At 51.9% G+C, this 71,128-nt stretch overlaps 1 long non-coding RNA gene across 1 annotated transcript; it reads right to left on the bottom strand.

Annotated features, from left to right (window-relative positions):
- Window positions 1-32,283: 32,283 nt before the first annotated feature.
- On the bottom strand, window positions 32,284-32,892 carry LOC136996717 (uncharacterized). Its single transcript, XR_010887674.1, has 3 exons — window positions 32,722-32,892; window positions 32,479-32,581; window positions 32,284-32,349 (listed from the first exon to the last, which is right to left on the bottom strand). It is a non-coding gene; the product is annotated as an uncharacterized lncRNA (long non-coding RNA).
- Window positions 32,893-71,128: the final 38,236 nt, after the last annotated feature.

The raw sequence follows: 71,128 nt of genomic DNA, 5'->3' as shown, positions 1-71,128 counted from the left end.
CGTGTCATGAAGAAAGAGCACTGCTTCTTGGGGCAAAGCACAACACAGGCGTGAATTGGCAGCACAGCAGGACAGGGGGACCTGAGAGGTTTTGGCTCCTCTGATCCATAGCCAACGTATTTGATGTCAGGGCAGAAAGCGCTCCCTCACGCAAGGCTTTGGCACCAGGATGTGTCAGTGGGTCAGAGGAAGGGATGTGCTCAGCAGCCTTTGCTCTCCCGTTCCTCACAACCCCTTTGAGGCTGCCTTGTTCGTCCTGCAGCACGGCAGTGTCCCGCCTCCCTCGCCTCTTGGGGAGACTCAGCCTGAGGTCTTGCAGCAGCGCTGGCCTCTCTGGAATCAAATGGTAATTTGAAAGGGAGAAGTCTTTTGACAAATTAAATATGTGTGTATGCACAGATAGATATGTCTGTCAGTATGTACGTAAATACGTTTTCCCCCTGGGGAACGCAGTCAAGCAGCACCCCGATGCTGTATGTAGCTCTTCAATCCCCAGGGCTGGCAGCCTTCTCTGTGGCAGATCGGTGCCTCGGTCTGTGGCAGGCTCGCAGGGAGGGCTCTGCCGCGGAGGACTCAGGTTGGTGCCTCCAGCCGTCCCTCCTTCCTTGCTTTGTGTGGCTCAGGCTCCTGCCTCTGCAGACTTCCCGCAAAGACCCCATCAAGCTCCTCTTCACCCTCCCTCATGGCGTGCAGCCTGCTCACCTCTTCCTTCAGCTCCTTCCCCTGGCAGCCCAGTGCCTCAACTAGAGCACGTCTCTCACACAAAAGGCTGCCTCAGTCCCAGGCCCGCTCTGCAGTCCCAAGCCTGCACGGCATCCTCCTTCTCCCTGCGCTGAGGCTTCACTGCTAGCGGTCATCAGTGCCGCACACTGCACTTTACAGCACGGGAAGGCCGCAGCTGCACAGCCCCACACAGGCCTCAGCGGAGCTCCTGGGCCTCTGCTAACCGCCAAAAGGCCTACACCCCTCAGCGGCGCCCGTGTGTGCTGCGCCCCGCCCCGCCACCCCAACCCTCCCCGCCCCGGCCTCCCTCCTCCTTCCCCGCCAGCAGCCCGGCTCCGGCAGCAGCTCCTGAAGCGAGGCCGGCACCCGCCGCACAAGCTGCCAGCACCAACGCTCCACGCGCGCGCGACACACGTGCCAACGCTCCGCGCGCCCCCGCAGCGCAGCGCAGCGCAGCCCCGCCCCGCCCCGCCCCGCCCCGCCGGGCCCTGCCCCGCCCCCTCCCGCCGCACTGCTGAGACACCCCCCGCCCCGCCCCCGGCCCCGCCCCCCCGCCCGGCGGCCGTTAGCGCCGCCATTTCCCGCCCCGGGTCCTGCTTCGTGGGAGTATCCTCCCGCTCTCTTGTACAGTTTTTCCTCGCAGGGCCCGTAAGGGGGCTTTTAAATGGGAGCGTTTTTATTCAGTTTAAGCACTGGTTTGCTTTCAGCGTGTGTGTGTTGGGGGGGGTGGGTTGCTTCCTGGGAGGTGCTAAAAAGCTTGTTTTAGATTATTAGGCTTAGGTTACTTTCAGGTTTCTTGGGAGGGTGAAATAGATCTCGAGATGTTCAAGTAAAGCTGTGCTTTGAGTCTAAACGCTTGGAAAAATTAATGTGTACCTCTCGTTGGTAAGTAATAGATAGGCATTAAATGAAGCTCTGCCTGTTTCCAGAAATCCTCCCAAGAGGCCATTCGTATGTCAGGTCTCGGTGGATGTTACCCAGCTATTTCTCGGACTGCTCCCGAGTCCTTCTCAGCAGTGAAGAAGGACTAGCAGGTATTTTTTCTGCCAGTCCAATGACATCCTACTGTTGGTGTGGAAAAATTAATTTCTGTTATAAAATATCCAGGCAAACTCTTGCAATGATTAATTAACTACTCATATTTACCTAACAAGACCCAGCCTTATCCCCGCCCCCCCCCCCCAGGTCTGTGCATAATATTTGATGGAAGAAAGCTTTTTCACTAGGAGAGCAGTATGAATTTATGAGTTTCATACCAAGAGGAAGGTGCTTTATGAGTTGCTACACATTTTCCAATGAGCCATTTAAGCCAATGTTTCAACAGGAAATGTTCACCTGTGTGTGCAATAAAGTAACTCGGGCTAATGTTGCTGTTAACATTTTTTTTCTTCATAATGGCAGAGAGAGATTTCATAGGTGTGTAGCTTTTGCTCTGCTAAAGTTCCTGGAGGGAACACCACTGTTTTCCCAGACAAGCCCAAATTAGTTGAAAAGTAGCCTTACTATGAGACAAGAGAACTGTAATTGAAGGGGGGAAAAAAGGGGGTGGGGTGGGGGAGGGGAAGGGGAGTGGGGTTGACTGCCTGGTGCACCTGCTGTCTGCAGGAAAGCTGTAATCAGTATATTGCTTTCTGCTGAATGGGTCCTTGTAGTGCCAGGACTCAAATTAGCAAAATGACTGTATTGCCCAGTCTGCTCTAGCTTCCTGAATGGAAACTGGAAAACCACTGCTGAAGCTGTCACTGAGCAGCAGTCTCTTGTTGCTACAGGGACATCAGAGAGAAGCCGAGGTGCTTTGGTTCCACTTGAAGACAACACTTAACTGGTCACTCAAACAACATAGCTATTTAAAGCTAAGCACGTGCAGAATGTTCATTGATGAATTGGGTCCAGGGTTCCAGCTGTGCCCCAGGAACCTGTGGTCATCGCATTTCCAAACTCTGAGCTGACATGCAAGTGTGCCTTGGAGCTTGAGGAGGCTAATGGTGTGGTCAGAGCCTGGGAGCTGCATGAGCCAGCAGCTGGTGAACTAAAAGCATGTGCTTAGGGCAGTGCTGCTTGCTACTTCTCAGTGTGAGCAGTTCAACCATAAGTGCAGCCTAAAAACACCTTAAACAGGCTTTTTGTGAGAACTAGATGGCAGAAATGAGTCAGGGCTTAGAATCAATGAGTGTTGGTGGTGTGGCAGATTCGCCAGAAGTCACTGTCTCCCCTCCTATCTGCACCAGGATGTGTCCACAGTGGAGCATAGATGCTGGCATTTGTAACTGTTGGCTAGATCAGAAACTTTCTTACTGGATTACTTAACTTTGGTGTGTTAATTGGGTAATTGTGTGGTGTGTGAACAATTAATTGCAACCAGGTGGCTGCAGTTAGTGACCTAATTTAAGGAGTGGGCTCTACTGTCAGAGAAGCAAAGGTGAGGTCTGCCAGGGTTGCTCCTTGTCTGGTTAAGCGTCAGCTGTGTTGCTGCCACCCCAGCAAATGCTAAGGTCTGAAAGGTACTGTGTTGCTGAGTAGATGTCAAGCATGCAGAAGGTGACTCCTGACCTCCTTTGCTGATAGTTCAAGGGGCCTTGCAACTGCCAGGAAGTGCAGTGGCTATAGGAGCAGGGTTCAGAAATGCCTGCTTAGCAGAGCCTTGAATCTTAAGGTGGCTGTTTACAACTAATTCTTGTTCAAGTTAGCTCTAGGTATGTTTTTGAAATAATGAGGACAGTTGAACCATTTATTGTGACTGTCACATGCAGCATTCACACGTGTTCCTCTTGTGCTACTGCAGAAAGCTCCTTAGAATGGGAGAGATGTGAGGCGAGAAGAGGATCAGTTTGTTTTGCACTCTGTGAGTTTGCCAAGATGCACAGTTTAAGATCCCTCTGCTTTTTAAAAAAGCTGGAGGAGCACAAATGTCCTGTTGAAATCCCTGGGACTTGCTCAGCCCTGGGAGCAAAGCTGTGTCTTACAGCATACCTGCTGGGTTATGTTTTGATCTCTGTTCTGTCTGAGCTGTAGACCTGATTTGTGAGGTTTGCTGGAGCAGTCATTTGCTTTTAAGTTTGGCATTGTTCTTGTGGCACTGGATGGCAAGAAGGGTATGTGGAAGTAACTGGGAGATGGGCAAGGTCCTTGTGATAGAAGTAAATGCTGTTGTACAGTTGCGGGAGGTGCAACTCCACTGAAGTCTATGAGGGGATACTGCTTAGCAGTCACATAGCCCATGCTCCTGTGCCAAGGGCTCTCTCCCAGGACTCAGAGGTCAAGCGAGGGCAGAGCAACAGAGGGCTCTGGGGACACCGACACAGCAGGCGCTGGGGTGTCCTGAAAAGCAGGAAGAGGGAAGCAGAGGGCAAAGGCGGGAAGAGAAGGCGCGTGGGGTGCAGGTGTCACCTTGAGTGCTCGCCCAGGCGGTGCTGGCTCTGCCCTCCCTGAGGGCTGTGGGGACAGCCCGGCGCAGAACCAGAGCCGAGCGGTTGAGGGCAGCGGCCGCGCAGAGCTGGGCGAGCTGCCGCCTGCCTGAACTGAGCCCATGGTGCTGAGCCCTCGGGTGCAGAGCTGCTGCTGCTGCCAATGGCCCCTGCTCCGGGGCATTGGGATTGCAATGGGAGAAGCTGGGTTGAGCTCAGGGCCTGGCTCCATGTCCTGCAGCTGGGGTATACTGAGGCATCCGCTCTGCAGCACTCATTCACTGAGCACCCTGATTGCACAAGGGGCCCAGAGGGCTGATGCCTCAAGGTTGCACTGTGCTGATCTACTTTATGCATGGCCATTTAAGGGCTCCCAGCTGAATTTGGGTTGATCAGTCATGGCCATGCGGGTTTTACAGCAGGGATCACCCCTATTGTGGGCATGGAGAAGAAGAGCCTTGAAGGAGAGAAATCAGCAGGTGTCAAACCCTCATCTGAAAGGTGTAAACTCTCTGGGCAAATACTGTATCATCGTTTTGAAGGCGCACGCTCAAGCCTGTTCCTGCTGTTACGTTTGGCTTTTGCAGTCAGGGAGCCTGAAGAGCTCCCTTTGCAGAGGGGCTGGAGCCTCTAGTGCCTGTGCAGAGCTCTGCGCCCTGGGGCACTGGTGCCTGCATGGGCAAATCCTGCGGTGCCTGGCCACAGGCACTCACCGCCTTTGGCGTTCAAAGGGGAGCCCAGTGGTTCTTCCTCTCTGAGCGCAGGAGGGCAGGCTGCAGGGGACAGCAACGGGTGCAGCCTTGCCTTCTGGCGAAGGAGACTTTCCCAGCACGGCAGCTGACTTGGCTGCTGGAGCCAGAGCATCTGGGCAGCCTCCTAGCTCCTGGGCTCAGCCACAACAGGGGAAGCCAGCGCCGGCGAGGGCCCAGCGCCAGGCCCTTCCTCAGGCACAAGAGGTCATGGCTTTTCAAGGCAGAATCTCCGCAAGACCGCTGCAGTCTTCCAGCCATTGCTGACCCTTTTGTAAGGGGAAACGGGGGCCTTCCCTCACTGCTGGAAGAGGGGGGATTACGTTGTGGCTGCCACAGACTGCTGCAGGGAGGGCATATCCTTCCCCTCTCAGGGTGAGACCAATTCCTTCACGGCCTGACTTTTCCACCAATTCGTTTGCCCAATGAAAAGACACTGACACACGATGGAGAGACAGGGCTGCTTCTTTGGGGAAAGGCCAGCAGAGGGTGGACGGGCAGCACAAGTCTGCAATGGGCTGCGCCTAGAGGGCTGGAGCCGTCCTGCAGGCAGCAAGAGAGGCCAGGGACCCCATGACTTCCCCGCACACTCAGGTGGCCCCTGTGCGCAGAGCACCCTGGCATCAGGACGTGGCCGAGCACCAGCAGCTTCCTCGCAGAGGACAGTGCCACCGCTGCCACGCTCTCCTCAGGCGGTAGCACAAGCCTTCATGGGTGCCTCCAGATGCAGACTGCCTCCCTGGAGCTCTCAGCATCAGGATGGTTTGTGTCGCCAGGGAATGGATGGACGGGCTGATGTCCTCCTGCAAGCCTTGAAGGGCTGAGAGGGAAAGGAGGCGAGCAGAGATCAAGGCCCTGTATCTGCACAGGCCCCAGGCATCGCCTCCTGACACAGCCAGTCCCACCCGGCTCTTCCCACAGCCAGGAGGGAGCAGGGGGGACAAATGGATCGGCTGGCAGTTACTGGCCAGGAATGTCCCAAAGGTGCCTGAAATCTTCTCTCTACTCTACCCACACCGCCCCTGCTCTGCACGGCGAGCAGAGCCCTCCTCGCCTGGGGCAGGCATAGCAGCTCCCTGCCCAGCATCTGTCTTCCTCCCACCAGCCCTGCCTGACACCCTGCTGCCCTCACTCACCCTCGCAGATGGCCTCCAGCTTCTGCCTGCTCCGGCCCCTCATGCGCCGCCCAACGAGCCCTAGGCACACACACAGCCCCCCATAAACCCTGCTCCACAGCCCACCCCCAGCAGCAAACATGGCCCCCAGCCCTGCCCGCCTGGCCATGCGCCCACCTCCCCTCGGGCTGGGCTGACCCCAGGGCGCTTTCCCAGTGGGACACCCAAGGGCCTTGCTGTGAGGCACTGAACAAGGCTCCCACCAGCCCCACACGTGTGGCCAGAGATGGCAGAGGGTGACACGGAGCCCCCGGGCACCCAGGCCCTCCAGCAGGCACTCGGGGCTGCAGCAGCCACAGTCGCAAGGCTGCTTCTTGCTGCCAGCGCAGCAGCCGGGGCTGGGGCCGAGCTGTCCCGGGACAGAGAGGGACCGCAGCGGTTGGGGCTCACCAGTGAACCTCACAGCCGCCTCTCGCAAGGACTCTTGGGGGCTCTCCAAGTACAACAGGCTCTGGCGCAGGTATTCGTCCACTCTTCTCCTGCCCCTCGCCAGCTGGGGAGAGCACAAGGGCACGGCCTTGGCGCACACACCCCCATGTAGCCAGGCAGTCCCTCCACCCTGGACCAGCTTCCCCGGCCTTCCCCTGCCAGGACACTCGTCACTCCCACACACAAGCTGGGCAGTGCCGAGCTTTGGAGGGAGCAGAGGGCAGGCTGCTCCCCAGGCACGCTGAGGTGCCCTCCCGCTGTAGGGCGCAGCTGGGCCAGAGGCTGCTTTAGCATCCCATGGGTCAGCAAGGGGAGAGGAGCCTGGAGAAGAGCCTGCCGGGGCAGTGTGCCTGGAGAAGGGCAGCGTGAGTGCTGCTCCAGGCAGGTGGCTCTGCGATGCAGCCGTGGTGAGGGGCACAGCTGCCTGCCCCACGTGCTGGCCATGGAGGCGAACAGGCCTTGTCCGGGCTGGGTCTGGGCGCTTTGTGGCCGTCCTTACCAGGCACTTGCCGATCCTCCATGTCTGCGCTGTCTCAGCCAGGTGTCTGAGCTGCTGCCACTTGAGGAACTCGGCAGCACCAACGAGGGCTTCCTGAGAGACCTGCACAGCAGCAGAGACTGGGAGATGCCACCGCAGCCCAGGCGACAAGACCCTGCGACCCCCTCCTCTTAGCAAGCCTCAGGGCCTTTCCTGGCCCCCCATGGGAAGAGGCAGCAGCTGGGACCTGGGTCTGCCATGGGCTTCAACGTCCCGGGCAGAGACGGCGAGCAAGCAGCACCTCAGGCACCTCGTCCTGCCTTGGCAGCACAACAGCGAGCCCCAAGAGCTGCTGAGCTGCTCTGGGCATGCCCCAGGCCAGACTTCTCCACGAGCCCTGGGCAGAGCACAGGGGCAACAGCGACTGGGGGTCAAACCCCATCCTCGGACACCTGCAGGGACAGCTGGGAAGCTGGGGCTCGGCACCTCCTCAGGCACTCAGCAGCCTGGGCCTCAAGGTGACCCACGTTCAAAGGGGCCCACTGCCAGCAGCCCTTGCTCCTCACGCTCACGCCCACCCAAAGGGGGTCAGCATTGCCCTCCCCAAATGACCGCTCACGTTGCACATCCATACCTCGGCCACACTTGGGCTTTCATCATGCAGGTGGAAGAACAGGGGCAGCAGGCTCCGGTGCACTTGCATCTTCAGCTGCTGGTTTTTGGTGCCCGCTACAGTCTCCATCACATCTCCAAAGAGCTGGATGGAGAGCTTCCGCACGCAGTCAGACTCCTGGGGGGAAGGAAGAGGCGGCACCTCAGCACTGGCTGCTCCAAGCCCACATGGAGCACGGGGGGCAGTGTGGCTGATAGGGAGATGAAGGTTTCGGAGCCTCCCTCTGCACCAAGGAGCTGTGGGCCAGCTCTGCAGACACTGCAAAATGGCCTGTGGTGGGAAGCACAAATTCACACGCGCAGGGGAACACACCACAGCCGTGACCCCGCACACAGCCTCACACGCACACCAGCAGCACCCCCGGCTCTCCCCACAGCCTTACGTCATCAAAGAGTGGCAGGAGCTTCTCGGCCAGCAGCGGAGCCGCGTGGGTGATCCTCTCTCCCTCCATCACAGGGACCACATGGCTGAGCACCAGCAAGGCCTTGGTGCTCATGTCCCTGTCCACATCCTGCAGGTACCTCATGAGCAGCGGCAACAGGTACTGCAGTTCTCTTACCTGGGGGAAACACAACCTCATTTCCTGAAGAAATAAAGACTGCCCTGGCCAAAAGGCCTGCCTTGTCAGACACCAGCTTCCCCGCTGGCTTCCCAGAAGCTGGCACGGCAATCACTGCAGCAACCTCCTGGCTGCCTGGGCTTATCGGCACAGCCATGGGCCTGGAGGGGTCTGAGGCATAGGGAGGGAGGAGAGCACAGCACAGGCTCCTCTGCACCTGACCAGTGGCCCTCTTCTCCACCAGACTTGAATGGGCACCGTGCTTAGTAACCAAGGCTGCCTGGAAACCTGCCCTGGCCATGAGCAGTCCTAACCCTAGCCGGCTCCTGTCCCGCCGGGGCTCAGGGCCCCATTGCCAAGGCCCTGCGGACACCCACGGCTTGTGCACAGAGGCTACGGCGCAGTGCAGAGACACCCCCCCCCCCCCCCCCCCAGGCAGCACTCAGCACGTGCTGGCCTCTGCAGGGTGGGGGCTGCTGCCTCGCGGCCCGGAAGCTGCCTGTGCCCAAAGCCTGGCCCTGTGCTCAGGCTCCCCTCCACCTCCCAGCGGGACGCTCCCTCTGGCCACAGCACTCCCGCCACACAAGCCCTTTGGAGCTGCCTTGCTTGGTGCTGCGCCACGATCTCTAGCTAACACAGCTCCAGAGGCCCAGCAAAGTCCAAGCCACCCTGTTCCACAGCACTCCCTACCCAGACCCACGCTGCCTGCACACCTTCACCCCGCTGTCCCCTGCTCACCATCTCCTGTCTCTCACACAGCAGGACGAGGCCTCTGAGCACCAGCCCGTGCATCACGCAGCAGCGACTCCGCAGAGACGTCCAAAGAAAGAGGTCCAAGAAAGCGTCTTCGTCTCCACGAAGGTCACTGCAGGCCAGCAGCTGAAACACACAGCACACACAAACTGGCAATGGCGGCAGGACTCCCTGTGTCACGCAGTGCTGGATCCCACCAACAGCTCAGGCCAAGGCCACCAGGCACACACAAAGCCCGGCCCAAATGCAGCACTGAGTGCCGAGAGCCCCCGGGGCCACGCTCCCTGCCCTCGGCCTCATGGCGCACTGCGCAGATCCCTCGCCTCCTCCTCTGCTCCTTGCCACCAGCTGCAGCCTCTTATCCTCAGGCCTTTGAGGAGCCATTGACTAGAGAGCTGGCACAAAGGAGGCGTCAAATCCACGTGGCGACAAGAGTTACCCCACCACACAGGGGCCAAGGCCAAGGGCACTAATCGCACGGCACCCACTGCCCCAGCTCCCTCCACTCGCTGCTGGCCATCCCACACCCGTGGGTACAAGAGAGCACCGGAGCTAGAGGCACCCCAGCAAGGCACCGCCTGCCAGCAGCCTCACCTCCACGAGGAAAGCCATGGCGGGGATCTCCCGGCAGGACTCCTCGCTCTCCAGCAGCGCTGTCAGCCGTTGGAAGAGGAAGACACGCAGCTCTCTTGGGGTCTTCCTCATCTCTCTGGCACAGGGAAGAAGGCACTGTCAGCTCTCAGCAGCCCAGGCAAACCTCTTCTCCAATTGCACTCCCAAGCCCTCTCACCAGGCCCCCATGGGCCATCACACGGAGGGCAAGGCCACGTTTGTGCGCAGCTCTGGCAGCATTTGCTCGGGGAGCCATGGTCTCTCCCCACCACACCTCGCCATGAGAAAGTCACTGCCCAGCGTCATCAGGCTCCTTTTGGCGGGGCAGACTGGAAAGACACCCTTCCTGCCCTGAAGTCCAGACTTCCAACACAACCCATTTGCTGCCCATTTTGGATTGATGCCCCCTGGGCTCTTCTAGTGTTCCTCCGGGCATCCTGCCCCTTCCCTGCTACGCTGCCCTTGCCAGGGATGCCTGCACACACACACCTCAGGGCTCTCAGTGCAACGAGCCCAGGCCCCTCGGGAGGGCACTCTAGGGCTTTGCGAGGGGACTGCTGCTGCCTGTCACCCTCTCTTGGGCCTCCTAACACTGCCTCTCCCCCAGCAGTGCGCAGAGCTGGGCAGCAGCTCTGGAGCAGGAGCTGCCTTGGCCGCTCTACTCAGCCATGTCTCCATCACAAGTGCTGAAGCTGCAGCCCCTTTCTTGCACGGATGGGCACCCCTGCGGGGCACCCTGTCTGCAGCGGAGAAACGCTGGGGCAGAGCGGGGACAAGGGGGCTCTCACCTGGCCAGCAAGCCCACTCCCCTCTGGTAGGTCTCAGCGCGGAGCAGCAGGTCCCAGCCACCCTTCCTCGCCAGGACCAGCACCTGGCTCTCGTAGCCAGCATGGCAGAGCAGTGCTTTCATGGTCCGCACTGTTAACCTGCGTGCGGAGCAAAGGCCAGGTCACGCTGGCACCCCTGGCCCTGCCTATAGGTCCACGGCAGAGACGGCGGGGCTGCGGTGGAGCACCTGGCGGGGCTGGTGGGAGCAGACTCTTCTCCTCGGCATTCCCTCCGGAAGATGTCAGCCTCTCCCAGCGTCAGCTCTGCACTGAAGGAAATCTGGAAGAGCAGCGCCAGGAAGAGCTGGGGGAAAAACACCTCTAGCACCTGCAGGCAGGGCGGCTGCTGGAGGATCTCCTGTAGCGCTCTGGTGGCCTGCAGAAAAAAAACAGACACACCTCTCGCTGCTGAGACGTCCCTGTTGCGCTGCCCGAGCTTGGGGGTGAGGCTCAGGCACTGCCCTGCGCCTTGGGAGAAGCAGCAGTGCCTGCCCTGGCTGTCTGGCCAGAGCAAAGCCATGGGAGCTCTTGGGGCTCAGCTCCTCTCTGTCACATGGCCACAACAAGCCTTCCTGGGACGGTGTGAACATCACCTTGGAGGGCCACATGTAGCCTGCAGGCCACCCTGGCGTCCCTGACCCAGCCCTTGTGGCCTGCCTGGCCTGTGCATTGCTCCTGCCTGCCCCTAACCATGCCCCGCACCCTCATCCTGCCCCCAGCCCACGTTGCCAGCGTGCCCAGCGAGGCAGGGAGATGCAGACAGGGAGGAAGACAGAGAGCCGCTCAGGCAAGCTCCGGCGCTGTGCACAGAGGGCCCAGAGCAGGCGCGGCAGCCCAGCGTGCTGGCGCGGCCAATGTCGGGTGCTGGCCAGGGCCCTGCCAGCCGCAGCCCTCCCTCCCGTGCTGTGTCTCGGCGCCCTGGGAGAGGTCACAGCTTGGCGGTGGATGGGGAAGGGCAGAGGGCTCCCTGCCTCTCGCCTGCAGGGGCGAGCGCAGCCCTAGGGGAGAGCGAGGCTTCCTCACAAACTCACAGCCAGCGAAGAGACGTCCATGGCGTCCCCATCCGAGGTCACTGTCCTGTGCAGCGGCCAGTCCTCCAGCACACTGACCAGCTCCCGCAGCACCCGCTCCGCAGCTCCGGGCTTCGATACCAGCACCCGCCACATGGCCGCGGCAGCGCTGCAGGCCCAGAGCGCTCTGTCAGCAGGTGCCGCAGCCGCAGCGCCGTGGCCTGGGCAGCCCCACAGGGCCTGGGCTGCCCGCCAGCCCTGCCTCTGCCCACTGCCCCTCGCTGCCCTGCCCCACCAGGCACCACACGCCCAAGCTCAAGTCCCTTGTGGGGCAGGGAGGCAGCAAGGCGAGCAGGCTCAGGGGCTGAAGGCAGGCAGGCTTGGTCAGCTCTGCCTGCTGCAGCCCTGCCTGCTGCACCGGGCTGCCACACGGAGACAGCGGGAGGGCCCAGCCCCTCAGCAGAGTACTGAAAAGCTCCACCTGGCCTCCAGCCCACATGCGATGAGCTCGAAAGGCTGCGGGGCCCCAAGCACGAAAGGCTGCCGGGCACATACCTGTCACATGATGGGGAACAGCGCAACAGGCTCACAACCACCTCCTTGGGGGATGCGCACGTCAGCAGCAGAAGAGCCCTGTCCAGGCTGAGCCGCGCAGACACCTCCCCGATGGACAGCACGCTTCTCCACATGCACCTCACCATCTCTGGCACCTGGGGGGACACGGCTCACACTGGGGCTGCTGCCACACTGCAGCCATTCACCCAGCTCCCACCGAGAACGGCTGCCCTTGCCACCGCTCTGTGCTGCCCTCACAGGGGGTCGGGTCCCTGGCACGCCTGCACTCAGGGGAAAAGCAATTCCCCAAAGGCCTCCAGCCCCGGCCACGCCACCCACAGGCTACTTACATGCTCCAAAAGGGAGGCATCGTCTGTCACAAGCACATCCAGCATGGCAGCAGCTGCCTGCGTGTCATAGGTGCTGCCGGCTCTCATGCCCCCGATGGCTGTGAGGATGACGGCTGTCCTCTCAGCGGGATAAAGGTATTTCCCAAAGAGCTACGGGAGAAAGGAGGGCAGCCAAGATAGATAGGTCACACCCAGGGTCCCAACAGCGGTGCCTGGCTGAGCAGCAAGCGGCCCTGCAGAGAGACGGGCGGCAGTGCTGGCACGGCGACCCCCGCAGGGCCAGGAGCAGGGGCTCTGCCGGGATGGCTGACGGCACTGGGCTGCAGCTGCATGGCTGGGGTCACGGTCCCCGTGCACTGCTCCTGCAGGGAACCAGAGCTCGCTGGTGGCAGCAGGGAAGCCTTTGGCTAGTCCCAGCCCACACACAGTGCGAGCCCTCTCCCCAGTGACCGCAAGGCCCCATCAGCCCCCCCCGTTAGCCATCCCTCTCTTCGTCCAAGTCCCATGCTCACCCCACACCTGGCAGTCCCAACCAGCGAGGCGCTCCTTACCCTGCTCATTTCGCTGACGTCCTTAGACCCCGAAAGCCAGAAGGTGTTGGCAGCTTCCCAGGCCTGCTGGAGCTGCAGGTGCTCTGGGCTATCCTGCGACAGCTCCCTGCCTGCACAGGAGGGGAAACGCAGGGCGGTCAGCAGGAAGGCTCCAGAGGGGGACATGGCCCACTAAAGCGGCCGGGAGAAGTCTCCCCTGGCAGATGAAGAGGGCATGCCAGAAAAGGCTGGGCAGCAGGACGCCCAGGGAGGGTCTGGGCCTATTGCAAGGCGCGGGAAGGGCAAATTGCTTGCAAGAATACAGAAAGGCAGAATGACTCTGAGCGGATGCTCTGGTCTGAGGCAAGACAGGAGGCCTTGGAGCAGCAGGTGCTGCCAAAGGTTTCCCAGGCCACCGCTCAGCACCACAGGGATGAGTGCCTGCTGTCTGGCTGCCCGTGACTGCAAGGACCCACCCGACGCAGCTTCTTACTCTCTTCCTGCTGCAGGAATCTGTACAGGTGCCAAAGAGCATCTGCTGCCCCGTGACTGCTCCCCTTGTCCTCGCAGGTGCAACACAGGGTGAGATGCCCCACCAGCTGCCCCACGATGGGGACATAGTTCTGCTCGAGGCTGGCAGAGCTGGCTTCGATTCCTTCAAAGCAGCCGCGGGCCTGGGGGAGGGAGGCAGCGCTGACACCAGGCCTGAGCTCAGCATCAAAGCCCTCAACCCACGCTCCATGCAGGCCTGGATTCCCAGGGGAGCCAGAGCTTTGGTGGCCCCTGACTGCCCTGGCTCCCAAAGCAGCTGCGCAGCAGCAGCCAAGGCCAGGGACGGCTGCCAGACCTGCTGGGCCCACGGCATGCACCCAGGGCAGGCCTGGCCTGCACGGCGCTGGCGGCACAGCTGCCTCCTGAGAGAGCAGGGACCACAGGGGGAAGCCCAAAGAGACAGGCCAAGACCTCAGCTTCAGGGCAGGCTCTTGCCGAGGGCCCTAACCTCTGCCCACGCTGCCCTCGGAGGGAGCCCGCAGCTGCAGGCCACTCGGGGGTGATGACAAGGGGCCATGGGGTGGCTGGAGCTTGCCTGCACCACACGCTCCTTACCGGCAGCAAGAAAGAGCCGATCAGCAGATCACTCAGCCTCGCAATGCGTCCCACGGCCCTCTCACGCACAGCTGCTGGCTGGCACGCGGCGAAGGGCAGCAGCACCTGGGAGGAGAAAAGCTGCTGCTCTGCCCTGGGCCCTGACGGCTGCTCCAAGGCAGGCAGCTCTGCCAGGAGACACGGCGCTCACAGCAGAGCACCGTGGGCAAGCCCGCTCCCACGAGGGAGCCAGGCCCCTCCCGGCAGCGTGCTCTCTGCAGCTGCTGCTGGGCAGGGAGGGGTCCACCTGAGGGGGGATCTTCCCTTACAAATGAGGGACTCGTCCTGGGAACCCCACTCTTGGCAAATACCACACCTGCAAGATGTTCTGCATCTCCAGGAGGCCCGAGGTAGGGCAGCCGAGCGCCAACACCTGCAGCATGCTGTCCAGAGCGTCCAGGGTCTGCAAGGGGCACAGAGGGTTGAGGTGCTTCTTCCCCATTGCCCCTTACCTGCCCGAGAGGGCCTTGAATTCCTCCCGCCCGAGGGGGACACCCATGGTGCTGTGGAGCCCACGGAGAGGCCCCAGGGCAGGAGAGCTGCTGCACAGGGCCCAGCCTGGCGGCTCTGCCCGGCGCCCTGCCCAGGGCAAGGCGAAGAAGGCATGGGGGTGGCAAAGCCAAGCCGAGAGCCTGCCCTGCCTTGGAGCTCCCTCTTGTCTCTCGGCACAGGGGAGCCAGGGACCAGCCCAGGCAGCCTGGCGCGCCTCCCTAAGCCACCCAGCGCATACCTGGGAGTCGAGGGCAGCAGCCCGGCTCCGCAGCTCCTCCCTTGGAGGCAGGCAGAAGACGCTGCAGAAGCAGGCGTGCAGCAGGCTCTTCCTTTTGCTCTCCGCAAGCAGCCCGACTTGGCTGCAAGCACAGAGAGGGGCCTTTCAGTGCCTGCAGCTGGCAGCAGGACCTTTGTGCCCTGGCAAGGGGGATGCAGACCCGGGCGTGGCAGACCCACGGGGGATACCCGCACTACGTGGGGAAGCCACCTCTTCCCCCCACGATGCTGGCCAGGGACAGAGGACAGGCCTGGCAGCCACAGGGCATCGGGACCCATATCTCCTGCCTCACCCTTGGGCAAAGCTCAGGAGATGTGGGAGAGCCCCAGGGCCCTCTCTGCCCTCGCGTCTCCACCACCCTGGGGCCCAGCACAGGCCCAGCAGATGACACCGGCAGACTCCTCCAGGATGGGGGAAGCCTCCCAGCTAGGACTGGGGCCACCGGCACATCTGCTGCGGAGGCCCTGGCCAAGCCAGGGGCTGCGACAGCTACCTCATTGCGCTGATGGCAAGCATGACTTGCTGCCGCACCGCAGTGCCCAGCTGGTCGGTGGGCTCCTCTTGCAGCAGCACCTGCAGAGCACAACCACGATGGGCCATGGCAGCTGCCAGGGCCCAGCGAGCAGTCTGCAGGGCTGCCAGAGCCCAGCTGCCCCATGCCACCACTGACACCCAGGCGGCCCCCTCCTTGCCCAGGACCCAGCTCCCCCGCCTCCTCAGAGGCTCCAGCAGCCCCACACTGGCAGCGGCTCTGCCCACCAGCCAGGGCCCCACAGCCCCCCGTGCTCAGACACCCCCGTCCTGCCCTCATTGCTGGGCCACCGCCCCCTCCCTCCACCACGCCTGATGGCGGTCCCCTCTCCCCTCACCTCCAGCGACTCCGCCAGTTCCTGCCTGCACAGCAAAAGCTCCTGCCCTAACAAGATATTGGAGGGGGCCGCTGTGCAGAGGGTGCGGACGCAGGCCAGGAACCACAGCTTCTCAGCCGCCTCCTGGTACCAGGAGCAGAGGGACAAACAGAGAGCGTGAGAGGGGCAGGGGCACGGCCAGCAGCACCGCAGCACTGCAGGGCCTGCAGCCACGGGTGCGGCGCCTGCAAGGGAGCAGCCCTCCATGGCCAAGAGCCCGCCGGGGGCTTCTGAGCGTGGCGCACCCCCAGGCACCCACCACGAGATGCAGGCTCAGCCCAGCAGGGAATGGCGACACTCACCTTCCCTCGGCGTCTCAAAAAGGCGCGCATGTACCCCAGGGCTTCCGCCTCCTCTCTGGGCACAGTCAGGCCGGGAGCTGATGCAGAAAGAGAGCAGGCAGAGCTGCAGGGCTGCCAGAGGGAGCAGAGCAGACAGCCGAGCCCTCTGCCCCGCCGCACGCCTGCTGCCATGCACGCAGCCAGCCCCGGGCCAGGCACCTGCACTGGCCCACGGACACCCCGCCTGCCCCGGGCTCGCCAGGCCTGCGAGGTGCCCAGCGGATGGGGCGCAGTGCTGCAGCACAGCACTTTCAGGCCCCGCGGCCCCGGTACCCCCACGGCAGCCCCCACGGCAGCCGGGAGCCCGGGGCAGAGCAGGAGGGCTCGCAGCGCCCAGCCCTGCCCAGCCCAGCGGTGCCCCCGCACTCACCTGCTGGCAGCGCCTGGGGCACCCAGCCCTCGCGGGGCTCCAGCTCGCAGCTGCCCTCTGCAAGGGCCCCGTTGTCCTTCGCCTCCTCCTCCCCGGCCACCCTGGGGCGGCTGGGGGGTCGCTCCGCCATCCTGGCCACGTGGCAAAGGCTCCGCGGGGCTGCCCGGGGCAACAGGGAAAGACCTGGGTGCACTCAGGGGGCTCCTTCGCCAGCCCCACGCGCTCCCGTCCGCTCCCGTCGCCGTCCTCCCGGACACTGCGGGGCCGAGGCCGTGCCGGTGCCTGGCAACGCCATGGGGTGTCACAGGAGCACAGTCACAAAGGGCCCCACTGTCACCCTAGGGGGGCCTGTCACTGGCCGGGGGAGGGGCAGGCTGTGTCCCCTCGGGGGCGCAGGGCCGGCTCGCCCCCCCGTCCCAGGACACCTTTGGTTGCCCTCGGGCTGCCCCGGGGCCCCGATGGGCGTCTGGGCCCCTCAGGGCCGCTCCCATCCTCGCCTGGTCCCCCCGACCGCTCTTCCCTGGCCCTGCCCTCAGCCACCCTAATGAGCGCCCCACGGGGACACACGTGGGACGAGGTGTGAAGGGCATGAGCCCCGAAGGAAACCTCTCCTCCACGCGGCACCCTGGCGGATGCTTCATCACCACCACCAGCCACCCCCTGGGGGGCACGGCCAAACTCAGCGGTCCCTACTGCCCGCCTGGAGTCCCCAGGGCCCTCACACACCCCTGGGGCCTTTGAGCCCTCCCAAACCCTGACACCACTCAGGCCTCCACGAGGTGTCCCCCATCTCCCCCACGCTGTGCGACTGTGGGCCCTTTGCCCTCTGGGCCCACTGCCCCCAACCACCGACCTCATCTGTGACAGGATCCAGGCAGCTGGGCCCTCCTGCTGTGCTGCAGGGCAAAGCCCTGCAGCCCCCAGCCCTCTCCTGCGGGGTGGCCAGTGTGTTTCCGCTCTCCCTGCCTCCCCTTTCTTAGGGAGCAGGGGCAGAGACAGAGGCATCAGGAGGAGACCCCCTCCTTAGATCAGGGAAGCAAACCCCAAAACAGGCAAGGAAAGAAAGAGATTTAGAAAAGATCAGCGGAAAGAAAGGCCATTCATCCTAGTGCTCCTTCAAGCAAAATATTCACCTGCTTGCTTTCCAGCAATGCTGGGAGCACCCCGTCTTAAGTGACCATTTCTGCGAGAACAATTTCTGCCGACTCTTTACAAATGGCTTAACTGTGTCCAATTTGGTCACTTGTGCAGTAAGACCTACCCACAGGAGTCTGGAGGACACTTCACCCACCAGGGTAACCAACACATTTAAGAGTACAAATCGAGCTAGACACGGCAGCAGTTGCCTGGGGACATTTCTTAAACTGTCTGAAATTTCTACCCGGACGGCTCTTGTAACAAGCAGTCAACTACTTAATTGTCAAGGGTCAGGCCATCTGTCCTTTGTCTCCAGCCACTCTCTTTTCTCAGAAGTTCCACGGAGTCCCTGCTCCACCACGGAACTAATGACTGATGTGCGCTGCCTGCATGTACAGCCTTCATCTCCAGCAGTACCACAATAAGGAAAGAAAATAAATTCCATCTCTATACTTACAGCTCACTTTTAACTTCAGTCTTGTAGCTCTTGAGACATGAAGCATCTAAACTAGACTGGCACGTTTGGGCAGAGGTTCATCTCAACCCCATTTTCAATGCAAGAAATTTGGGCATCTGCTTAAGGGTAGCTGTGCGAGGCCCTTCATGGGTGACTCTTAGGATAGGATAGAAAGGCCTGTCTCAGCTTACTCTTAGCGGCACCTACACATTGAGTTTGGACTCAAAGCCTAATTTTTCAAAGATGGCAATTTAGGTGAAACAAATTCCTAAGTACAAGTGAACGTGTCTACTTGTGGACAGGCAGACAACTGAAAACGGAAGATTCAGCCATCAGGATGGAGACAGCAGTGCTGCTGCTGCTGCTGCTGCTGCTGCTGCTGCTGCTGCTGCGGGGCCTGGAGGCAGCAGCCCCTTCCTCCATCTGCAGCAGCTGAATTTGCTGCTGCAATTGTGCCAGGACTGGCCTGGGCAAGAAGGGCACTTGCTGAGCTGAGACGGTGAGCACTGAGTGCTGGGGCTGTTCCCTTGCATGGGAAGACGAACTAGAGGTGGTGGTGGTGGGGGGGGGGGTTCTCTTCCTTCCTTTTGGGGAACAATTTCCTGACACGGAGAAGTCTCCTTCTCTCCATAGTCTTTCAACTAGCGTCTGGAAGGAGCTCTGTTAGTCTGTTCTGCACTCTTTTATGTCCTGGCCTTGCTTTTCCAATGTGACTAGAAGCAAGTCCCTTGTTATTTTAGTTTCCTCCTCCACAAAACTGAACTGACTCTGTTTCATTTTCTTCTCTGCAAGGCTTTGCTGCCTCTTTTTTCTCATGGCCATCAATACACTGCCAGTAGTCCTTCAGGAGTGGCTGCAACATCGGGTCACCATGCTGGCCCTGTGTCTCTGGAAGCTGCTTTATTTCCAAATAACAGTCTCTTGGGGACAGAGCAGCTGCCTCTTTCTCACAGGCAGACAGCCCTCTTCCTTGGCACAGGCTCTCCTCATCTCTTCCCTGGGCTGCCATGACCAACAGCACCTGCAGTGCCCTGCTCTGAAGTGCGGCCCATGCTCTCACCCGCTGTGGCTCTTTGTCCACCTCATCTTTTGCTCCAGCTTCTGCAGAGGTTTCTCGTCCCAGCACTGTGCACCCAGGGCACAGCGGCAGGGTGAAAGGGGGCTCTTGGCAGTAATGCTGGCGTTTCAGGAAGCTCCAGAAGGATCGCAGCTGTGGTTCTCTTCAAACTCAGCTTGGCAGATGGAGCGTTTCTCTTATGCGTGGGCCTGCTTGGTTCCCTGCTAGGGTGCACGGGCGTTTCTGGAGTGAAGGGAGCTGTGGCAGAGAAGAGGGCGGAAGCGAAGATGCGCGGATGCAGGCGTTGCCTTGAGCACTTGCACTGGCAGGGCCACATAAAGAGCCATGGGCCCAGCCTGGGAGAAATGGGCATGGAGATGTTGAGGGCAGTGACCCCAAAGCGATGGGAAAGCTGTTTTCCTCCTCGCCTTTGTCTCCTTAAAGAAAAGACACCCACGTGTCATGAAGAAAGAGCACTGCTTCTTGGGGCAAAGCACAACACAGGCGTGAATTGGCAGCACAGCAGGACAGGGGGACCTGAGAGGTTTTGGCTCCTCTGATCCATAGCCAACGTATTTGATGTCAGGGCAGAAAGCGCTCCCTCACGCAAGGCTTTGGCACCAGGATGTGTCAGTGGGTCAGAGGAAGGGATGTGCTCAGCAGCCTTTGCTCTCCCGTTCCTCACAACCCCTTTGAGGCTGCCTTGTTCGTCCTGCAGCACGGCAGTGTCCCGCCTCCCTCGCCTCTTGGGGAGACTCAGCCTGAGGTCTTGCAGCAGCGCTGGCCTCTCTGGAATCAAATGGTAATTTGAAAGGGAGAAGTCTTTTGACAAATTAAATATGTGTGTATGCACAGATAGATATGTCTGTCAGTATGTACGTAAATACGTTTTCCCCCTGGGGAACGCAGTCAAGCAGCACCCCGATGCTGTATGTAGCTCTTCAATCCCCAGGGCTGGCAGCCTTCTCTGTGGCAGATCGGTGCCTCGGTCTGTGGCACGCTCGCAGGGAGGGCTCTGCCGCGGAGGACTCAGGTTGGTGCCTCCAGCCGTCCCTCCTTCCTTGCTTTGTGTGGCTCAGGCTCCTGCCTCTGCAGACTTCCCGCAAAGACCCCATCAAGCTCCTCTTCACCCTCCCTCATGGCGTGCAGCCTGCTCACCTCTTCCTTCAGCTCCTTCCCCTGGCAGCCCAGTGCCTCAACTAGAGCACGTCTCTCACACAAAAGGCTGCCTCAGTCCCAGGCCCGCTCTGCAGTCCCAAGCCTGCACGGCATCCTCCTTCTCCCTGCGCTGAGGCTTCACTGCTAGCGGTCATCAGTGCCGCACACTGCACTTTACAGCACGGGAAGGCCGCAGCTGCACAGCCCCACACAGGCCTCAGCGGAGCTCCTGGGCCTCTGCTAACCGCCAAAAGGCCTACACCCCTCAGCGGCGCCCGTGTGTGCTGCGCCCCGCCCCGCCACCCCAACCCTCCCCGCCCCGGCCTCCCTCCTCCTTCCCCGCCAGCAGCCCGGCTCCGGCAGCAGCTCCTGAAGCGAGGCCGGCACCCGCCGCACAAGCTGCCAGCACCAACGCTCCACGCGCGCGCGACACACGTGCCAACGCTCCGCGCGCCCCCGCAGCGCAGCGCAGCGCAGCCCCGCCCCGCCCCGCCCCGCCCCGCCGGGCCCTGCCCCGCCCCCTCCCGCCGCACTGCTGAGACACCCCCCGCCCCGCCCCCGGCCCCGCCCCCCCGCCCGGCGGCCGTTAGCGCCGCCATTTCCCGCCCCGGGTCCTGCTTCGTGGGAGCATCCTCCCGCTCTCTTGTACAGTTTTTCCTCGCAGGGCCCGTAAGGGGGCTTTTAAATGGGAGCGTTTTTATTCAGTTTAAGCACTGGTTTGCTTTCAGCGTGTGTGTGTTGGGGGGGGTGGGTTGCTTCCTGGGAGGTGCTAAAAAGCTTGTTTTAGATTATTAGGCTTAGGTTACTTTCAGGTTTCTTGGGAGGGTGAAATAGATCTCGAGATGTTCAAGTAAAGCTGTGCTTTGAGTCTAAACGCTTGGAAAAATTAATGTGTACCTCTCGTTGGTAAGTAATAGATAGGCATTAAATGAAGCTCTGCCTGTTTCCAGAAATCCTCCCAAGAGGCCATTCGTATGTCAGGTCTCGGTGGATGTTACCCAGCTATTTCTCGGACTGCTCCCGAGTCCTTCTCAGCAGTGAAGAAGGACTAGCAGGTATTTTTTCTGCCAGTCCAATGACATCCTACTGTTGGTGTGGAAAAATTAATTTCTGTTATAAAATATCCAGGCAAACTCTTGCAATGATTAATTAACTACTCATATTTACCTAACAAGACCCAGCCTTATCCCCGCCCCCCCCCCCCCAGGTCTGTGCATAATATTTGATGGAAGAAAGCTTTTTCACTAGGAGAGCAGTATGAATTTATGAGTTTCATACCAAGAGGAAGGTGCTTTATGAGTTGCTACACATTTTCCAATGAGCCATTTAAGCCAATGTTTCAACAGGAAATGTTCACCTGTGTGTGCAATAAAGTAACTCGGGCTAATGTTGCTGTTAACATTTTTTTTCTTCATAATGGCAGAGAGAGATTTCATAGGTGTGTAGCTTTTGCTCTGCTAAAGTTCCTGGAGGGAACACCACTGTTTTCCCAGACAAGCCCAAATTAGTTGAAAAGTAGCCTTACTATGAGACAAGAGAACTGTAATTGAAGGGGGGAAAAAAGGGGGTGGGGTGGGGGAGGGGAAGGGGAGTGGGGTTGACTGCCTGGTGCACCTGCTGTCTGCAGGAAAGCTGTAATCAGTATATTGCTTTCTGCTGAATGGGTCCTTGTAGTGCCAGGACTCAAATTAGCAAAATGACTGTATTGCCCAGTCTGCTCTAGCTTCCTGAATGGAAACTGGAAAACCACTGCTGAAGCTGTCACTGAGCAGCAGTCTCTTGTTGCTACAGGGACATCAGAGAGAAGCCGAGGTGCTTTGGTTCCACTTGAAGACAACACTTAACTGGTCACTCAAACAACATAGCTATTTAAAGCTAAGCACGTGCAGAATGTTCATTGATGAATTGGGTCCAGGGTTCCAGCTGTGCCCCAGGAACCTGTGGTCATCGCATTTCCAAACTCTGAGCTGACATGCAAGTGTGCCTTGGAGCTTGAGGAGGCTAATGGTGTGGTCAGAGCCTGGGAGCTGCATGAGCCAGCAGCTGGTGAACTAAAAGCATGTGCTTAGGGCAGTGCTGCTTGCTACTTCTCAGTGTGAGCAGTTCAACCATAAGTGCAGCCTAAAAACACCTTAAACAGGCTTTTTGTGAGAACTAGATGGCAGAAATGAGTCAGGGCTTAGAATCAATGAGTGTTGGTGGTGTGGCAGATTCGCCAGAAGCCACTGTCTCCCCTCCTATCTGCACCAGGATGTGTCCACAGTGGAGCATAGATGCTGGCATTTGTAACTGTTGGCTAGATCAGAAACTTTCTCACTGGATTACTTAACTTTGGTGTGTTAATTGGGTAATTGTGTGGTGTGTGAACAATTAATTGCAACCAGGTGGCTGCAGTTAGTGACCTAATTTAAGGAGTGGGCTCTACTGTCAGAGAAGCAAAGGTGAGGTCTGCCAGGGTTGCTCCTTGTCTGGTTAAGCGTCAGCTGTGTTGCTGCCACCCCAGCAAATGCTAAGGTCTGAAAGGTACTGTGTTGCTGAGTAGATGTCAAGCATGCAGAAGGTGACTCCTGACCTCCTTTGCTGATAGTTCAAGGGGCCTTGCAACTGCCAGGAAGTGCAGTGGCTATAGGAGCAGGGTTCAGAAATGCCTGCTTAGCAGAGCCTTGAATCTTAAGGTGGCTGTTTACAACTAATTCTTGTTCAAGTTAGCTCTAGGTATGTTTTTGAAATAATGAGGACAGTTGAACCATTTATTGTGACTGTCACATGCAGCATTCACACGTGTTCCTCTTGTGCTACTGCAGAAAGCTCCTTAGAATGGGAGAGATGTGAGGCGAGAAGAGGATCAGTTTGTTTTGCACTCTGTGAGTTTGCCAAGATGCACAGTTTAAGATCCCTCTGCTTTTTAAAAAAGCTGGAGGAGCACAAATGTCCTGTTGAAATCCCTGGGACTTGCTCAGCCCTGGGAGCAAAGCTGTGTCTTACAGCATACCTGCTGGGTTATGTTTTGATCTCTGTTCTGTCTGAGCTGTAGACCTGATTTGTGAGGTTTGCTGGAGCAGTCATTTGCTTTTAAGTTTGGCATTGTTCTTGTGGCACTGGATGGCAAGAAGGGTATGTGGAAGTAACTGGGAGATGGGCAAGGTCCTTGTGATAGAAGTAAATGCTGTTGTACAGTTGCGGGAGGTGCAACTCCACTGAAGTCTATGAGGGGATACTGCTTAGCAGTCACATAGCCCATGCTCCTGTGCCAAGGGCTCTCTCCCAGGACTCAGAGGTCAAGCGAGGGCAGAGCAACAGAGGGCTCTGGGGACACCGACACAGCAGGCGCTGGGGTGTCCTGAAAAGCAGGAAGAGGGAAGCAGAGGGCAAAGGCGGGAAGAGAAGGCGCGTGGGGTGCAGGTGTCACCTTGAGTGCTCGCCCAGGCGGTGCTGGCTCTGCCCTCCCTGAGGGCTGTGGGGACAGCCCGGCGCAGAACCAGAGCCGAGCGGTTGAGGGCAGCGGCCGCACAGAGCTGGGCGAGCTGCTGCCTGCCTGAACTGAGCCCATGGTGCTGAGCCCTCGGGTGCAGAGCTGCTGCTGCTGCCAATGGCCCCTGCTCCGGGGCATTGGGATTGCAATGGGAGAAGCTGGGTTGAGCTCAGGGCCTGGCTCCATGTCCTGCAGCTGGGGTATACTGAGGCATCCGCTCTGCAGCACTCATTCACTGAGCACCCTGATTGCACAAGGGGCCTGGAGGGCTGATGCCTCAAGGTTGCACTGTGCTGATCTACTTTATGCATGGCCATTTAAGGGCTCCCAGCTGAATTTGGGTTGATCAGTCATGGCCATGTGGGTTTTACAGCAGGGATCACCCCTATTGTGGGCATGGAGAAGAAGAGCCTTGAAGGAGAGAAATCAGCAGGTGTCAAACCCTCATCTGAAAGGTGTAAACTCTCTGGGCAAATACTGTATCATCGTTTTGAAGGCGCACGCTCAAGCCTGTTCCTGCTGTTACATTTGGCTTTTGCAGTCAGGGAGCCTGAAGAGCTCCCTTTGCAGAGGGGCTGGAGCCTCTAGTGCCTGTGCAGAGCTCTGCGCCCTGGGGCACTGGTGCCCGCATGGGCAAATCCTGCGGTGCCTGGCCACAGGCACTCACCGCCTTTGGTGTTCAAAGGGGAGCCCAGTGGTTCTTCCTCTCTGAGCGCAGGAGGGCAGGCTGCAGGGGACAGCAACGGGTGCAGCCTTGCCTTCTGGCGAAGGAGACTTTCCCAGCACGGCAGCTGACTTGGCTGCTGGAGCCAGAGCATCTGGGCAGCCTCCTAGCTCCTGGGCTCAGCCACAACAGGGGAAGCCTGCGCCGGCAAGGGCCCAGCGCCAGGCCCTTCCTCAGGCACAAGAGGTCATGGCTTTTCAAGGCAGAATCTCCGCAAGACCGCTGCAGTCTTCCAGCCATTGCTGACCCTTTTGTAAGGGGAAACGGGGGCCTTCCCTCACTGCTGGAAGAGGGGGGGGGTTACGTTGTGGCTGCCACAGACTGCTGCAGGGAGGGCATATCCTTCCCCTCTCAGGGTGAGACCAATTCCTTCACGGCCTGACTTTTCCACCAATTCGTTTGCCCAATGAAAAGACACTGACACACGATGGAGAGACAGGGCTGCTTCTTTGGGGAAAGGCCAGCAGAGGGTGGACGGGCAGCACAAGTCTGCAATGGGCTGCGCCTAGAGGGCTGGAGCCGTCCTGCAGGCAGCAAGAGAGGCCAGGGACCCCATGACTTCCCCGCACACTCAGGTGGCCCCTGTGCGCAGAGCACCCTGGCATCAGGACGTGGCCGAGCACCAGCAGCTTCCTCGCAGAGGACAGTGCCACCGCTGCCACGCTCTCCTCAGGCGGTAGCACAAGCCTTCATGGGTGCCTCCAGATGCAGACTGCCTCCCTGGAGCTCTCAGCATCAGGATGGTTTGTGTCGCCAGGGAATGGATGGACGGGCTGATGTCCTCCTGCAAGCCTTGAAGGGCTGAGAGGGAAAGGAGGCGAGCAGAGATCAAGGCCCTGTATCTGCACAGGCCCCAGGCATCGCCTCCTGACACAGCCAGTCCCACCCGGCTCTTCCCACAGCCAGGAGGGAGCAGGGGGGACAAATGGATCGGCTGGCAGTTACTGGCCAGGAATGTCCCAAAGGTGCCTGAAATCTTCTCTCTACTCTACCCACACCGCCCCCGCTCTGCACGGCGAGCAGAGCCCTCCTCGCCTGGGGCAGGCATAGCAGCTCCCTGCCCAGCATCTGTCTTCCTCCCACCAGCCCTGCCTGACACCCTGCTGCCCTCACTCACCCTCGCAGATGGCCTCCAGCTTCTGCCTGCTCCGGCCCCTCATGCGCCGCCCAACGAGCCCTAGGCACACACACAGCCCCCCATAAACCCTGCTCCACAGCCCACCCCCAGCAGCAAACATGGCCCCCAGCCCTGCCCACCTGGCCATGCGCCCACCTCCCCTCGGGCTGGGCTGACCCCAGGGCGCTTTCCCAGTGGGACACCCAAGGGCCTTGCTGTGAGGCACTGAACAAGGCTCCCACCAGCCCCACACGTGTGGCCAAAGATGGCAGAGGGTGACACGGAGCCCCCGGGCACCCAGGCCCTCCAGCAGGCACTCGGGGCTGCAGCAGCCACAGTCGCAAGGCTGCTTCTTGCTGCCAGCGCAGCAGCCGGGGCTGGGGCCGAGCTGTCCCGGGACAGAGAGGGACCGCAGCGGTTGGGGCTCACCAGTGAACCTCACAGCCGCCTCTCGCAAGGACTCTTGGGGGCTCTCCAAGTACAACAGGCTCTGGCGCAGGTATTCGTCCACTCTTCTCCTGCCCCTCGCCAGCTGGGGAGAGCACAAGGGCACGGCCTTGGCGCACACACCCCCATGTAGCCAGGCAGTCCCTCCACCCTGGACCAGCTTCCCCGGCCTTCCCCTGCCAGGACACTCGTCACTCCCACACACAAGCTGGGCAGTGCCGAGCTTTGGAGGGAGCAGAGGGCAGGCTGCTCCCCAGGCACGCTGAGGTGCCCTCCCGCTGTAGGGCGCAGCTGGGCCAGAGGCTGCTTTAGCATCCCATGGGTCAGCAAGGGGAGAGGAGCCTGGAGAAGAGCCTGCCGGGGCAGTGTGCCTGGAGAAGGGCAGCGTGAGTGCTGCTCCAGGCAGGTGGCTCTGCGATGCAGCCGTGGTGAGGGGCACAGCTGCCTGCCCCACGTGCTGGCCATGGAGGCGAACAGGCCTTGTCCGGGCTGGGTCTGGGCGCTTTGTGGCCGTCCTTACCAGGCACTTGCCGATCCTCCATGTCTGCGCTGTCTCAGCCAGGTGTCTGAGCTGCTGCCACTTGAGGAACTCGGCAGCACCAACGAGGGCTTCCTGAGAGACCTGCACAGCAGCAGAGACTGGGAGATGCCACCGCAGCCCAGGCGACAAGACCCTGCGACCCCCTCCTCTTAGCAAGCCTCAGGGCCTTTCCTGGCCCCCCATGGGAAGAGGCAGCAGCTGGGACCTGGGTCTGCCATGGGCTTCAACGTCCCGGGCAGAGACGGCGAGCAAGCAGCACCTCAGGCACCTCGTCCTGCCTTGGCAGCACAACAGCGAGCCCCAAGAGCTGCTGAGCTGCTCTGGGCATGCCCCAGGCCAGACTTCTCCACGAGCCCTGGGCAGAGCACAGGGGCAACAGCGACTGGGGGTCAAACCCCATCCTCGGACACCTGCAGGGACAGCTGGGAAGCTGGGGCTCGGCACCTCCTCAGGCACTCAGCAGCCTGGGCCTCAAGGTGACCCACGTTCAAAGGGGCCCACTGCCAGCAGCCCTTGCTCCTCACGCTCACGCCCACCCAAAGGGGGTCAGCATTGCCCTCCCCAAATGACCGCTCACGTTGCACATCCATACCTCGGCCACACTTGGGCTTTCATCATGCAGGTGGAAGAACAGGGGCAGCAGGCTCCGGTGCACTTGCATCTTCAGCTGCTGGTTTTTGGTGCCCGCTACAGTCTCCATCACATCTCCAAAGAGCTGGATGGAGAGCTTCCGCACGCAGTCAGACTCCTGGGGGGAAGGAAGAGGCGGCACCTCAGCACTGGCTGCTCCAAGCCCACATGGAGCACGGGGGGCAGTGTGGCTGATAGGGAGATGAAGGTTTCGGAGCCTCCCTCTGCACCAAGGAGCTGTGGGCCAGCTCTGCAGACACTGCAAAATGGCCTGTGGTGGGAAGCACAAATTCACACGCGCAGGGGAACACACCACAGCCGTGACCCCGCACACAGCCTCACACGCACACCAGCAGCACCCCCGGCTCTCCCCACAGCCTTACGTCATCAAAGAGTGGCAGGAGCTTCTCGGCCAGCAGCGGAGCCGCGTGGGTGATCCTCTCTCCCTCCATCACAGGGACCACATGGCTGAGCACCAGCAAGGCCTTGGTGCTCATGTCCCTGTCCACATCCTGCAGGTACCTCATGAGCAGCGGCAACAGGTACTGCAGTTCTCTTACCTGGGGGAAACACAACCTCATTTCCTGAAGAAATAAAGACTGCCCTGGCCAAAAGGCCTGCCTTGTCAGACACCAGCTTCCCCGCTGGCTTCCCAGAAGCTGGCACGGCAATCACTGCAGCAACCTCCTGGCTGCCTGGGCTTATCGGCACAGCCATGGGCCTGGAGGGGTCTGAGGCATAGGGAGGGAGGAGAGCACAGCACAGGCTCCTCTGCACCTGACCAGTGGCCCTCTTCTCCACCAGACTTGAATGGGCACCGTGCTTAGTAACCAAGGCTGCCTGGAAACCTGCCCTGGCCATGAGCAGTCCTAACCCTAGCCGGCTCCTGTCCCGCCGGGGCTCAGGGCCCCATTGCCAAGGCCCTGCGGACACCCACGGCTTGTGCACAGAGGCTACGGCGCAGTGCAGAGACACCCCCCCCCCCCCCCCCCCAGGCAGCACTCAGCACGTGCTGGCCTCTGCAGGGTGGGGGCTGCTGCCTCGCGGCCCGGAAGCTGCCTGTGCCCAAAGCCTGGCCCTGTGCTCAGGCTCCCCTCCACCTCCCAGCGGGACGCTCCCTCTGGCCACAGCACTCCCGCCACACAAGCCCTTTGGAGCTGCCTTGCTTGGTGCTGCGCCACGATCTCTAGCTAACACAGCTCCAGAGGCCCAGCAAAGTCCAAGCCACCCTGTTCCACAGCACTCCCTACCCAGACCCACGCTGCCTGCACACCTTCACCCCGCTGTCCCCTGCTCACCATCTCCTGTCTCTCACACAGCAGGACGAGGCCTCTGAGCACCAGCCCGTGCATCACGCAGCAGCGACTCCGCAGAGACGTCCAAAGAAAGAGGTCCAAGAAAGCGTCTTCGTCTCCACGAAGGTCACTGCAGGCCAGCAGCTGAAACACACAACACACACAAACTGGCAATGGCGGCAGGACTCCCTGTGTCACGCAGTGCTGGATCCCACCAACAGCTCAGGCCAAGGCCACCAGGCACACACAAAGCCCGGCCCAAATGCAGCACTGAGTGCCGAGAGCCCCCGGGGCCACGCTCCCTGCCCTCGGCCTCATGGCGCACTGCGCAGATCCCTCGCCTCCTCCTCTGCTCCTTGCCACCAGCTGCAGCCTCTTATCCTCAGGCCTTTGAGGAGCCATTGACTAGAGAGCTGGCACAAAGGAGGCGTCAAATCCACGTGGCGACAAGAGTTACCCCACCACACAGGGGCCAAGGCCAAGGGCACTAATCGCACGGCACCCACTGCCCCAGCTCCCTCCACTCGCTGCTGGCCATCCCACACCCGTGGGTACAAGAGAGCACCGGAGCTAGAGGCACCCCAGCAAGGCACCGCCTGCCAGCAGCCTCACCTCCACGAGGAAAGCCATGGCGGGGATCTCCCGGCAGGACTCCTCGCTCTCCAGCAGCGCTGTCAGCCGTTGGAAGAGGAAGACACGCAGCTCTCTTGGGGTCTTCCTCATCTCTCTGGCACAGGGAAGAAGGCACTGTCAGCTCTCAGCAGCCCAGGCAAACCTCTTCTCCAATTGCACTCCCAAGCCCTCTCACCAGGCCCCCATGGGCCATCACACGGAGGGCAAGGCCACGTTTGTGCGCAGCTCTGGCAGCATTTGCTCGGGGAGCCATGGTCTCTCCCCACCACACCTCGCCATGAGAAAGTCACTGCCCAGCGTCATCAGGCTCCTTTTGGCGGGGCAGACTGGAAAGACACCCTTCCTGCCCTGAAGTCCAGACTTCCAACACAACCCATTTGCTGCCCATTTTGGATTGATGCCCCCTGGGCTCTTCTAGTGTTCCTCCGGGCATCCTGCCCCTTCCCTGCTACGCTGCCCTTGCCAGGGATGCCTGCACACACACACCTCAGGGCTCTCAGTGCAACGAGCCCAGGCCCCTCGGGAGGGCACTCTAGGGCTTTGCGAGGGGACTGCTGCTGCCTGTCACCCTCTCTTGGGCCTCCTAACACTGCCTCTCCCCCAGCAGTGCGCAGAGCTGGGCAGCAGCTCTGGAGCAGGAGCTGCCTTGGCCACTCTACTCAGCCATGTCTCCATCACAAGTGCTGAAGCTGCAGCCCCTTTCTTGCACGGATGGGCACCCCTGCGGGGCACCCTGTCTGCAGCGGAGAAACGCTGGGGCAGAGCGGGGACAAGGGGGCTCTCACCTGGCCAGCAAACCCACTCCCCTCTGGTAGGTCTCAGCGCGGAGCAGCAGGTCCCAGCCACCCTTCCTCGCCAAGGTAGCCAGCTAGTGAGAACCCGCCTGCAGAGAAGTAACCTGCCGCCACCTCGAGAGGCGCAACATGGTCCTCTAGAAGCCCATAACGGGAAGACTACATCTCCCAGAACGCCCTGCATATTAAAATGGCCGTCCGGAGGCTCGGTGCCGGAACACTGCGCCTCCCGGGATGCTCTGCAGGCCAAAATGGCCGCCCGGAAGCCCGGTGCCGGAAGACCAGAATTCCCTGCATGCCGCAGCGCTCAGTGAGGTTTGACCCTGTGGCGATTCCGTTCCGCTCCGTCCCGCCCCCCCACCCGCCCGGGACCCGGAAGCGGCCGCAGAGCCCGGAGCGCGGCCCCGCGATCCCCGATACCGGCCCGGGGCTTCCCCGACACCGCCGCGACCAGCCCCGGGGCAGCTCCGACACTGCCCCTGCCCCCCCCCGCGACCCCCCGCAGTGCTGCCCCTGGGATCCCCCCGCCTGACACGGTCCCGATCTGACCCAGGACCCCCCCCCCATCCCCGCGCTATCCAACCGCGCAATAAGCCACCCCAAACCGCAGGACTTAACCTCCATTTTCAGCCACAGAAACAGCCCATTGACCCTCCATTTCCAGCCCCCAAAATGTAGGATGTAGCCTCTGTTTTTTGTCCCCAAAACAGTCAACCTCGCCACCGTTTTCAAGTCCCCCAAACACGTCTCAGTCTCCATTTCTGGACCCGAAAACAGAGGACTTAGTCTCCATTTTGAGTAGTAAAAACAGCCAGCTAAGCCTCCACTTCAGGCCCCAAAAACACAGGCCTCGGTCGCTGTTTGCAACCACAAAGGCAGCCAACTAAAAGCCCCTCTTTCTGGCCCCCAAAATGCAGGATTTCTCGGCCTGTTTTCAGACACAAAGGCAGCCAACTAAGGCTCCATTTCTGGTCCTCGAAGTGCTCGAACTAGCCTGTGTTTGTGGCCCCAGAAACGCAGGATTTTAGTCCCCATCTTTGACTCAAAAATGGGGAACTTAGTCTCTGTTCTCAACCAGAGAAACAGATGGCTAGGCCCCTGTTTCTGAGCTCAAAAATGCATCCCCAAGTCTCCGTTTTGGGCCCCCAAACCTCACAACTTCCCTTCCTGCCTGCCCTGGCACGTGGCCCCCCAAATCCCTGTTTCTGGGACGCAGCCTCCTGCTTGCCCCTGCCACTGGCCTGTGTGCAGGGCTCACAGGAGCAGCCCCATCCCGGGCTGGCCCTGGGCGGCTCTGGGCTGTGCTTGTGAACTCGGCTGGGGTGGCCCTGTGGGGAGGGCCCGGCCCTGGGTGCGAGGCAGCCTGGGTGGCGCTGGGGAAGCAGGGGGTGCTGGGCTGCAGCCCTTCGGGCTTTATTCCCTGGCCGAGCCTGGCCTGGCCCGCTGCAGCCAGGCAGCCCTGCGCCCTGGCCGTGCTCATAGCCCCAGCCCCGGTGCCCCCAGCCTGGCGTGGCCCCACAGCCGAGCCCTGCCGCTCTTCACCCGAGGCCACCGCCGCTGCCCTCCCAGCCCCCAGTGCCCAGGTCCCTATGGAGGGATGGAGGGAGGGGCGGACAGCTGCCATGAGGGGCCAAATTGAGCTCCCCACCCGCGGCAGCCCACACTCACCCCTGGGGCTCGCCCTGCCCTGGCCCCATTCCTAGCTCCACCCCATGCTCCTGTCACCGCCCCTGGAGAGCAGCTCCACCCCCGGGTCTGCACTCACCCCCAGGTGCCTCCCAGGGACTCCTGGGGCCCCTTGGCCCCCCCTAGCCCCCCCTTACCCCCCGGTCCCTCCACTCCCCATGGAATCCCCAGGGCCCCTCTCATCCCCTGTCCCACCCTAGTGCCCCCCAGCGTCCTCAGGCACCTCCCAGTGCCCCCATCATCCCCAGTGCCCCCCACTCACCCCTGGTCTCTCTGCTCCCCTGTGTCCCTACTACCCCCAGGCCGTGTCCCTGGGCAGGGCATGGCGGGGGGGGCACCAGGGCCATGTTCTGGGCGCGGCAGGGCCGGGGTCAGCGCAAGACCTCCAGAGAGCCCAGACACAGCCGGCACCTTCCCTGTGTGGACGGAGCTTTATTGCCCTCCTGCCCCGGGGTGCTGGGGTCCCCCAGCGCAGGGCACTGGGGCTGCCGCCCGCCATGCACAGGAAGCCTCGGCACGCTGCCGCCTCTGCTGAGCTGCAAAGACAACGCAGGGAGGCACCATGGGTGCTTGGCAGCCGTTTCCCCCACGGCCCTGGGTGCCCCGCGGCGCCCAGCTGGGGGTGGCTTCCCTGGCCAGGAGCCTGGGGGCCGTGCGAGTCCCCTCTCCCCACGCCCCACTGGCTTTCAGCACCAGCGTCCCTGGCCCGGCACCCACGGGGCCTCCGGATGCCTCCCTGTCCCTCGAGGCGGGAGCCCGGCCGCCATCACCTACCTCCCAACAGGAATGCCAGGTCCCGCTGCTGGAGCCACTTGGCTGGCGTGGTATCCAGGAGGATGCCTGGCACACAGGAAAACGCAGCCATTAGGACATGGCCCTAGCTCTAAATCCCAACCCCAGCCCTGGACCCCAACCCCGACCCGGGGGACGCAGCCGGGAGGAGCGCGAGAGCTCGGTGTTGCCTCTCACCCAGGACAATGACGGCTGCTGCCTGCGATGCCTGGTAGCTCCCCGTGCAGCAGCTCTGGGTCGTGCTGAAGAGCCTCTCCAGCAGCACAGGGCAGTCTCGGGCCTAGGGCAAAGCAGGGACGTGGGAGCTCGTCTCCGGCTGCAAACGCCCCTCCGCCCACCCACGGCCGGGCGGCCCTGCGGCGCAGGAGCCATGGGACATCCGGCCGCAGGGACGTGGGCCCCAGCGCAGAGCTCACTCACCAGGTGACTGCAGACCTCGTCCTGCAGCTTGGCTGCACTCAGCCCAGCACTCTCACCCTTGAGCAAGTTCGGGTACCTCTGACATTAAGGGTCTTATCCAGCTGGTTTTTCCCTGTCTCCAAGTGTGAAGGTTTCACAGTCTCTCTAGGCTTCTGTCCCAGCGTTTTGTCACCCTCTGGATGAAAAATGTTTTCTTTGTTAAAAAACTTGTTTGCATTGGAATTTTTCATCTTGTAAGCAACATGTGTAAACAGTGAGAGGGGGAAGCTAGTCTATTTAGTCTATTCCATGAGGCCTGGGCTATCTTTTAATAAGTCCTCTTCCAGACTGGCTTCAGTGGGCTATGTATGAAAGTGGGACCTCTCATTTCTGTTTCTCTGTGTGTCTAGTTACCATGTACTGAGTTCAAGGGAAAAAGTCTGTACATAGGTGACAGAGCAGAAATATTCAGTACTACTGTGCTTGCTAACATGCATGCTATTTCCAGCCTGCCTTCAACCCCCCCCGTGTCTGATATGGGGAAAGAACTCCTTCTCCTGCAAGGTATTGGGGAATTCAATAAATGCTTGTTACTTAAATTACTGCTTGCCTTGGTCAGTGAGGAACAGGACAGTGAAGCTGAACCTGGTGTCTGGGTTACATAACCCATGTCTTTTCTCTAGTCTTCTCTCCTCACTCAAGCTAGGAGAGAATATCTATGAGGCCTGATTCTTAGGCTTCCTTGAGTCCACATGGTGAATAATGCATGTATGTGATCTATTTGCTCTGTGGTGTGGTTTTCTTTTTTTTTCTTTTTTTTTCTCCAGGTGACTATTCCTATATCAGGATATAGGAACTGTCTCCCGAAGTCTGTGCCCATCTCATAGCACTACCACCAATGGCTTGCCTCAGTCATTTGGAGGTCCTTAACATAGACACCACTTGCTCCATCTGTCTTGACTACCTGCAGGACCCTGTCATGATTCCTGGTGGCCACAGCTTGTGTAGAGCCTGCATCACCCACTACTGGGAGCCAGTGGTCAAGGACTTCAGCTGCCCAATGTGTCAGCATGTTTGTGCTCAGCAAGTCATGTACCCCAACCGGCAGCTGGCCAGCATAGTGGAGACAGCCCGGCAGTTGCCTTTTGTCAAGGAAAAGATGCAGAACGAGAAGCTCTGCTGCCGGCACCATGAGGTCATCAGTCTCTTCCGCAAGGAGGACCAGGAAGCCATGTGTGTGGTGTGTGCAGTCTCCCACGGCCATCTCGCTCATACAGGAGGGCCCCTGGATGAAGCCCTCAAAAAACACAAGGTAAGCAAGTGGTATCTCCCAGAGGTACTGCTAGAAAGCATTTCCTTCACAGGGTTTGAGATACCTGGCATTCCACTCCAGTCTTTAAACTTCTAACCATCTCATCCTAAGTAAGGAAGTAGGGCAGTTCAGACCCACCAATACTTGTTAAGTCACAGGAATGCAGCAGAACAGTCTGGGAACAAGTGTTGCATCTCTAGTTTGACTTTGACGCTAAATATTTCAAAAGGGTGCTGGTGACCAGAGAAGCTCTAGAGAAATTTGTATTCAAGCACCACAGTTTGGAAGTGGAGTCTAGGGATCAGAACATGAGTAGATTATGAAAGAGGATGTAGGACCTCCCCAGTTCTGCGAAGGAGTTTAATCTAGGCATAAGAGCTGAGTGTAGGCCCAATGACTACTGGCTCCTACCCGCTCTAAGCAGCGAAGCAGAACTTATTAGCAGATTCCGCTCTTCTCTGCAAACAGGGAGGAGAAAGACAGTCCCTGCTACAGAAGGAGGAGGGTACGTGCTGGGGGCTCAGGGTTTCGTTTCTATGATCCAGTAAAGAAACTGGAGTCTAATGGATAGAGCAAGGAGGAACAGGAACTAAGGCAGCTGTATGTAGAAATGTACCTATACCTCATGGCCAGCTTGAGGTGAGACCACCCAAAACTGCAGTAATGATTCCGACATCAGAAACTGATGTTACTGCTCACGGGCTCTCCATCTTGAAGCTGAAGAAACATTCCAGCAGCTGAGTGGGATGTGTGGTTCACCCTCTGAGGCAACCTCAACCAATTGAGCTGGCTGTGTTGGTGGCTAGAACCAACAGTCTGACAAGTGTACTTATTCACTTCACCCGACAGTAGATGCATGGTCAGCTAATTAGCTTTCTAGAATACTCCTGTGACTATACTGACATCTAGTGGAATTTAGGCATCTAATTCATCTAAATTTAGATGTCTTAATCTTGGACAGAATCCCAGCAAAGGTGTCTGCACAAGTTGCATCCAAAATGTTGGAGGCATTTTTCAGGCCCCTCCCCCATTCTTTTTTTTTTTTTCCTCGGAATCACAACTTAGGGTTCGATTAGTCGTTTTCAGAGGCAGGAGGGAGTGTTAGAGCAAAATTTGTGATGTTGAACTGAGTAATTCCTGCTGTCCCATATCTGAGGGTGGAGTCAGAAGTTCCATTTTGATTCAGAGATACAGTAGGTTTCCTGGAAAGTTGCTCTGGTGATTGACACCCTAGAAAAAATTAATCTATACAGTGTAGAACTATCTTGCTTTGACTCCTTGTCTGCACTTCTAGCTGCTGTTCAGAAGCTAAATTTTGAAGGCAGAGGACTATTGTAACCTGTATTGCTGCTGTACACACAGGTGTTCAGAACTTTAACCCAGAAACACTCTGTGTAGTACCTGATGCAGATGTTCAGTGTGAATAGCCAGAGGATTGCTGGAATTTATAACTGACACCCCATGAAAGCAAAGTGCGTGAAGTGACATGTCAGATCAATTGGTATATGATTCTCAAGTGGTATGATCGAAGCCTTCTCAGTGCTGGTTCAGCATCTGATGCCTTGGACCATTTTGCCTGAGTAGAATCTCTTGCCCTTCCCTCTCCAGGATAAGCTACAAGCTTGCGTGGAGCATCTGGGCAGAAAAGCAAAGGATTTGAAGGAACATTTATCCATGGAGGAGAAAAAGCCCAAGGAGCTGAGAGTAAGTGGAAGAAGGGGCAGAGCTGGGAGGAGTGGGGTAGGGGCCTTCTCTTTAGGCCCACCCAGCTGGAGTGAACTGGAATGGTGTGGTGAGCTCAGAAGAGTTGACAAGAGGGGCTCCTTCTTTCCTGGGGGTGTTGCCTCAGGTCAGTCCCCAGCTGGGAGATGCTCTCTAATCTCCTGGTGACTTCTCTTTTCCACAGGAGTTAGTGTGGAACTGTCATAAGCGCATTACCTGTGACTTTGAGGAGCTGCGCTCCTTCCCAGAGCAAGAGGAGGACCAGCAGTTGCATTGCCTGAGAGCAGAAGAGATTGAGATGCTGGGGGGGCTGAAGACCACCACAGCACACCTCTCGGAGCAGTGCTGCTCTCTCAACACCCTCATGGTGGACATGGAAAGATGCCTGGAGTCCAGAGCAGGGGTGCTCAAGGTTTGTATGCTGGGGCTTTTCCTGCCACCAATGTGTGGATGACAGCCTTTCAAAGAAGCTCTTGTGGCAGTCCCTTTCTCTGGGGCAGGGGTGAAGCTCTGCCTTGCATTTTTAGAGGTCACTATTAATCTGTATGGCCCTCTGCAACCAGGAGCCCTGGATCTCCCTGTTTAATCTCTTCCATGTGGTCTAGCTGATAGCAACATGACTTTCATCTTTCTTGGTGAGGTGAGGAAAAGGCTGAGCTTTAAACTTAGTCACGGTAGGTCTCCACCTTGGAAAGCAAGACTTTATACTCAAAGGGTAAAAATGGGGTGTGACTCATCCAGATGTCATGAGCCAGACCTTACAAGTGCTGCCTTTCTTTCCATTTCCCCCAAATAATTAGCAGAATTAATGACACCTGGGTTAGATAAAGCCCAGCACTAACAGGCAAAAGGATTGCTGGGCATGCAGACACACCCTACAATATTTATGCTGATGGGGGGGGGTTTGGTGGGATCTGACTTACTGTCTTCCCTCTCCTTTTCTAGGACATGCAGAGTGTCCTGCAGAGGTGATGTACCCTTTTCCTCTTCCTATTTGGGGGGAGGGGAGGGAGGGGATAGGGAAGGAGCCGTTAGTAGTTGAAGATGCAATTGTTTGGTAGGAGTGCTCCTTTCCTCTGGGATTAATACCATGCCAGTGTTTCAGTGCAGTGCTAGGAGACTGGCTGCATTGCACTGTAATAGAATGATACCCCTGGAAGATAAAACCTGATATATTGGTGGTCAGTTCCATCCTTTGCCTTTTCTCAGACCAGGATAGTTATACTGACTCTGGGCCAAATCCCAACATATATGAACTGTCAGCTTCTTCCCCTTAATTTTTTCCTCTCATGGTTTCTAAGTGGGAATATAGACTTTTGGTAAGCTTCCAGCATTTCAACCTTAGCATAGCAATAATTCCTAGAAACAGCTGCTGTGTTTTGTACTAGGGAATGGCATCTTCTAGACACTGTGATTGATTTGATTGCTAGATGAGGTCACTTCTTTCCTTAGGTATGAAACACTTAAGAACCTGGAGCTACCTTCTGTCCCTCTTGAGCTGAAGAAGGCAATGGCCTGTTTCCCTAGGCCGTTATTTCAGCTTAAGAAGATGCTGAAGAAGTACACTGGTAGTCAAGCTATATAGAGACCTAGGTCTGGGACTTGAGTCCAGTCCTTGGCTCTGAAAAGTGTCTTCTGTTTGGCAGTGAATTCACCTGTATGTCTATGAATTCACCTGGTTTAAAATGTTGAAGTGACTAGACTTGACTCTTCTCATTTAAATGGTTATCTTGTTGGTGAACCCAATGAACGGGCTTGAGGGCTCATTTGTGGGCCCCTTTGTGGAGAAAGCCCATTATATCAGTGCATGTGCTCAACAGCACCCCTGTCACTCTGCCAAAGTGCAGAAGTGACCCCTGGTCCCAGTATTGTTGGTGCCTGCCTGAATAAGGGGTCTAGAGTGGGGCGCTTGAGAGATGAAACAGATGATAGTGCAGACTATCAGAGGAAGGTAAGCAACTTCAGGAGAAAGGTGGCATAGCATAGAGCTAAGACAATTTGGGGTAGGGACTCAGAGAAGGCAATTCAAGCGTGTGGTATGGTGAGGAGATGGGGCGTGGAGGGTTGACAGATGCCCAGCTGCCTTGTGGTCAATGGGCAAATGGCTGTGTAATTGCTCTTTAGCTGATTCTTCTGGGGTGAGGTGTGTGAATCCATTGCTCCCTCCCCCTTGGTTTTCCCTGCTTTCTCATAGTCTCTGCTCTGCCAAAGGAGATGTGTCTCTGGACCTCAGACAGCTCATGCCAGTGTGGTGCTCTCGGAGAATCTCAAGAGTGTTTATTTCACTGACATCCCCCAGGAGCTGCCACACAGCTCTCGGCGTTTCACCACTTACCCCTGTGTGCTGGGATCATCTGCCTATTCATCAGGCTGCCACTGCTGGGAGGCTGAAGTAGGAGACAAAACCCACTGGGCCCTGGGTGTCTGTTATGTGTCTGCCAGCTGCCATGCAGAGGACCCCAAGCAGGAGATGGGCTACTGGAGGGTGCGTCGATGGAATGAAAAATACGTGGCCATGACCACCCCCTTCACCCCACTGCTGCTTAGTGTTTGTGAGTGTCTCTTAGAACTGAGTCCCACCCTTACTGTCGGTCAGGACACTGAACTCTGTGGGAGGCTCTGTAGCATCATGGTTTTGACATGGAAGAACCATTGCTTTCCTGGAGAAAGTCTTATGTAGGCTGTTTGAACAGTGGTCACCAGCTGACTTGTGGAACGCTCACCTGCCAGACTTTTCTGCTGTGACAGCTTAGTACACTATTGTTCAGACTCGTGGGAAGAGCAAAAGAGTCTTTTGAATTTGTCCCTAATGGCACAAACTGTTGGTAAGTACAGACATGGTCCCTTCAGCAGCGGGGATGTAATATCTCTGAATATTGATTTCAGTCTTCTTTCTCTATATTGTCAGGAGGCAGACACCTGTGGTGCAGGATGAGCACAGGAATAGTGTGCCCCTCTCTACAATCAACTTAGATGTTGCAGATGAAGTTGAATGGGTATGATGTACAAGGCAGCAGCTGAAGCACTTCCTTGAAGCCATCAAGTTAAATTTGACAAAATTTAGGCTCTTGCTTAAAATGCAATCTGTTTCAAGTGTGAAGCGAAATACTTGAATGAGCAGCTGGAATGCATGGAGCTCTCCGTGGGGACAGGTGAGGGACCAGCTGAGAGCTCATGGGTCAGGACTGGGGGGCAGACCAGCACTGGTGACCATGTAATGGGTGTCTGCTGTAGACAATCTCTTCAGGAAGAAGAAATAGGTGAGGCATTCTTCAGAGAACTGGAATAAAGTTTATGTCCACAGGCCCTGGTCCTATGAGCTTCAACCACCCTGATATTGGCTGGCTGGACAACAGAGTAGGGCACAAGAAATCCAGGGAGTTTATGGAGTGCATTGATGACAACTTTCTAACACAGGTGATCAAGGAGCTGAGGAGGAGAGGCACTCTGGATCTCATACATACAAACAAGGAAGGACTGACTGGAGATGTGGAAGTCGGGGGCAGTCTTAGCTGCAGTGACCACAAAATGGTGAGTTGAGGATCCTGTGAGGAGGGAGCAGAGGACAAAAAGCAGGATCAATACCCTGGGCTTCAGGGAAGAGGGGTCCAAGACAGCTGGCTGATATTCAAGGATCACCTCCTCCAAGCTCAAGAGTGGTCCATTCCAACAAGCAGGAAATCAAGCAAAGGTAGCAAGAGGCCTATGTGGATGAACAAGGAGCTCCTGACTGACCTCAAACCTAAAAAGGAAGTGTACAGGAGAGATTCCCAAGGACTGCAAGAGAGCAAACGCCCCTGCTACCTTCAAGAAGGGCAAGGAGGAGGATTCAGGGAACTACAAGCCAGTCAGCCTCACCTCAGTCCCTAGGATGGTGATGGAGCAACTAATCCTGGACATCATTTCCAGACATGTGAAGGAAAGGTGATAGGCTGGAGGTAGACGGGATGACTTTATGAGGGGAAAACTCTGCTTAACAAAGCTGCCAGCCTGCTGTGAGCCATTCCCCCTGGTGCCCAGCCACACGCTTTTACATCTATACACTCATTATTATCACAATTTCCTGGCTGTTTTTTTTTTTCTTTTTCTAGTTTTTGAATCCTAGCTTTGGATCTCAAAGCAAATAGAAAGCTCGGAAGGAGAGGAGAAGTCTTTTTATGCATGCCATACTGCTGTTGAGATTTGTTTAGGCCTCTTCTTTGCACTGTGCATGCTACTGCATTGTGTAACCCTGCAGACTGGTGCTTCCACCAAGGGTCGTCGGCCTTATAGCTGAGGAGCCGTCACCGTGGGGTTTATGTAGGCAGCAGAGGGGCAAGTGTTTGTCTGGAGAAGGGCTTTGTTCAGCCCTCTCATGCCACACCAGGGCTATGTTCCTGGAGTAATGCGATCAAAGCAATCTGATTTTGACTAATAGTGGGATTAATGAGCTTTGTCAGGTCTTGAGCTGTCCAACTAAGGATGCTCGTTATGACCCCAGGCCAATTACAGACTTAGCTGCTGCCTTCAGCCATGGGGCTGAGAACGAGCCTTTTTTCTTTCACGGCCATTTGTGTTTCAGACATAGAGACAAGATGCTCTGAGGTAGTTCTGATGCAAGGGAATAATCCCTCACTGCAGCTGACATTGCAGGTGGGCTCCATCCTCCCTGCTAGGCTCCCTCCGAATGTTCTTTATTCTAAAATTAAATTAAAAACTGGGTTTCTAATGAAAACTTTGTCCCCTACTTTCCAGGTTCTGCAAAGGAGATGGAGTAGCAAGAAGAAATCTGCAGAGTAGGAGGCCTGGGACAGCAGAAGAAGACAGGGAAACTTGTGAATTGGCCTTATCTTTGCCAGAAACCATTTCTGAGTTTACTGCCTTTGCTATGTAGACCAAATTGGTCAGTCAGCTGTGTATCATCCCAGCAAAAAACGAGTAGTTCAAAACCAGCTCAGTCCAGGCAGTTTTAAAGCTGCAGCCCTACTAGTGCAATGCAGGCAGCTCTGTTTGACCCATCATCTTTAAATGAAATAGATTAGACCAGGGTCTCTGTGGGTTTTTGGAGATACAGCAAAAGCATTGTAGAGATCCTGCCAGTTTTCACAGGCTGCTTTTCCTTCAAGGCGGTCTCTCACTGTCCCTAGATTAGAGCAATAATAAAGTCTGACTGTAAGATGAGAGAGCTGCTAATTTCAAGGAATGAAAGAACTTGAGATTTTAATGATGCACACTGGAGCCAATTTAAACACACTCGCAAACTCACTTGCCAAGTTGCATCATTGCAATTTGTCAGGCACAAGTTTCTTAACTGTACCTACGGAGACCTTACTAAAATCATCCTAAGTCATTTCCTGGAAAGACAACCAATTATATTAAATTGCTTGCCTTGAGTCCTTAGACACAGGCTCCTTAAAGCTGTAACCTACCTGGAATTTGCATTTGGCTTCCTTGTCAAAGTCAGAGTGATTAGTTCAAATCAATACATGTAATAATCTGCATAGTGTTTCCTCAGAGAAAAGCAAAGGAAATCACAGACATTCCCCCTGGAGGAAAGGTAAAGCTTAAGAAAAGAAACTAGGAAATTACAGTTTCACAATTACAGATGAAGCAATTAAAAAAAAATCTGAAATTCCACAGTTTTGTTCTTATGGCTATGTTAGCATCTGTCGAATATTACTAGTCATCAGTTAATGCCTGATGTGCCTGTTTTCCACAGTCTCTCCATTTTGCCTCACCAGCACAAAATGTCTTCTTAAAGGCATACATCTTAATGCTGAGAGAAATCAAACTGGCAACTGAGGAATCCAGTGCTGAAGTCCATCACTGCCACAGGTTATGAAACAGGTTGCCCCTTCCGGAAAAAAAAAAAAAAAGAACTTTAATAATAAAATAATTGAAATTTGACAGTATACATAATCCAGCCCAACTTGTTCTCTCTCCTGCCACCTCTCTCAGCTTATTAGGCAGAGCAGAGGGGTTGCCTTGGGCAGCAGATTAGTAATGGCAGCAAAATTGCCAAGACCCCAACAGGGCAGAATCCTGGAAAATTTCAGTGGAGCATAAATGGAGATGATCACTGAAGGAGTGGGGCAGGGAAGGAAGAACAGCCCCCTCCCCAAAGTGGCACTTGTGTCCTTGTTTTTTGCTGTATCCTTAGCAGCGGGTAGTAAATTCCAGCTCTTCAGGGCTGTCCCCGCACAACTCTGTGGCCTCCTTTGCAAGGCCATGGCTGAAGAAGGTAGAGTCCAGGGGGTGGGGGAACCTGGATGTGTTGGTGGCCGGACAGGCTACAGCCAACACCGAGGGGGTCTGTGAAGTAAGTGCCAAGGTCTGGCTGAGCTCCTGGAGCAAGGGACTCAGCTGAGGAAGACTCCAGGGGCTGTTTGGGGAAAGAATGGTCCCGCTGTGGTGGCCTGGTTAGGTTGTGCGTGAGGACGCTGACTCTGGATGGAGGGAAGGCAGAGGAAGGGAGGAGAGGACTAAAAGGAGACATGGCTCAGCGTAGCAGGAGGAGAAGAAATGAGTAATTGGAGCAAGTGACAGAAGCGAGCGTGAGAAGCGCAGTTCAGGGCACTACCTAGATAAGCTCAAGCAGCTGGAAGTCCAGACTGGCACTCAACCTAGCCTCCACAGGTAACGACACAGACTGTGAATGCTCGTAATGGCAGAACTGAGCTGAGGCCAGGGTTTACCTTGTTTCAAGCAATGACAGGCTGTGAGGTGATCAGAAATTGCAAAAAAGTCATTTGCGCATCCTCTGCAGACATGTCCCTCATTTGTAGCTGGCTAACTCTGCTCCTAAATTCACTGTTTCCACCATTCTTTTATTTCTCCCTGAAGTCCAGCCGAGCCCCTTCAGTTTTGGGCCATAGCCACCTGCTGCTATTTCAGTCTGCCCTCACCCCCATGCATATCTGAAGACCTCTTTCCCAAAAGCTGTTCCTGTGAGGTAATTACATACTCAGTTATTTCCAGCTGATAAACCTCGTGTGCTTAGAGATGCACGCGATAGACACACATGCAGAATTACCACTACCTTAACAACCCCGGTATTCCTCCACGCATCCCACAGTGCCTCCATCTTCCCACAGGTCCCCTTCCCACTTCCAGCACAACATCTCCCAAGGAAAAATAAATAAATACATAAATAAATAAATAAATCATCTCTGTAAGTGCTCCTAGTCTCATGTTTTTAGCACTTCCTTTTAAACCAACTGCCCAGCTAGTCAGCTCGTATAGTTTGACTTTGATCCATTGTTACATTTGAGATGGAGAAGCACTTCCAGTTTCCAAAGCATTTTTCATACCTACTTTCTTGTCTGGTTTCATTTAATTCAAAACACACTCTGTTATTACATACTATATGACTGTAGTGCAATGTCTATGGTATACATTCTGAAATATCTAATAATTTCTTTATTGAAATTAAATGATTCAAAATGATCAAAGTGAAGCATTTTGATTTTTCTCAGTTGAAATTTAGCATAATTGACCCAGAAGACATTTCAGTGTTTCAACATTGCTCTCTCATGCAAAAGGAAGATTAGAGAAGTAGGAATTCACCATTGAAGAGAAACACTATTTGCCCAAAGATGGGAGATCTTTGGAGAGCAGCCTCCACCAGGAATATCAATGACTCCCCCACTATTTCTGACCTTCCTTCTCTTTCTGCAGGTGTGGGAGTGAGGGCAAATTTAAGATAGCATTTAAAATACCAGCAGGAAATGAGTGGAAATGGAAAATGTCCCACTTCCCTGTAAGATGAGTTTGCAAGAGAGAGATGATGAATTATCTTCTTGAATGGCCTGTCTCCTTCCTTTACTACAAAGGCAGCTTAGACAACTAGATTAGATTTAGTCACCTAACTTTTAAATAGCTTAACTGCGGGGAGATGAATCCCATCTGCTGTATAGACATGTGGCATGTGCTCAAGATCCATGATGGGTCTGGATCTACTGCACAGCTATGTCCAGGAGATGCATTTCACATTCTCTGAAATATCACACTGAGCTGCACCATGTGCTGTTCTGCCTGTCTTTATGTGCACAGTAAACTATGCACATCCCAAAATCTGGGCTGCATGGAGCCTAATCAACATGACATGGAGAAAGCATGTGTGAAATTGCACGTGCATGTGTAAAAAAACAAAAACCAAAAATCCTGCCCTGGAAATCCACCAGCCTTACCCTCCCAAGCCTGCAGTTCTGCGCCATGCCATCACACCGTATTTCCATACCACAGCAATGCAGGAGGCCAGGCTCCATGATTACTCTTTCAAATGCTCATAGGTGTGAAACACTTGGGGAAAACATACAGGAAGACTTCCTTACTGAGCTTTAGCTGTATGCAAGTGACCTATTTAAAGCTAATCAGGCTTCCTCTGTGTTCATCAGAGAGAAAGAAGTTAGCGTCTTCACAGAGCGCTTCTTCCTTAGGGTGGGTTGAATCATCTCCAGGAACTGCCTGTCTCTCTCCGTTGAGTACAGAGGGGGTTTAGATGACTAGATTAGATTCAGACAAAGCTTTTACGTGCTTCCTGGTAGATGACATGAGCGTTTTCACCCACAGTCCTCCCTAATTTCTCCCTTTTATCTCTACTGAGAGATCTCAAACCACCCAGGCACCAGCATGAGGTACTTCAGTAGGATGCCTGAATTTAGGCGAGATGAACTGAATCCTAAGAGTCAGTTAGTCTAACACAAACAGATAATGTAACTCCCTGTATTTCTCTTGTTGGCAGATGTTGAACTTTTGACGTATTTGGTGACATAATTAATACATTCATAATGGATAATTTGCTGAAGGAGCACAGTAACTTAATTACTGCAAGGTGGAAGTTTCACAGTTATTCAGTTCACCTCACAGAAGAAAATCCTCTTGTCTTCCCTTTACTCTGCTTCCCAAAATACTTGTGCTGCCTCCCCAGCTATAATACTGGATTGTGTCACTTCCTCCTTTACCTATGGACGTCCCCTTGTATGATTTTTCATAATTAACCTGTGCAGGAGAATTATGACGATTTTCAGAAAAGTTTTTTAAAATGTAGCGCCCTACTATGGCTAAAGAAAAATCCAACAAATAAAATAGCCATCTTCAACTTACCGGAAAACATCAGCACCAGTGTATACACATTTATATACACTCGGGTTTGTGCCTTCGCCATCTGGTGGCAAAGCACGATCATAGCGTGTCCACAGAGCTGAGAAAGTTTTTGGACCCTATCTATTTGTTTGAAAATGGGGATTCTAAATAAGTAAGATGGTTGAGAAAGTTTCCATTTTTCAACGTTTATTGATAATATCATCAGTTATATATATATACATCATTTGGAGAGCTTCTATTTTGTAAATAGGTGATACTTATTGTTTACTGCTGCTACTTGTTTTAATGTATTATCTTGTATTGTATTGTACTGACCAACATTGCGTTGCATCATATCTGAGTGTTGTGGCACAAAAATATCCGACATGCTCTTTTCAGATAGTTGACTATGCATCTAGTCATAGGCTTGAGCAAAAGGCTGTCCCAGCTTATTCCAGTCATAGGTGGGCACATGGATTTATCTTACCCAAATTTAAACCTCTGCAGCAGATTTGAGTTCATCTGACCTCGTCAATCTAATCTTCCTTTAAAGTTAATAAAGAAAAAAGGGGGGCACTTCTTGAGCACTGTTCATCTTTTCTTAGAAGAGACATCTTCATAGCCTGGGATCCATGAATCTTCTTTGTAAACTATGAAGAACACGAGATGAAGAGCTTAGGTGAAGGCGATTACTTCTGAGATCATATACCTTATATCATAGACAGCCAAAGCACAGACAGCAAAAACCTCACATCTTGTCCTTCCAACTGGGGAATCCAAGTCAGTGAGTGTAATTATAACCCGGTTACTTTCTCATGTATCCTGAAATATTGGAGCTGAGAAAGATATCTGAGCCATATTACATACTAAGATCAAATTTAAAAAAAATACTTCTCTTTTTCTTTCTTCTAACTCTTACATTGTGTAGGAGGGGATTTACTAGTTGCACTGGATAGTATGAAATTTGCATTTTCCTGGCCTTAGAAATTAGTAGCTGAAAGATCTATTTCCCATCTCTAGTTTCTTTGCTATGAAGGATAGCCATTCATTTTCTTACACCCACTGCTTAATCCTGCCTGCTACAACACTGGATTTCAACACAGGTGGAGTTGCTTGCTTTCTCAACTGGGAAGTAACATCTGGGTTCACTTTGGAAGTTCTTGTATGATCCAAGCATAAGTTGCTATGTAATTGCTTGCAAGCTTTTTTTTTTTTTTTTTCCCCCAATAAGGACTGGATTATTTACCAGATTTGCTTATAGACCCTTGATCTCCAGATGTCTATACACACATATAGAAGCTCCATCGTTAACCAGATAGATAAAAGCCTGTTCTCCTTATTTTTCAGAGTGCTGGGTATTAGCAAGAGTGGAATAAATCCAAATCTTCTCAACATTTTGGAAAGAGACCATCTCTGTTATACAAAACAGAAATAACAGAGATAAAGTCTGTTTCTATTTAAAAGTAGACTGAAATTTAGCAAAACATCATTTCAGGACAATGTGGAACTAGAATGTTACAGTCTAGGAATCCTAGAATAGCCTCATTTTCACACGCGTTCTTTGTGGCTTGTATGTCCAATTTATTGATAGAATTGATACAGCAGCAGCAGATTGTAATGATGTATTCTTCCGTGCAAACAAATTGCAGTTACTCACCTTTGGTTTAATAAAGACATGATAAGTGAAAATGGATATGAATTTAACTCTTTTCATAGTCGTGGAGTTTAAGTGCAGCTGACATCTACTCTGGAGTATCATTGTAATCCCATGCAGACAAATGCATTTGAAACCTTATTTTCCCCAAAGATGCTGACCATCCATTTCTGTCTTCACAGGTAACTCTGTATATCCTGCACACCTTCAAAAGTCAGCTCATGAATTCATACGTCCATGTACCTACTAGTCAGACAGTCAGTTTGTTATGAGTGTGAATGGAGCTTGGTTTGGTGCAGGAATGAGCAGAATTAATCAAAGAGTGTTTTCTATCAGACATTTGTCTAGCAGAATGCTATCAAGTTGACTGGAAACAGTTGGAATCCAACCAGTGGACTTTAATATCCTTTTCTGAATTAAACAAATATTAGTATCACAGTTATAAATATGGCAGTGAAGGAATAGTTGGTTTATTTGTAATAAATCTGGAGTAGCTCTACATGCATATGCCTGCTTATGGAATTCATCTCACCTAGAGATATACCTTTAAGCATGCCTTCGTTTCTGTCTTCCATCTTAGTTTCTTCTCAATAGGGAGGGGGAGAAAAAAAAAGTAACAGGTATTTTTACAGAATGGTTCATGTGAGTATCTTAGACATCTGCTACACGATGAGATGAGTTATGCCATAGAAGTGCCCATTTTTTCCTTCCTTTTCCCTATTCAGGATGTGTAGAATGATAAGCTCAGGAGGCTGCAGCCAGGGCCTGTCCCTCTGGCCCTGAGCCAGGTGGGCAGAGAAGACCTAGAGATGGTAGCCGAGTTCAGCCAAGAGTCCGGATGACCAGGAGAGTTCATGGTGATGAAGCAGGTATGAGGTCAAGCTGAGAAGTCAGCCTGCGGGTCAGAGTCAGGATCAGGCCTGGTGAGGGTAACCAGGGACAGAGACAGTCCAGTGCCTACTGGGCAGGCCCAAAGTGACAAGATAGGTCCAGGGTCAAGCCGGGAAGTCAGTCCACGGGGCAGGGTCCAGAGCAATGGAGTCTGCACGCTGAGCTGAGCTGAGCTGAGCTGGAGATCAGTGCTCCTCTAGGGTAGCTCAGACAGAAACTGAAGGCCCAGGGTTGAGCTTAAATGGGGCTCCTGGGCCCATGGGCAGGAGGTGCAAGTGGCTGCCTCAGGCGAGGATGATCAGGCCCATTAAGGCCTATTAGTGCCCTCAGACCCTGGAAACAGTAGTAACTGAAATGCTCACTAGCATATGTAATTTTGATTTAAGAATTCAAAGAACTGGGAAATGTTACTACCTCTTTAAGATCTGTCAGAGACTATTTCTTCTGTTTCCAGTCCCATTTAGCCTACTTCCCACTAACAGCTCTTGAACATTGATACCTATGTATTTCCCATTATTAGACTGTGACTTAGTGGCATTCATAGTGCTCCAGCTTCACACTGGAACAATCTAGGTAGATAATGTATGTTACAGCTGGTTTGGGATAACACAGACAAGTGATTACATTTCAGAATGGCATGTTGGATGAAATCAGTATTGTCCTCGTTGACCAAAGGAAGTAAGCTGTTCACCGCTAGTGGGAGCATATGATCATGATCGGTTTTTGCCAGTTGTTCTCCAGAGCGTATCAAGACAAGATTGCTTACCTAATGTGAACAAATATCTGAGCAAAACGGCAGGAGAAAATTACACCACAGTAGCTGAGTTCCTCCTCCTAGATCTAATCAACAAGGCAGAAGCACAGCCCACTCTCGTTGTAATGCTTTTAGTTATTTACCTGATGACTGTAGTTGGAAGTCTGGGCTTGACCACATTAATAAGGATTGTCTCCCCAGACCACCCTCCCAAATAGCTTTTCCTTAGCCATTTGGCAGTCTTAGAGCTCTGCTGCTCAGGCATCATCCCCAGGATGGTGGCCAGTCTCTTAGCAGAGAGCAAAGCTGTCTCGTTTGGTGGCTGTGCTGCCCAGATGTACTGTTTCTCTACATTTTGCACCAACGAATGTTTCATTCTGGCTGTGATGGCATATGACCAGCTGCAAACCACTGCTATACAAAGCTGTCATGTCATGAAGCCTCAGCATCCAGCTGTGACTTGGTTCTTACTTTTGTGGGTCTCTAATCTCAATGATACACAGCAGCTGTGCCTTTGGGGTGTCCTTCTGCCATTCCAGCATCACCAGTCACTTCTGTGGTGTGGTACCCCTGATCTGTGGTATCTCCTGCTCTGACATCGGGTTAACAAGATCATCCTCGCAGCATTTTGCATCTTAGGTGACATCTTCGTCATGCTGCAGGTACGCATTTTGCTACATCTACATCATCTCTGCCATCCTGAGGTGTCACTCCAGCGAGGGAAGGCACAAAGCCTTCTCCACCTGTGCATCCTGTGCACTTGATAGTTTTTGCCATATCCTTTGGCACTCCAGCTACACACCCCACAGCTCTGGCTCCTTGCCTGACCAAGACCAGGTGATATCTGTGTTTTATACAATGGTAAGCCCCGCAGTCTACAGCTTGAGGACCAAGGAGGTCCTCAAAATGAGGCACTGAACAGAGTGTTACATGGAGAAAATTGTTTGTCAGTCAATAAAACCTCCAAAGGAGTTGGAACAGGTGCTTAAAAAATTAAAATGATGAGTACAGCTGTTCATGGATGAATTTACTCTGAAATAATTGCTCATTATGCAACAGAAGTAGGAGAAAAGTGAATGCAGAAGTGAAGAAAGAAATAACTGTAATATTAAAATCTTTTCTGTAATAGCAAGAGCTACAGCTTTACTGTGAGAAAGTACAATTGTGACACTTTTGAAGGCGATTAGTTTCACCTAAGTTTTTACTTTCAAGTTGGATGCCTTGAAGACATTCCAGCTTTGTTTTCAACTGTTGCTAACTAGTACCAGTTCAGCAGTATCGCTTCCATGTTCTGTTTCCATTCCCTTACCTCATACATCCTTGTAGTCTTTTTTTTCCTGACTCCCAGTCTGAAGGTGATCATTAACCTTTTAGCAAAAGTGGGTCACATTCATCAGGCACCTTAAACTGTTTACAGTATTAGTGATGTGGGCGACTCGAGTCCTCGATGCAAGAACAAAGTTACCACACAGCAGGTGGTCCTGAGGGACAGCCTACCCTCTTTTGTTGTGGGTGAATATCCTTGAACCAATTCACATTCATCGCAGGCTAAAAATGTGCGCACAGAAGAATTTTTTACAAATGCTGAGGCTGGGATTCATCTTACCTAAGTTTAGACTTCTGTTAATGAGCTGCCAAAGCATAAACCAAACTTGTAGGCTCTTTCTATAGCTCATGAAGGCAAATAAAAGTCTGTTTGCCTCCATAGTTTTGGAAGAGAGATTGATCACACCTGTCTCTGTCTCCCTTGAAAGGTATATATTTATATCTATGAATTACAGGAAGAGTGTAGAGTGACCAGCTCAGGTTTATGGAATTATTTCAAGTCCAACGTTAATGCAGCTTAATGCTGCCCTGAGTTCTGGTTTTGCATCACATTCCATCTGACTCAGGGAGCTGGCTCGTAGAGAACAAAAAGCCACTGGCTTCAGTAGAGAAAGACTTCAGTCACATGGCCATGGAAGTAGCACAGAGAAGGAAACGGAACCTGCTATAACACTGCCTCAATACACAGAGTTATTAGACAAATGGGTGTAAGACCATTTTTCCCTATCCTTCGGAAGGACTGCAAGTAAAGGTCCCATAAAAAGCTACACTCCCTCTCACTGGGGGTCATCACTCAGAGCAACCCATTCTGCCCATCCTGAACCACTTAGAGCCCTTAATGTGTAAACGTAGTGTCTGAGGAAGAAATATGTTCCACTCTTCCATATCCATAGATTTATCATTAAGACTGACAGGTGTTATTAAACAATAACCAGTCAGTTCCCAGAGCAACTCTGGCAGCATCTAGAAGTACAAATTTTCTGCAAGCAAACATTTTCATGCTTCCTCGAATACCGTGGAGGTTTCAGATATTCCTGACTAAACTGTGAGAGAGGACTACAGCAAAGAAAGATAGATAACCCAGACAAGCAATACCTGTTGATCCACTTTTAACCCAGCTATCTCCTGAACACCATGGCTTTCACGTAGTCTAGACGAGAACTCCGGAAGCCATTACATTGCCAGTCTAATCCAGTCTGGAAGAGGACTCAGTCCAATGCAGATACATTGCAGACCTCATGGTGCAGCCCAAAGAGACGAGCTTCCCTCACTCGTCATCTTACACATGGCACTGCACATTCATTGTCCCGGGAGTCGCCCCCACTCCACAACACGAGCAGCCACTGTAAGCACAGTCTAACCGGGGCTGCGTTACCTGGGACATTTCTGCCTGCCTAAGCCCCACTGATGACTTTCCCTGCTAGGGACAGTCAGAGCAGATCACTCTTCAGCTGAGCAACCCAATTCAGCTCTCTGCTCTGAAGGCCAACAGTTTGTTGAACAACCTCTAAGCCCTCGAAGCAGCACAAGAAAGCTAGCTTTCCTGGCAGGTAGAGATGTCCTTAAACTCATGCCAGAATCAGGGGAAGGGTCTTTGTTCATATGTCTCAAAGGCTCCTCAGCTTCCCAGAACAGCTGTCTTCATCATCTTATCGTAAAGCAATTTCAATAAGTGTCCAGTGATATTGCAAGAACAGAGAGAGGTTAATGGCAAACTGTTTACTAAAGCATGATATCTATGTCAACATCTTCCAATAGACCATTATTTTTCTTTTCTTCAAAAGAGTTAATTATTCAAGGATCTTAGAAGAAAAATATATGTGGGATTAGGTGCAAGTGCAAAGGCAGTGTTAAGGCAGAGGCACCAGAACTCTAAGCAAATCACCAGCGATTACCTACTTGAAGATTTTTCTATCTGCATTTGAATTAAAACCTACCCCGATGGATGGACACATAATCTGAGCCTGGATGGTCCACAGATGAACAGGTTATCACAGCAAAATATATGCTCCACCGGTGAGCAGGCTGTCTGAAACTAGATGGTCCATGAGACAAAGAGGTTATCTAACAAAAGGACACGAGTCCAAGGGTGGATGTGTTATTAGAGACAACAGGAGTCTTCTGTGGAAAAAACAGCTAACTGTGTATCAGGAGTGTGCATTTTAATGAGAGGAAGAATTATCAAGTTTGGTCATAATTAATAACAGAGGTGGATTCACATCCAGATGGCATACTTAAACTCCACGGAGTTGCACTGCAGTTCTTCAGAGTCAGATAAGCAGAACTGATTGCTCTGATATCTTACACTGTACTGCTATTTACATGAATATGGTCTTATTATTATTAAAAGAATTTATATTCAAGTTTGCAGTCTAAAGCTTTGTTAAGCTTTGTTTGTGAGTTGATAGGGACAGACAGGTTCACTGAATTTGCTAGGATACAGTATCTACAGTATCTTCTCTTGCCTTTCTGGATGAAACAGGTCAGTAAGAGAATAGTTTTGTACATATGCAATACCTTGAAGCCTATGCTAGAAACAGACCTCAGCAAGAACTGAAACCTCCATTCAGTCACCCACATGATAAGAACTCCGCTTTGAGAGCGTCAGCCAGGTTACTGGTAACCTCCAATAGATTAACAATAATTTTTCATGTGAGGTGAAGCTGGTAGAACCTTTACAGGGATGACTGATTCCCTTTTTGTTCAGGATTCCTTCCCTTTTAGCATGAGATTTTTCACCCTCTAAATGGAAAGTATTTCATTTGGTGACTCTTCCCAATTTATTCCTGAGCAGAAAATGGCCACTTTTCCTTGACAACAGGGATGCAAGCAAATGAGAAATCCTTTCTCAGCCAAACCTGGAGGATCTTGTGGTATCTCCTCCTCTTTGGGAAGATGCAAAGCTGGGTTTTCCCGCTGCTGTTGCCATTTAGTGCTTGGCACCTTTCATTCAAGAGAGGAAACTCTTACTTTCTTCTGCCAGGATGTGGGTTTGTTATTTGTATGTTTACAAGTTGCAGTCCCAAAGGTCAGGCTGGTGGAGGTCCATGTAATTAAGGCAGGTCTTACCAAGTTGGCACAGCTGCAGCCTAACCATTATATTCCTATTTCAGCAAGGCTGAACGGGGGCTGCTTTGCCCTGTTAACAGACTTTGTGGCCAATACTGAGCTCTAACTACCCTGCTACCAATGCTCGGGGGAGTTAGCTGATAGGCAAAAAATGTATTGGTGATTGCAATACAGAAAGAATGATGTCTGAACTAGTGTCAAGACCATGTATCTTCAGGAACAAGCGGGCCATTGCCCTTGGAGTGGGCCATTTGCATGATACTGTACACCCAACCCTGGCCACAAGTGAGGGGAGAAGAGTGCTCCATAGATGTCCTCAAGAAAAGCAGACTTTTTTCCTTAAAAAAGGAGAAAGAGGGCACACGAAAACCATTGTAGTGCCAGACTAGGACTTGTGTTTCACAGTGCTGCTGTTGCCTTTTGAATAAATTATTTTATCTTTCTGCGCTTTCTTATCTGACCTGAAAAACAGGAACAGTACTCCCTTGTATCACAAGTCATTTCAATGAGCAATTAAAGAAGTCTAGTCAGAAGCTATGATGAAAATGTGCCGTACTTCCTTGTGGCTACTGAGACAATCCATTGTGTGTTGCCAGTTTCCCATTACTTCTAGGTGTTGAACCAGTTTCCTGTCGGGAGATAATATGAGTGTGCTAGCAATATGCCTGAGAGGAATCACTGTGTGGCCATTGAGTTTATCCTCTCTGGACTAACAGAAAGCCAAGAGGTGAAGGTGGCCCGCTTTTTTTTAAGCACATTAATAAGGAATCTTGGAATGATCATGTAGATGAAGGTTGATCGCCCGGCTTCACACACTGTGTACCTTTCCCTCAGTAACTTGGCTTCTGTGGATTTCTGTTACTCCTCAGCTATCTCCCAAGGTGGCTGGTGAACTCTTCAGCAGTGAGGAGAGCCACTTCAGTCAGTGCCTGTGTGGCATAGCTATTCACTTTTTTCCTCATGGCTAGCGTTAAGTGTCTCCTGCTGGCAGTAATGGCATATGACTACATGTGGCTCTCTGTAACCCTCTCCTTCATGCAACTGTCATGTCCCCAAAAGCCTGTACACAGATGGTAATCATCTCCTATTTCATTGGCTTTGTCCATGCACTTGCGCAAACTATCTCCACCTTCACATTCTCTTTCTGTGACTTCGGTGTTATCAGTCATTATTTCTGTGACATCCCCCTAGGATCCAGCTTTCATGCTCTGACACCTATAGCAAAGAATTGGTACTTCACATTTTTGGTGTGTTTCGTGGCATCTTCACATCTCTGGCAATTCTAATCTCCTCCATCTACCTCATCTCCACCACCCTGAGGATACACTCCTCCAAGGGCAGATGCAAAGCCTTCTCCACCTGTGCTTCCCATCTGAGAGCTCTCTTCTTGCTTTATGGGAGCACCGTTTTTATGTGCGGTAGCCCAATATGCAGCTACTCATTGGACTGAGATAAACGTGCCTCTCTGTTCTCTACAGTGGTGACTCCAGTGCTGAATCTTATCAGCTACAGCCTAAGGAATAAGGAGGTGAAGGATGCTCTGAGGAGAGTTTTAGGTCATATTAGAGAAACTTCAGCAGACTTGTTAGAAAGAGAACTTTGTTTGGGGAAAATTTATCAAAACCTTGATACAAAGAGTAGGACTTCCAAGGAAGCTTTGATCGGCTTCCAAGGGTGAGATTCAGAAAGGTACTTAATTGTTAGAAGTGATTTTAGGTGGACTTTTAACTGGTTGTATCTGCAACTTCTATCTTGAAAGACTGTGTTCCTCTGCTGCTGAAAGCTGGAGGAATCCTGACTTTTAACTTGCAAGTTCCAAGCACAAACAGGACTCCTGCCTGAGGAGTGCGTGGCACAGAATTGCAGTTCTCTGTTCTATTAGGAACGTTTGCTCATGTAGGAAAACCACTGGTCCGTCAAGATGAGAAAAAGCTTTCAGAGATATTCAAGAGGAGAAAAGCAATGTGATTTGAATTTATGGCCATTTCTGCTACGTCTTCAGTATTTGAAAGGCGTAGCCTCTTCCAGTGCAACACACAGAACCTGAAGTTCTGGAAAGGAAATCTTGGAGAACAGACACCTGTGTTTTTGCCCCCCAAACACTAGGGAAAGTAACTGTCCCTCTTCTGTTAAATCTCCCTCTTCTGTCACTCATTGCTACCTCCTTTTTCCCCTTCTGCCTGGAAACATGAAAAAACTACAGAAATGCAAAAAAGATTGACTTCTAATTTTGCTACCATTATGAAGTAACAAGAACTTATTCCTGCTTTTCATCTCCACATATCAGCAATCCACTTGAGGCAACTGAGTGAACTGGTAGTTATTTTAAGGACATTGGACATAATCTGAAAGTTAATGAAGCTAAAGTATTCTTTCACTTAAAAGAATGCTGGAATAAGATGGTGACTTACCAACTACATGTCTGTCATCAATGTGATTTTGAGAATAAACGACCAATCATTTCTGGGAGATGAGAAAGCTGGGAAAGGCTTTGGAATCCTTCTATCGATTCAACTAAGCTAGCTCTAAGGATAGGTGTTCTAGCGCTAATAGATGTTTCATTCCTTCTGGCTGAGTTTACAAATACTGTCCCTCAGTTGGCAGAAGGAGTTGAAATCTTTATTGAGCTGAAAGTGACAGAATTAATCTCAGACAGGTGAGAGGTTCCTGCCTCTGCATAAGGTTTACAGTCAAAGTGGGATGGAAAGATGTCTTGCGGATTCCCTTCGCAAGTCTGTTAGGGCTGTTATTTCCCCTGACTTCCTCTCCTTAAAGCTGTGCATAACTATAGCAAAGATTGTGTCCCTGTGATCATCTATGGCACCCTAAAGAAGGATTTTACAAGTCTCAGGAAAATGTAGCCTTTTGGTCCTGCTAGTTGTCATCTTTCTGTTGCTGCAGAGGCTGAAGCTCATGCGCCAATGTGTAGAGGAATCGAATGTTGTTGTTGACGCCTTCCATAAGCTATGGTCCCACTGTTGCCTGCTAGCATCCAGCACCCGGAAGAGAAATCAGAAAAATCATGGCGTTCTTCCCCAAAACATTAAAAAAACCCCCAAACAAACAGTTTTTAAATTATAAGCCTTAGCTTGAACTGGCCGTGTGCCCTAACCCCTCAGCAGTTTCAGTACGAAGGGGGTCAGTGGGCCCCATCTGCCTTTCTACCTGCCCCACCTACGGTGAGACAGACCAACCTCTGAAGGCGCCTGTCCCTCTCTGTTGACAATAGTGCTGAGCTAGACAACTGTCCTTCATTGCATGAAGAATTTAGACTGCTACAAATAGGTGGGGATGATCCCACCTTTAGCTGTGTCCACAGAGTGTGAATGCTGGGTGAGGGACATGCTGGCCCAGGCCTGAGGGACACTATCCCTCTAAGCCTTGAGAATCAGGATTTATCCCAGTTCCGTCCTGCTGGCTGCCATCCACATAACCCACCATGGTGAGGAGAAGACACTGAGACTTCTGCAGTGTACTGGTGCGTGCCTGTGAAATGGGAACCCACTCTGCCACCCCCTGCATAGAGCAGAGGACATTCGGGGAAGCAGAGCATTTCCAACATTGTCCCAGGGTTTGGTCCGTAGATCTGCCGCTCTCCTGTGCAGGGAACACCTTCTTATCTTGAATCACACTTAAGCCACGTTAAGGTGCAACACAAGTGCAAGCAAGTGTTTATAGGGAACGTGAAGTGAAGGAAGAAAAAAGAAAGTGCTTTAGTTACTTTCGGAGTGCATTACACAGATGTCTTTCTCCCTCACGCAGCTGATTTGCTCTTTTCCTCCTGGCAAGGTAGGAGTCAGGGTCCCGTGGCTCCTCGTGGCTCCTTCGTCCTTGTGGAGAACCTTAGCTGCTACAACTAACCTCCCTGTGGCAGCTTTGGCTGGCTCTGAGATGATTTAATCTTCCATCTTCACATTTCTTCTCTTCCCTCCTGCAGTAGTAGCTGCTCCAGCTATTCCCTTGGAATACGTTTCTTCCTTTGCCTGGGCCTGTAAATGTGCCCTGTTGGGCTAGGAGTTATCTTGCGTATAGGAATTATTCCCAAATAACTCTTTTTTTTCATTGACACATAAAATTGTGCCCCCCAATGCTTTCTTTGGTGGCGACAATTTCCTATGGTGAGCAATTTATCTTTCATTTGGATCTTTGATTCTCTATTAGTCTAAACAGTAAAATGCAAAATCTGAGGCAGAGATGAAGGGCAGAGGGGATGGTTAGGAAGGAGGGCATTAGCGATAGGTGAACTACTGCAGAAAGGCAGAGAGTTGCACTGGAATGGGAAGGGGAGAAGCTTCTCCTCATATCATCTGCATCAGCAAATGACTCAGCCAGCATCTAATATCAGCAGTTTAATTGCTAACCCATGGATTCAGCATATGACAATGCAGTGCTCCTAAGAAGGCATTCACTCCAAAGTAAAGGGGAAGGAAGCCTTTGGCACAATTGCTTCCAGCAGCAGGTGACCTTCCAGGTCTTGCAGGCACCTTGGTCCATCGTTTCCTAGCTGAGTAGATTACAGAGTAGATGGAGTTTGTCTGACGGAAAGTTTACACCTGGGAGAGCTCGGACTAACGGGATGCTCTGCCTGGAACACATTTTAGTATTTTTGATAGCATTCATTTATTTATTTGCTGGTGTCTCCACAGTGCTTGGAAGCCCCAGTCCTGGGCCTGTGCTATTCAAAAAGAGAACATAAAGGGAATCCCTGCTAGTCGCAGAGTTTGCAATGCCATTCCAATCAAAACATGAACTTTCAGTGTCTTCCTAATTACTGCAACAGCTAAAACCAAGCTTTTCTTCAAAAGGGAGCTTTCAGTAAATTTTCCAAAATGGAATTATAGTGAGACTTGATTTTCTCAGCTCCTGAGAAAATGTTACCACAGTTCTCCACCTCACCCTTTTCACTCCAGACTTTTCTATTCCACAGTTTTCTCATGGCACTTTTCATCTCCTCATTTCTCAGCGTGTAGATGAGTGGGTTCAGCAGGGGCGTGATGACAGTGTAAAACACAGCTGCCCTCTTGTCCTCTGAGAGATTGCTGGATGGGCATATGTAGGTGAATATGCATGGCCCAAAGAGGAGAATCACCACAGTAATGTGGGACCCACAGGTGGAGAGGGCTTTGTACCGCCCTTCGGATGTTCGCCTTTTCAAGGATAACAAAATGACAATGTAGGAAATGACCAGGATGAAGAAAGAAACCAAAGCAATCATTCCACTATTGGCAACGACAATGATGCCCGCAACATAGGTGTTGGTACAGGCCAGTTGTAGTAGGGGATGGACATCACAGAAGTAGTGGTCAATTTTGTTGGGACCGCAAAAAGGGAGGCTAACGGTTATGAGGGTCTGCACCAGGGAGTGCACAAAGCCCCCCACCCATGAACCCATCGCCATCCAGCCACACACACGCCTGGTCATGAGGGTGGTGTAGTGGAGGGGTCTGCATATGGCAAAGTAGCGATCATAGGCCATCACTGTGAGGATGAAGATCTCAATGCAGCCAAAGAAATGTTCCATGAATAGCTGTGCCATGCAACCCCCAAAGGAAATGGTTTTCTTTTCAACAAGGAAGCCAGCAATCATTTTGGGAGCTGTGACAGAAGAGAAGCAAAGATCTGCAATGGACAGGTGGCAGAGAAAGAAATACATGGGGGAGTTCAGATGTTGACTGCTAATTACAGTGACAACGATGAGCAGATTTCCTGCCACAATAACAATATAGAAGAACAAAAACACCACAAAACATATTTTCTGCACCCCTTGGTTCTTTGAAAGGCCCAGGAGAATGAATTCCTTCACACTGCTTACATTCTCCATGTTGATCAGTCAGGTGCCAATATGCAATATACAGCTTATACACCTGGGAAAACAAAGACAGACACATGATTCATCAGCATTTTTTTCATTATTAATAATGAGTTCTACATCAGAAGTGGATACAAACCAAGAAAGATATAGCATTAGTATTAAGCTTATGAAGTGTTTAGTTTCTGTCATGTATTTTTTTTTAACAGCTATTTAATTCTCCACAGTACAAAACTTCTGCCATGGCTTTGGTGGCATGGAGATAGGTGCACTCTGTGATATGTTCCTTAATCCTGGTCCTCCAGGATTTTGAAGGATTGTCTCCATGGCTGGTAGCCTTCCATGCACTAAGGACAAGGCCAGAGTGTTCACCTTGGGCACTACAAGGCAGATAATGCAGCATGTTTGCCCTCAGGGTAGACAAAGTCCCTGACAGCAATCTTTGTAAAATGGGTGTCTTTAAGAATACCTGGAAATATTGCTCAGAATGATGATTTCTTTTATAAGTACACATGATCTTTGAATTCTTGTTTAGAAGGGAAACGTACCCACATGCAGAGAAAAGAACTCTCTTGTGTATATACATTTTGAAACGTAAATATGAAATGTCACGGGCTGAAAAATGAGTTCTGGGAAGGTTATCTATCATGGAGGGGAAAAAAATTGCACATATGACTTAATGTAGTATTTCACATTGTTCTAAATCTCAGCATTGCTTCTATCCGAGGAAGGAAGAATGAAAGACTCTTGTGAGATCTTCTGTCCCAGCATTGTACTGATTTTACCTAGTGTGATTTTTGATACGCTCTGCGTGATCCTTTCAAGGGTTAACTTAGCTTAATGAAGCTAATCTAACTAAACTCCTTCAACAGCCAGTATAAGTCTCTCTATAGGCTGATTCAGAAAGACTAAATTAGGGTCCATTGCAGAACCCTTTTTTCCCCCATTCACTATGAGGAGCTTAAGTAAATTAGCACCACCAGGTTAGAATGAACTTTAGAGAATAATCCCTTTTGGTCCCTGAAAGTAGCTCAGAGCTTTTTGTAATGCCATCCACCTGTTTTAGGTTATGGCTGAGCTCCTTGTCCCTAGGCATTTCTACATCCATACAGTTTCTCATTCGAAACAAGGTCACATTCCAGCATAAACATGGGACTTCTTTGGTTCACCCTGTACTCCAGCTACAACCCATTGAGCATTACATGTCACTGATAAATGAGTAGCCTACATCTTTAGAAAGAGTGTAACATCTCTAGCTTGCCATTATGCACCCAGACCACCAGAATTCCCTTGGTCAAAGAAGTCTGGGAACCGCCAGATTAAACTCTTCACAGAGAGTTTAAGGTCAGCCAAAAGCAGGCACTCTTTTAATAACAATATCCACTGTATGGGCTTCCTTCTAGTATCAAAACATTCCCAGTCAGCTGGTGTTAAAATGCACCATTTTAAGTCCTGCAGAATTACACCACAACCAGGTCTTCTCATTTGTGTTGGTGATCTGTGAGCAAATCTGTGGAATGATTCAGTTAAGCCAAGTTATCTACCAACTACTTCAATCTGCAGCATAATCAGAAACTCTCGTGCAGGCACAAAGTGATCAAGCAACCACAGGAAACACTGAAACTGAGAAAACCCAAGATTACTTTCAAACCCACAAAGTGAAGCCGAGAGAGGAAGTGGGGAAAGTTAGGGACTTTTCCTATGCTTACAGTTGTACTTACACTAGATGAAAGTTTTTCAAGCAGAAGGGTAAAATTTACACGGATGGTTCCCTTTCAGATATTTCTACAAGGAGAAGGATCAGTAAGAACAACGTGAGGTCAGTTTCTCCCTCGTCTTACCAAGTCGTGATCCTTTCTACCCCTCTTCCTTCTACTGAGCAATGACGTAGACTTCTCAACAAAACAAATGACAGGGATGAAACGGGCACACCTTTATGGCTGTGCAGTACCCAGTCCAAAAGAAATAGCTGGGCTCCATCCAAGCCAGAGCATGACTGGAAGCATACCACAGTAATCCCAGGGCCATATTTAGGCAGCTGGAAAGGAGTGACCAAGAGAGAAATGATCAGGGGAAACTATATGCCTGAATACCAGCAGGTGGCAAATTCCTGAGCTAAAAACAAGGTGTGCATCTACAAAAGGACCGATTCACAATTCAGACAGCTCGACCATGTATCTTGCTTTCCATCACCACCAAACTGCATTTAACAAACTACCCATCTGTCTGATCTCATCTCATCGACTTAAGTCATGTAGGCATCTGTACCTAAGCTAGGCATATTACACCTGACCAGTCTACTTGTAGATGTGATGAATCATGTGCTGCCGGTACCCGTTTCTTACTGTTGACTCCAAGAGGATTACTAGAATGACTAATGCAGTAGAGGATTCCCACCAGTTATGGCTTATCTCTTAGTGCCTTTGCAGGGGTAGACCTGAGGTATATGACATAATGCAATCAGCTGCAAAATAAAATGAGTCTCATGTGTACTCTTAACATCTCAAAAAGGGTGAGAAATTGCACCATCTCCTTACTGCATGCATTCTTCCCTAAAATCTCAGGTGGTTATGGGAAACAAAAGAATAATAACGAAGCAATCTAATCTGCGGCTGTAGAACTAGCTCTGTATATGATTCTAGCCAAAGATAACTAGAGACAGTTGATAACTTCAGTAGAAGTTTCTTTCTGTATTTTCACATTTGTGCAAGAAGAAAGGAAAAGGAAGAGGAAAGCAAAGTAAAACAAAGCAAAGCAAAGCAAAGCGAGAAGCCAGAGAAGCTGCAAAACTTACCTCGCCTGTATTTAGAGATCTAATTTTTTGTGTAAGGGCTGTACAACTTTATCTCCTCAACTTCTGTCTCCCCTGGTATGAATGTGTTAGAGCACAGCGCCTTTAAAGAACATAGAATGGCTTCTGGAAAGCTTCCAAGACTTGCTTAGGAGGTGGCTGTTAGTGTATAATCCAATCCCATCTAATTTATTACTTGCTTTCGTGTGTGTCACAAGTGTATCTTGATGTTTCCTGCCTATGTGAGAAGTGGTTTAATAGGCTGTGTGGATGATGTGACCTGGGTGTCCTGAATGATGCTTTCATACCCCAGCAGCTGCAAAAAGGGCTGAGAAGAAAACCATTTAAGTACCAACCTTTAACCCTCTCCCAGGAAACCTTCCACCTGAAGGGCTCTTGAGGCTGGGGAGGGAGGGGTGGAGGCTTGGTGAAGGGAAGGCGTGAAAGAAAGGGGCAAAGGAGGAGAATGAGTTCTGTCTTGGCTGAAAAGTTTAAGTAAATATATTGTAAAGAAACAGTTGTCAGTCAATGCTTTTATAATGATATCACAAAGGCATTTCAGGGTTTCTCCATAAGAAATAACAGTCAAAGGAGTAGCTGAGTATTCAACTGGACAAGCATATGCATGGAACTATCCAGTTAACGCTTCTCGGAGTTCTTCCTTACTCCAAGCTGATAGTTTTATGGATTTCCCATGTGTAAAGGGCCATTAGGTCCACTGCTCTGGCTTCCTAGCATTGTGAATGCTAAAACAGTCCATTTGTAATCTAGATATTTTCTCTCCTTTTTTAACTTCTGTGTATTCCAAAAAACAGGTAAAAGAGAAATCTTCATTAAAGAAAAAAAAGAAAGAAACCTCAAGCTGTAGGAAGAGTCACCATCCTCCAGGGATGGTAAAGAATTAATATCACAGGAGTCTTTTAAGGACAGGTTGGGCTCATTTCTCTCAGGAGTGGTTACGATTAAGTTTTTATAGGGACAGAAGATGTCCTGGGTGACCTCTTGATGACCCTCCAAGTCCTATCTCACCAGAAATTTCATCACTGGAAATCCCGTGAATAAAGCCTCTTTGCAAGAATTTGCATGTTTTAACAGAGGTCAGTGAATTACAAAAAGTCAGTCAAAAAAATCCTTCATTTACAAATTGGGAAACTGAGGGAGGAAGTCACCTATTTAACGCCAATGGAAGTCAGCAAATTTAACCCTGACTTAGTCACTCTAGGCTCTTCTGCGGAAAAAAATGAATGTCTCTGGAAGCAGATGCATCTGATCCACCTCAGAACTGATTTTAGGATGCGATTAGGTCTGAAATAGACACCTAGCTTTTAAACAAAATAACTTAGGGCAGACAAATCTCACTGTCATGATGGGCCCCATCTTTCTTAACCTGAGCAGCTGCAGTCAAAGTTGAACCTATGAAATGAAACAAACGAAGGAGGACAGCAGAAAGGTATCATGGTTTCTAGTGAAATCTCTGCTAAAGCAATATTGTAATCAACCATTAAAGGGCTTCTCCAAACCTTGTTAACTGACATGAAATGGCTTCAGGAATACTGCTACTCCATAGAATTAAAACAAACAAAAAAGAAAAGTTTTGACACCTGTTAGTTCTTTGAATGTTCTGGTGCAGACATTTTCCCTTCTTTCTCTGCCTTCAACTTAATTTCAAAAAATCAGATTTAGATCCATTCCTTTTAAATCCAGCCCTTCACTTGCTCACAAACTGTTTTAGTGTTAATTAGATCCACGCACCAGCCAACCCAGAAAGAGTAATGGAGAAACAAAGGAGGGAAGGATTGAGGGCAGGAGCCAAAAAAAAATAAAATAGAAAGTCTGGAGAGCTGGATGGAGAGGCAGAGAAACGCCCTTTCAGCCCTGCAGCAACAGGCAAGTGCCAGTGCCAGGAAGAGAGGTGACCCTCACAGCAGCTACTGGGAAGACAGTGAGATAAGGTGCTGTGGCTGGGAGCTGAAAGCTTTCTCAGAAGCACTAGGGTGAGAGGACTTGCATGGCACTGCGTAAGGGGAGCGAGGCATCCCCAGTGTGGGGCGAGACGGTGGTGGGGAAGAGATTTGGCACAGGGACAGGAGGGGGGCTGATGGCTCAGCAGGAGCTGTGTGCTGCAGCCACATAGGGAAGGGAAAAGCTCCTTACAAGCACCTTTCTCTCCACTGCCGGTACAGACAGCCTAGGGCAACTAACTCATCTGGAGATGTCCATCTTGGGCGAAAGCTGGGAGAGATGAGTTCCCCCTCCAGCCCTCTGGGGACAGCGATGGAGAGGCTCAGGGTGTAGGTGAGGAATTGGTGCTCTTCTCTACACACACAGAAACACCACGCATCACTCCAGGACCCCTGTCTGTTGACCAGAGCAGCCGTGGCACCAGCTGAACGGTCCCCTAGGTGTTCAGACCTGAAGGATGTTTCTATACAAGCCCAAAATAGCCAGGATGAACTCATCCCTGCTGAGAATGGCCTCCCAGGAGCTGCCAGAATGCACTGGAGTCCTGCAGGCTTGGCCTCAAGTCAAAGTGAGGGATAGGACTCCCTGTAAGGTTCAGGGTCCCAAAGACATGCCCAGCATCCTGGGTCATTCTTCCGCCCTCCATTCTGCATGCTCTGCATAGCCATGCTCTGTGCACCATGTCCCCTTCCACAAGGGGAGACCACGTAATGAGAAGAGGCACTGGCATGGCGTGCAGACAAGGATCGCTCTCATCCAGCTCCCTGGTCCCCAGCACAGCCCTGCTCGGAAGGGGCACATCACCAGCTGAGCTGCTCCCACCACAGTGGAGATGCCCTGGCTCCGCTGGGGGCTGAGCACTGCTGCCCACCTCCCCTCAGTCCCCTCTGCAGGCTGCCCCACCCTCCCACACCTCCTCGCCAGCAGGGATTTATACAGCAGTCTCTGCAGCAGTGTCTCTGGGCACTTGGCTTCCTTCTCCGCATGTTGCTTTCTCTGCAAACGCTTGTTGGAAGGTGACTTTCCCAGAGCCATGGAGCCGGTGGTGACAGTTCCTCCTGACCAGAAAGTAAATGACTGGGTTGGTGCTGCTGTCCCAGACAGATGAGCCAGGGACCATCAAAAATGGGAATTTACCAATGTTTGGCATGCAATGGTAATGCTTTTTCACTACTTCTCCCTTCTTCAGACAGTCTTGCGATATAAAGAACACAAGAACTGTCTGTCCAAAGTTATAGCTTGACTCTTGCACTGATGCTTTGCTTCCCAGCTGCATCCATGAGCAGCTCTAGTTTCACAGACCTTGCAGAAGATGCTCTACTGCTGCTCAGGGTCACACAGATTGAGAAATTGTCAGTCTTCTTCCCTAATGCCTGCTGCTGATTTCACAACCTCCCTCAACACAACTTCTCATTCCCCAAGGGTCCACTGTCACTGCAGAACCTCCCTTAGCACACTCATCACTACCGAGTGTCCTCTTCTGACCTCAAAACCTCTCCCAATACAAGCTGTCACCATACATTGTCCCCTACTATTCACACTACATGTTCTACAGTAGGGTCTCCTTGAACTCTGTAGCCAGCCTTATGACACCTCAGCAGCCACAATTTTGCAACCTCTCCTAGTGTTACCCTTCAATAGCACCTGTTCCAACTCCTTTGGAGGTTTTATTGACTGACAAACAATTTTCTCCATGTAACACTCTGTTCAGTGCCTCATTTTGAGGACCTCCTTGGTCCTCAAGCTGTAGACTGCGGGGCTTACCATTGTATAAAACACAGATATCACCTGGTCTTGGTCAGGCAAGGAGCCAGAGCTGTGGGGTGTGTAGCTGGAGTGCCAAAGGATATGGCAAAAACTATCAAGTGCACAGGATGCACAGGTGGAGAAGGCTTTGTGCCTTCCCTCGCTGGAGTGACACCTCAGGATGGCAGAGATGATGTAGATGTAGCAAAATGCGTACCTGCAGCATGACGAAGATGTCACCTAAGATGCAAAATGCTGCGAGGATGATCTTGTTAACCCGATGTCAGAGCAGGAGATACCACAGATCAGGGGTACCACACCACAGAAGTGACTGGTGATGCTGGAATGGCAGAAGGACACCCCAAAGGCACAGCTGCTGTGTATCATTGAGATTAGAGACCCACAAAAGTAAGAACCAAGTCACAGCTGGATGCTGAGGCTTCATGACATGACAGCTTTGTATAGCAGTGGTTTGCAGCTGGTCATATGCCATCACAGCCAGAATGAAACATTCGTTGGTGCAAAATGTAGAGAAACAGTACATCTGGGCAGCACAGCCACCAAACGAGACAGCTTTGCTCTCTGCTAAGAGACTGGCCACCATCCTGGGGATGATGCCTGAGCAGCAGAGCTCTAAGACTGCCAAATGGCTAAGGAAAAGCTATTTGGGAGGGTGGTCTGGGGAGACAATCCTTATTAATGCGGTCAAGCCCAGACTTCCAACTACAGTCATCAGGTAAATAACTAAAAGCATTACAACGAGAGTGGGCTGTGCTTCTGCCTTGTTGATTAGATCTAGGAGGAGGAACTCAGCTACTGTGGTGTAATTTTCTCCTGCCGTTTTGCTCAGATATTTGTTCACATTAGGTAAGCAATCTTGTCTTGATACGCTCCGGAGAACAACTGGCAAAAACCGATCATGATCATATGCTCCCGCTAGCGGTGAACAGCTTACTTCCTTTGGTCAACGAGGACAATACTGATTTCATCCAACATGCCATTCTGAAATGTAATCACTTGTCTGTGTTATCCCAAACCAGCTGTAACATACATTATCTACCTAGATTGTTCCAGTGTGAAGCTGGAGCACTATGAATGCCACCAAGTCACAGTCTAATAATGGGAAATACATAGGTATCAATGTTCAAGAGCTGTTAGTGGGAAGTAGGCTAAATGGGACTGGAAACAGAAGAAATAGTCTCTGACAGATCTTAAAGAGGTAGTAACATTTCCCAGTTCTTTGAATTCTTAAATCAAAATTACATATGCTAGTGAGCATTTCAGTTACTACTGTTTCCAGGGTCTGAGGGCACTAATAGGCCTTAATGGGCCTGATCATCCTCGCCTGAGGCAGCCACTTGCACCTCCTGCCCATGGGCCCAGGAGCCCCATTTAAGCTCAACCCTGGGCCTTCAGTTTCTCTCTGAGCTACCCTAGAGGAGCACTGATCTCCAGCTCAGCTCAGCTCAGCTCAGCGTGCAGACTCCATTGCTCTGGACCCTGCCCCGTGGACTGACTTCCCGGCTTGACCCTGGACCTATCTTGTCACTTTGGGCCTGCCCAGTAGGCACTGGACTGTCTCTGTCCCTGGTTACCCTCACCAGGCCTGATCCTGACTCTGACCCGCAGGCTGACTTCTCAGCTTGACCTCATACCTGCTTCATCACCATGAACTCTCCTGGTCATCCGGACTCTTGGCTGAACTCGGCTACCATCTCTAGGTCTTCTCTGCCCACCTGGCTCAGGGCCAGAGGGACAGGCCCTGGCTGCAGCCTCCTGAGCTTATCATTCTACACATCCTGAATAGGGAAAAGGAAGGAAAAAATGGGCACTTCTATGGCATAACTCATCTCATCGTGTAGCAGATGTCTAAGATACTCACATGAACCATTCTGTAAAAATACCTGTTACTTTTTTTTTCTCCCCCTTCCTATTGAGAAGAAACTAAGATGGAAGACAGAATCGAAGGCATGCTTAAAGGTATATCTCTAGGTGAGATGAATTCCATAAGCAGGCATATGCATGTAGAGCTACTCCAGATTTATTACAAATAAACCAACTATTCCTTCACTGCCATATTTATAACTGTGATACTAATATTTGTTTAATTCAGAAAAGGATATTAAAGTCCACTGGTTGGATTCCAACTGTTTCCAGTCAACTTGATAGCATTCTGCTAGACAAATGTCTGATAGAAAACACTCTTTGATTAATTCTGCTCATTCCTGCACCAAACCAAGCTCCATTCACACTCATAACAAACTGACTGTCTGACTAGTAGGTACATGGACGTATGAATTCATGAGCTGACTTTTGAAGGTGTGCAGGATATACAGAGTTACCTGTGAAGACAGAAATGGATGGTCAGCATCTTTGGGGAAAATAAGGTTTCAAATGCATTTGTCTGCATGGGATTACAATGATACTCCAGAGTAGATGTCAGCTGCGCTTAAACTCCACGACTATGAAAAGAGTTAAATTCATATCCATTTTCACTTATCATGTCTTTATTAAACCAAAGGTGAGTAACTGCAATTTGTTTGCACGGAAGAATACATCACTACAATCTGCTGCTGCTGTATCAATTCTATCAATAAATTGGACATACAAGCCACAAAGAACACGTGTGAAAATGAGGCTATTCTAGGATTCCTAGACTGTAACATTCTAGTTCCACATTGTCCTGAAATGATGTTTTGCTAAATTTCAGTCTACTTTTAAATAGAAACAGACTTTATCTCTGTTATTTCTGTTTTGTATAACAGAGATGGTCTCTTTCCAAAACGTTGAGAAGATTTGGATTTATTCCACTCTTGCTAATACCCAGCACTCTGAAAAATAAGGAGAACAGGCTTTTATCTATCTGGTTAACGATGGAGCTTCTATATGTGTGTATAGACATCTGGAGATCAAGGGTCTATAAGCAAATCTGGTAAATAATCCAGTCCTTATTGGGGGAAAAAAAAAAAAAAAAAGCTTGCAAGCAATTACATAGCAACTTATGCTTGGATCATACAAGAACTTCCAAAGTGAACCCAGATGTTACTTCCCAGTTGAGAAAGCAAGCAACTCCACCTGTGTTGAAATCCAGTGTTGTAGCAGGCAGGATTAAGCAGTGGGTGTAAGAAAATGAATGGCTATCCTTCATAGCAAAGAAACTAGAGATGGGAAATAGATCTTTCAGCTACTAATTTCTAAGGCCAGGAAAATGCAAATTTCATACTATCCAGTGCAACTAGTAAATCCCCTCCTACACAATGTAAGAGTTAGAAGAAAGAAAAAGAGAAGTATTTTTTTTAAATTTGATCTTAGTATGTAATATGGCTCAGATATCTTTCTCAGCTCCAATATTTCAGGATACATGAGAAAGTAACCGAGTTATAATTGCACTCATTGACTTGGATTCCCCAGTTGGAAGGACAAGATGTGAGGTTTTTGCTGTCTGTGCTTTGGCTGTCTATGATATAAGGTATATGATCTCAGAAGTAATCGCCTTCACCTAAGCTCTTCATCTCGTGTTCTTCATAGTTTACAAAGAAGATTCATGGATCCCAGGCTATGAAGATGTCTCTTCTAAGAAAAGATGAACAGTGCTCAAGAAGTGCCCCCCTTTTTTCTTTATTAACTTTAAAGGAAGATTAGATTGACGAGGTCAGATGAACTCAAATCTGCTGCAGAGGTTTAAATTTGGGTAAGATAAATCCATGTGCCCACCTATGACTGGAATAAGCTGGGACAGCCTTTTGCTCAAGCCTATGACTAGATGCATAGTCAACTATCTGAAAAGAGCATGTCGGATATTTTTGTGCCACAACACTCAGATATGATGCAACGCAATGTTGGTCAGTACAATACAATACAAGATAATACATTAAAACAAGTAGCAGCAGTAAACAATAAGTATCACCTATTTACAAAATAGAAGCTCTCCAAATGATGTATATATATATAACTGATGATATTATCAATAAACGTTGAAAAATGGAAACTTTCTCAACCATCTTACTTATTTAGAATCCCCATTTTCAAACAAATAGATAGGGTCCAAAAACTTTCTCAGCTCTGTGGACACGCTATGATCGTGCTTTGCCACCAGATGGCGAAGGCACAAACCCGAGTGTATATAAATGTGTATACACTGGTGCTGATGTTTTCCGGTAAGTTGAAGATGGCTATTTTATTTGTTGGATTTTTCTTTAGCCATAGTAGGGCGCTACATTTTAAAAAACTTTTCTGAAAATCGTCATAATTCTCCTGCACAGGTTAATTATGAAAAATCATACAAGGGGACGTCCATAGGTAAAGGAGGAAGTGACACAATCCAGTATTATAGCTGGGGAGGCAGCACAAGTATTTTGGGAAGCAGAGTAAAGGGAAGACAAGAGGATTTTCTTCTGTGAGGTGAACTGAATAACTGTGAAACTTCCACCTTGCAGTAATTAAGTTACTGTGCTCCTTCAGCAAATTATCCATTATGAATGTATTAATTATGTCACCAAATACGTCAAAAGTTCAACATCTGCCAACAAGAGAAATACAGGGAGTTACATTATCTGTTTGTGTTAGACTAACTGACTCTTAGGATTCAGTTCATCTCGCCTAAATTCAGGCATCCTACTGAAGTACCTCATGCTGGTGCCTGGGTGGTTTGAGATCTCTCAGTAGAGATAAAAGGGAGAAATTAGGGAGGACTGTGGGTGAAAACGCTCATGTCATCTACCAGGAAGCACGTAAAAGCTTTGTCTGAATCTAATCTAGTCATCTAAACCCCCTCTGTACTCAACGGAGAGAGACAGGCAGTTCCTGGAGATGATTCAACCCACCCTAAGGAAGAAGCGCTCTGTGAAGACGCTAACTTCTTTCTCTCTGATGAACACAGAGGAAGCCTGATTAGCTTTAAATAGGTCACTTGCATACAGCTAAAGCTCAGTAAGGAAGTCTTCCTGTATGTTTTCCCCAAGTGTTTCACACCTATGAGCATTTGAAAGAGTAATCATGGAGCCTGGCCTCCTGCATTGCTGTGGTATGGAAATACGGTGTGATGGCATGGCGCAGAACTGCAGGCTTGGGAGGGTAAGGCTGGTGGATTTCCAGGGCAGGATTTTTGGTTTTTGTTTTTTTACACATGCACGTGCAATTTCACACATGCTTTCTCCATGTCATGTTGATTAGGCTCCATGCAGCCCAGATTTTGGGATGTGCATAGTTTACTGTGCACATAAAGACAGGCAGAACAGCACATGGTGCAGCTCAGTGTGATATTTCAGAGAATGTGAAATGCATCTCCTGGACATAGCTGTGCAGTAGATCCAGACCCATCATGGATCTTGAGCACATGCCACATGTCTATACAGCAGATGGGATTCATCTCCCCGCAGTTAAGCTATTTAAAAGTTAGGTGACTAAATCTAATCTAGTTGTCTAAGCTGCCTTTGTAGTAAAGGAAGGAGACAGGCCATTCAAGAAGATAATTCATCATCTCTCTCTTGCAAACTCATCTTACAGGGAAGTGGGACATTTTCCATTTCCACTCATTTCCTGCTGGTATTTTAAATGCTATCTTAAATTTGCCCTCACTCCCACACCTGCAGAAAGAGAAGGAAGGTCAGAAATAGTGGGGGAGTCATTGATATTCCTGGTGGAGGCTGCTCTCCAAAGATCTCCCATCTTTGGGCAAATAGTGTTTCTCTTCAATGGTGAATTCCTACTTCTCTAATCTTCCTTTTGCATGAGAGAGCAATGTTGAAACACTGAAATGTCTTCTGGGTCAATTATGCTAAATTTCAACTGAGAAAAATCAAAATGCTTCACTTTGATCATTTTGAATCATTTAATTTCAATAAAGAAATTATTAGATATTTCAGAATGTATACCATAGACATTGCACTACAGTCATATAGTATGTAATAACAGAGTGTGTTTTGAATTAAATGAAACCAGACAAGAAAGTAGGTATGAAAAATGCTTTGGAAACTGGAAGTGCTTCTCCATCTCAAATGTAACAACGGATCAAAGTCAAACTATACGAGCTGACTAGCTGGGCAGTTGGTTTAAAAGGAAGTGCTAAAAACATGAGACTAGGAGCACTTACAGAGATGATTTATTTATTTATTTATGTATTTATTTATTTTTCCTTGGGAGATGTTGTGCTGGAAGTGGGAAGGGGACCTGTGGGAAGATGGAGGCACTGTGGGATGCGTGGAGGAATACCGGGGTTGTTAAGGTAGTGGTAATTCTGCATGTGTGTCTATCGCGTGCATCTCTAAGCACACGAGGTTTATCAGCTGGAAATAACTGAGTATGTAATTACCTCACAGGAACAGCTTTTG

This window comes from Apteryx mantelli, unplaced genomic scaffold, assembly GCF_036417845.1.
Source record: "Apteryx mantelli isolate bAptMan1 unplaced genomic scaffold, bAptMan1.hap1 HAP1_SCAFFOLD_71, whole genome shotgun sequence".
In the NCBI taxonomy this organism is placed as follows: domain Eukaryota; kingdom Metazoa; phylum Chordata; class Aves; order Apterygiformes; family Apterygidae; genus Apteryx; species Apteryx mantelli.
This window is presented reverse-complemented; position numbering and strand designations above follow the sequence as displayed.